The sequence below is a fragment of the Oncorhynchus nerka genome, linkage group LG4 (genome assembly GCF_034236695.1).
Source record: "Oncorhynchus nerka isolate Pitt River linkage group LG4, Oner_Uvic_2.0, whole genome shotgun sequence".
Lineage (NCBI taxonomy): Eukaryota > Metazoa > Chordata > Actinopteri > Salmoniformes > Salmonidae > Oncorhynchus > Oncorhynchus nerka.
Window position 1 is genome coordinate 31896137 of NC_088399.1, and position 62876 is coordinate 31959012.

General features: G+C 42.6%; 2 protein-coding genes and 2 pseudogenes across 6 annotated transcripts; 2 read left to right on the top strand and 2 right to left on the bottom strand.

Moving 5' to 3' along the window:
* Nucleotides 1-103: 103 nt before the first annotated feature.
* On the top strand, nt 104-8206 carry LOC115122038 (sphingomyelin phosphodiesterase 4-like). Its single transcript, XM_029651203.2, is given in 21 exon segments — nt 104-322; nt 790-880; nt 1025-1111; nt 1307-1443; nt 1569-1644; nt 1755-1863; nt 1980-2032; nt 2141-2292; nt 2503-2635; nt 2733-2804; nt 4181-4270; nt 4989-5131; nt 5240-5330; nt 5496-5593; nt 5765-5928; nt 6079-6284; nt 6674-6904; nt 6994-7125; nt 7227-7355; nt 7583-7870; nt 7872-8206. Coding segments are annotated over 20 exon segments (2466 nt in total). The 5' UTR covers nt 104-322; nt 790-841; the 3' UTR covers nt 7908-8206.
* Nucleotides 8207-25275: 17069 nt separating this feature from the next.
* Nucleotides 25276-31302, top strand: LOC115128885 (coiled-coil domain-containing protein 74A-like; annotated as a pseudogene).
* A 314-nt stretch (nt 31303-31616) lies between these two features.
* On the bottom strand, nt 31617-56302 carry LOC115122070 (mediator of RNA polymerase II transcription subunit 15-like). 5 transcript variants are annotated; one of them, XM_029651263.2, is made up of 18 exons: nt 56178-56302; nt 54315-54402; nt 54122-54173; nt 53985-54011; nt 53718-53873; nt 40814-41121; nt 40351-40623; nt 40019-40132; nt 37506-37616; nt 35770-35894; nt 35511-35638; nt 33546-33680; nt 33396-33459; nt 33230-33296; nt 32855-33015; nt 32468-32634; nt 32089-32187; nt 31617-31841 (listed from the first exon to the last, which is right to left on the bottom strand). In XM_029651263.2, the coding sequence occupies exons 1-18, from the start codon at nt 56243-56245 to the stop codon at nt 31705-31707; spliced, it is 2280 nt and encodes a 759-aa protein (XP_029507123.1). In that variant the 5' UTR covers nt 56246-56302; the 3' UTR covers nt 31617-31704. The 5 variants fall into 5 exon arrangements, with proteins under 5 accessions (XP_029507123.1, XP_029507113.1, XP_029507108.1 ...); XM_029651253.2 differs by having other exon boundaries at nt 35511-35641; nt 40814-41118; nt 56178-56299; XM_029651248.2 differs by having other exon boundaries at nt 35511-35641; nt 56178-56298.
* Nucleotides 56303-57879: 1577 nt separating this feature from the next.
* LOC115117436 (putative nuclease HARBI1) lies at nt 57880-59596 on the bottom strand (annotated as a pseudogene).
* Nucleotides 59597-62876: the final 3280 nt, after the last annotated feature.

Here is a 62876-nt window from a genome sequence, read left to right on the forward strand (position 1 = left end):
AAGACGCTATAATGGCACAGATACAAAGATGAGGTCTCTATCTATCTCTATGGCCTAGGTCTACTAAAACTTTTTGGAGGTGGCAACACTGCCATCTACCTACAATATTGTACCTAGCTCTTCCTTCAGGCACGATCCACACGGGAGCGCACGTTCGCGTGCCACATCCTTCAGCGAAATGACATAATTTCGCTTCGCTATGCTGTTTCTGATAGAAACGCGGTAGATTGGAACCCATAGATAGGACGAGGATACATATACAGGACTAGGATACATATATTTGATGAACTGGAAAGTCTGGCTATTTTTTTTGTCGAGGGAGGTAAGCAACGTAAGTTAACCCAGTGCATGTTGAGATGAGGCTATTTTGAAAACAAATTGCTTTGTCAGCCCGTAGTATTGTTAGCTGCTGCCTGCCACATTTAGCCGCTAAACTAAGCCAGCTAACGGTAGCTCACAAGCTGATGGCAGTACAGAAAACTAGCTAACCACAGTTAGCTGGCTGGCTAGCTAGCAAGCAAACGTTAGTGCTAGCTTGCTGATGTTAGGTAATGTTAGTTATCCAACGCAAAGCTATGTAATTACTGGTGGTTATAGTTTCAGCCACGTTTAAATTTGATTGGCTTATTGGCTATCTTGCTTCCGGTGTTTAAGCGTTTTGTAGTCATATGTGCCCCTCACTGGGTAGCTAGCCAGCTAACTGTAGTTAGCTATGCTCCTCATTTGTTTGATATAATAATCACAATATCAACAAAGCCCCTCTGAACCATTTATGCTTTGTCTATCCAGGTGTCAATTGGATTCTGAATCGTGACCGCGTCTCGTCTAACTAGAATTTTCTATGGCTGCCCCAGCCATGCAACAGCCCAGTTACCTTCTGGTTAGTATATTGTGTTGCTGCTCGTCATAAGCAACATGTGAACTTCTTGTTGCCTACTTGAATTTGTGACAATCACATAATGGCTAGCATAGTACCGTGGCAGCAGTAACTGTTGTCAGCAGTAATGATGTCTTTTCTTCACAGGCCAACCTGAAAATGGACTCGACCACCAAGCCTTTTCTCCAGTGTTGCCAGGAGCTGGTGAAGGTCATTGATGACTACCCTGCAAAGGTACAGTTTGTCTGTATAAGCCAGTGGTGTTTATACAGAGGGGGGGGGGGCATGTTTCTGTCAATAGTTAGATCAGATCATCAATATCCATGTCAATGTTTAGTCAGTCAGCATGTCAGCTTTGTGCCTGAACCTGGTTCAACTCAACCATGTTACCTAAAAACATTCATCCTCTGTTATTATCTCACTCTGCAGGAGCTGCACCTGATTTTCCCCTGGCTGGTAGAGAGTGTTTTTGGCAGTCTGGATGGTGTCATCGTGGGCTGGAACTTGGGATTTCTGCAGGCGTGCAGCAATCAGTACAACATCGTTATGGACTTTCTCAACCCTAGGTAGTCTGTCATCCTATGTCTGTCTTTGTGTTCCCGTGTCTTTCTGTCCACTGTCTACCTTTATGACGTTGAATTTTAGAAAAGCAGTAATTTACTGATGTTAATTATGATCGTGTGATTTTCAGTGGTCCAATGATGAAGCTTGTGTACAAGCTTCAAGCAGAGGAGTACAAATATGAAATACCAGTCAGCTTCCTGCCTGTAAGTCACATCTCTTTTTAAATGTAACTTTTTATTTGATACATAGCAAGGTCTTCCACAACTTTTTTTTTTACACTAACCACTTTATTATTTCTCCTCCCCTCTTGCAGGGTCCTGTAAAGGTGTCCATACAGGAAGGCGTTCTCCCAGATTGCCCACTTTTAAACAACAAGCTGCATTTTCCTCTGTCTGGTCTGCAGACACTCAGCCTGGCACTCAGTATCCTTGACGCTCAAACTCACTCGGCCCTCGCTTTCTCTAAAACATTGTTGACAATGTATGTTTGTGATTTGGTGTGTTTTAAAGTCTGGTGGTATGTCCTTAACCCTCTTCAGATCCCTTTGAATATTACATGTTTATGTTTGCCTCCAGTCTCATAACACCAAAGGTAACGATGCTCAACTGTCATAACAATATCTTATTTTGGTAGTTTGTGATACGTGAATCAGACTATATTATTTGACCTCACACAAGTGTTTTGATGTTGTGTTCTCAGAACTACTCTCTAGGACAGCATGTGAGCAGCTTGGATAGTGCATACTTTGTGCTAGTAGACACCTACCTCAAGTATTTCCTTCCTACAGAGGGCAGTGTTCCCCCTTCTCCATTCACCTACAAAAGAGGCTCTGTGTCTCCACCTGCTCCCAGGTACTCTACAGTGGGGATAGAACTCCAAAGTCAGATGTGACTGATAGCGCTAGCAGGGTTGTGATCAGTGGGGTGATAACATTTGAAGGATGCTACCTGAACTTATCCAATAAGAGCACATACTTTCTTAGTCCTTTGCCTCCTTTTAGTTTCTCTTTCCTTCCTAATGCTAGGAAACTCAGTGCGCACTGTCATGTCTTTGGTGTCCAGGGCTCCCAGCGTACCTTTTGCAGGGTATGGCATCCACAGCACCAGCCTCCTTAAGCGCCACATATCCCATCAGCCCTCAGTCACTGCTGACCCTGCAGCCCAGGAGATCTGGAGGTCAGAGGCATTACTACAGGTGAGCCGCCTTCATTTGTCAGCCATGAATGGATTTGGTGTGAACTGTCAGTCAGGTGTTTAGGGAATCGGGAATAAGACGTGTGTGTTATCCCCAGGTGTTTGTGGAGATGTGGCTGCATCACTACTCCCTGGAGATATATCAGAAGCTGCAGTCCCCCCAGGTGAAGGTAAGAGCATGTCACACATGGCCCTTCCCACTACCAGACTCAACCCCTTCACCTGCACTGCAATACTGCACGGCTGACTGGCTGATCTCTATCCCCCCACACACACACACACACGAACCACAGCAGGGCTCACCCCATTGAGTACCATTGGCCTTCCTCCACTCCCACACTGGCATTTGCCTCACATGGTGATCTGCATCAAATCAACCTGTCCCCTGGCTTTCACAACTGGGACACAAAACGGGTCCCACTGTACTCTTTATTTTTATTTTTTTAACTAGAGGGGAATATTTCTATCTGAATAAGATGTGCACTCTCTCATCTGGGCTATAGAAATGTGATTTGTATCCATCTCCTTTTTCACTGTATATGAGTTTGTTTTTTAATTCAATTTCTAATGCATCTTTCAGGGTAACTGGAAAATCAGACAGAGGGAGGTCTGGCTTTAGTTGGTCTTGACTGTCTTTATTTGCATAGATTATGAAACATGAATACTGTCAAAATTATCAAAGTTCAATTTCAAACCAATCAAAAAATGGCATGGGATCAGGCATTTCTAATTTTATCTGAAAGGCAGGCTTTTTGTTTGGAGGATTTTCTTTTGTTGCTGAATTATTGGCATATGGGCAACTGCAGTGCAAATTTACTGCACTTAGTTGTGTATGTGTATCTGGTAGTAGTGCTTTTGCTTCTCTCAGACCTGTGCATGCTGTCTGTGGCTCCATTCACTGTTTCAGTACCCTTGTGGTGTTTATTTGGCTGTTCAGCTGTTTGCCATCTCTACATCCATTCAATATAATCTAGCCAAGTCTTTTTCATTATCCATACACCTCTCAAATCCCCAAAGGCGTAAAAGCCATATTCTTCCTATCCCTGCTATCACCTAGTAGCCTAGTACATATACCATCTTCTGTTAGAATGTATAGTTAAAGTATGGGGTCATCCATAGTGTAAGAGATGCAGTACTCCCTCTCCCCCCTAAAAAAAACTACCGGTCATGGCCATTGGACCGAAACAATCCTTTTACCTTTGAACCGTTCTTCCCAAAAACCTCTAAGAAATCTGTTTTTAACCATGTTTTGTGTCCCTCATTGTAGAGATGAATGGTTTTATCTTTCCTGTGTTTGGTGTGAAAGGGCTACTACATCACTCTAGCTGCCATAGCATTGTGTTCATGTGGTCAATATATTTCTGTTTGTCTTTATCCTTTGTTTTGTTTCTACTCGTTTTCTCCCCTTTTTGGTCTTCACCCCTTTTTCTTTGGATGCACCCTATCCTTTGTATTCATGTTCACCTCCCTCTTCTCTCTCCTATTTCCCCCCCACTGTAATGTTGTTTCCCTCCTCTTCCTCCCCTGGTTGTGATGGGTCGTACAGCTGGCGCTGCTGCAGTATCGCCTCAGTATGTCCAGCATGCTGTGCCAACCCCTGACCCCTCCTGGCTCTGGAACCCTCGACACGTACCAAGTACTTTTCCCTTTTCATTCAATCCCACTAGGCTTGCTGGAGGTGAACCTAGGCCCTGAAGACAGAGTAGCATTAAGGTTAGGGTACTTCTCTTCAAGAAAGCATTTGAATGCTGTTACAGTGCATTCTATAAAAACCAACTGCCTGAACGCAACCAGTCGAAGACCTATCCTTGGATGGGCCCCATTTTGACAGCACACCATTTTGACATAATGTCAGACCAACATCTCACAGTAGAATATGGCCCATAGAGAAATATCCTTGAAAGGAGAATTTGAAGAGATTGACATTTTAATTTGTGCGCATGTGCACGCACCCTTTTTCTTTTAAAGCATGTCTTGCTATGTTACTATGTGGTTAATGTGTGTACCATTTCTTTCTCATTTCACATTTTTCCATTCTGCGCAAACAATACTACAGTATTCAAAACCTCAATAACCACATTGCCCTAAATCAATGAATTCATCATCAAATTGTCTACCTCATTCTCTAAGAATAATGGGCCTGAATCTCAATTTAAAGTATGTGCCTGTTTCTGAGCTAGACACATTGAATGCCTTTTCCAGATAGGCTTTTTCAACAGCAGGGTCATTTGAGAAACAGTACCAGGAATAGGGGTTATGTTCCAAGCCCGCTGTGTGATTGGTTATTGTTATCCGAGGAGCTTCTTATGATTGGCTGCTGTCCCTGTGGATTTGTGTATGACTGGCTGTTTCAGGAGCCATTCACCCCAACAGAGGAGCACGTTCTGGTGGTTCGTCTCCTAGTGAAGCACCTCCATGCCTTCTCCTGCAGCCTGAAACCTGAGCAGGTCTCCTCCTCGGCTCACTCCCACACCAGCCCCCTGGAGGAGTTGAAGAGGTGAGCACCACCAGGGTCAGACATTAGGGTCGACATTCTCAACTTTATTGTAACTTTAAATGGTCTGGATTTAGTTTGGCCTCTAATTCACTGTTGGTCTGTCTCTAGGGTGGTGGTACATCGTTTTGTCCAGCAGAAGCTATATGTGTTCCTCCAGCACTGCTTTGGCCACTGGCCTTTAGATGCCTCTTTCAGAGTGGTAGGTATCACAACTCAATCCTCAACCTTCTCAGCTTGGGTGAGGTGTTGGTGTCAATCACAACTTCTCATTGGGTCCAACCAATACAACTCACCACCTCTATAATGGAGATAAAAATGTTTGTGTGCTCTTATCTCTAAAGCACCACTGTATCTCTACGTTTAGGTGTTGGAGACGTGGCTTAGCTACATCCAGCCATGGAGGTACACAGGAGAGAAGACCAATTCTCAGACAGACCAGAACAAAGGTGTACCTGAGAAATGGTGAGTTATTTGTTGGATCACCAGATGGGTCAGGCTGAATAAATGTGTTTGTAGTGCTTCCTTCAAGTCTTTGACTCTGCAGTACTGACAAGGAATTAGATATTTGTCTTATTGCTTCCTCACATTTTTACATTAATCTTCCTAACCAGTTTTTCTCAACAAAAAATTCAGGAGCTTGTTTGTTCAGGAGAACCTGCTCATGTACACCAAGCTCTTTCAGGGCTTCCTTAACAGGGTGGTACGCACAGACCTGGTCAACGTCAAAAATGCACTAATGGTCTTCAGGGTGGCCAAAGTCTTTGCTCAGCCAAACCTATCGGAGATGATTCAGAAAGGTATGGACAAAAACAGTCACCCAGCCTTATGATACTTGTGTGATGTATATGCACTAATAGTCATGTAATGGTCCAGCTACAGCAGTCTGAGCTGTCACTGCCCTGTCCTAATGTAATTCTCCTGTCCTTCCACTTCCTGTCCCTCTCCAGGAGAGCAGCTGTTTCTGGAGCCGGAGCATGTCCTCCACCACCGGCAGCACCGGTGCTTCCTCTCGCCGGGCCACGGTGGCAGCTTTTTATCGGCCCGGCAGCCTGTGGTGACAGACAGGGTGTTCAGGGTGAAGAGCCACGTGTATGGTCTGGAGGGACAGGACTGTCAGTATAAACAGATGTTCGGCACGGAGCTGAGGGGCACGGTGAGTGGAGCGGAGGGGACCATACTAGCGATCGAGTTAATTTCAATTCCAGACAGTTTGCAAATTCTGAAATTGAGCCCAACTTTGGGAGAAAATATCTGAGATTTCTAAGCGAATCACAAACTTGCAGTATCAAATCGCAATACATATCGTATCTGCACCTAAGTATCGTGAGGTCCCTGGAAATTCCCAGTGCTAGTAAAATGAGCTTGCTATATTCTGCAAGATTAGATCTCTCTGAACTGCACTCTGTGTTGCTGTTGCTTGCTGACTGTCTTGGTAAGACTACGTTCTTCTTGTTTATCACAAGACCCAACCGCCTAGGCCTGCCCTTTTGCTTAGATGGACCAACTATAAACGTGGTCAGTTGTCATCCTCCTTTGGTGTAGGTCTTGAAGCTCATTCAGATAATCGACCAGGCGAGGCAGACCGCCAAGAAGATATCAGATCAGTCAGCTGAGGTGGCGGCCAACAACTCCTTCATGTCCTGGTTTGGAATGGGCTCCCCTGACCTCAACTACACCTTCAATGGAGGAGAGGTGGATGACACCGGGGCGTGTGTTAAGAAGACCCATGAGTTTCTGGAGAGGTCACTGGACTACCTCTGTCAGATATTTCGGGTAGGTTTACATATCACTTTTCCTGAACATTTAGCATGAGCTAATGCAAACTTAATTCCTCAACTCATGCTATGTTTTGTCGTCTACAGCTGAATGCAGGACAACTGTCTCAGCTGATGGCTACCCTAGGCTCTGGTCAGGACGATGGGAACTCCAAGCAGCTACCAGACTGTGTTCAAGGGGAGAACGGACTCATCCTCACAGACCTGGGCCGGATGCAGGTCAGACTACTTATTCAACTTTAATAACCAAACCCCAACAACACACATACATCCCTTATGATATATCTCCACACACTGTTAAATATGTGATGTTTTTGCAGGTCATCAATGGACTGCGTAGATTTGAGATAGAGTACCAAGGGGACCCAGAGCTTCAGCCCATCAGGAGCTATGAGAACGCCATCCTGGTCAGACTGTTCTTCAAGATCTCATCTCTGGTGAATGAGAGGGTATGTGACATGGCAATTCTTTGCAATTTACAAAACTGATACCCTGAACCTGTCATCTCTATTTGACTGTGAGACCTCAGCAGTGCTGTTAACTATCATGATCTATTCTGAAATATGTACATCTGTTGTATACACCCAAAAGCTGAACTAAGAGAAAATGGGTTTCCATAGAAGTCAGAATTCTGTATGTTTTGGCCTGTCATAATTGTTGCCTCTCCCATCCAAAGTTCGGAGGTCACATGGATGCTCTGTGCTCGCGGCCGGACTTCCTGGGCCAGTTGGGACGGCACTACCTGGCCAGCCCCGTGGCCGCGGCGGATGGCAGGTGCAGGAGCCCAGAGACGCGACTAACAGCAGAGAGGTACCGACGGCCGCGGCTAAGCCTGCGCATGCTGGCGAGCTACAGAACCCTGCTGATGCTTCTACTGCTCTACCTGTTTGGGGCACTGTTCTCATTCGGCCCCATGTCCAGCACACTACTCATCCTTACAGGAGGATTTCTCTACGGATTCTTAAGTTGCCCTGTTTGGAGATAAACTCAAGTTCCAGTAGCAGGAAAATGAAATGGCTTTTTTTGCCACTTGCCTTCATGCTTGGGCCACCTATTGTGATACATTTTGTTTCTTTTTAATATTGTAAATAAATTCAAGCACGTTGCTGTTTGGGTGACGTTACGCTAAATATTAATATTTTTAAGCAGTTTTACTTACTGGTTGATATGTGAAGGATAGTTGTTTGATTTAAAATTCTAACAAGATATTGAATGTTTGTCACTTGAACAATGAAAGGATGGTGGTGATTATCCTCAAACTACAAGATTTACAGGTGTAATAAAGACTCTTGCACTAGTATTTTTTACCTCAATGGTAGAGGAAAATCTAGGTTTCTGCCGAAATAGACACACTCAAAAGTATTTATTTTTCCATGAGCTGGCCATAAACAATTACTGTTTAGAAAAAATAAAATGCTGAGTTGTCCTCACTTTTGAGGACACAAGCTCAAGTACAAATAATATGAACATTATTTGTACTTGAAATACCGAATACAATATCAGCATGTAATGTGGCTAGTTAGTTGTAAAATCTCCTAAAATAAATGCACTATCAATTCAGGAGTCTACAATCTCACCATGTTCAACCTGCTGATCAATGTGCCTCAGCGTAGTCCTCATTCGCAACGGTATATACCTTTGAGGAAGTGCATTCTGGGGGATTCTAAGAATTAGCACGAATTTGTCAACAAAAGTACAACATAAATATTTTCTGAGATGTGAGCTAATTAACTTGCTATACATAGTATCGTATAGCTTTGGAATTGAGACATTACGTACTTTCTATGAAAATAGGCCAGTTTCTCGACATATGCCGCGTTCATAACAACTGGTAAATCGGAATTATCGGACTTCCGTGTTCAGTAAATTGAAAACAACTGGGAATCGGGGGGGAAAAGAGCTCCGATTTAGAAAAATCGATTTGAACGGTGATCCAACTTTGGAATTGCAACTTGAGAACTCAAGCCTCCTTTTAGAGTACTGATATGATTTTACCTCGTATTTCTCCGAGCTCCCAGTTGATTTGAAGGCGGCATACATTTAGCAATCGCGTGACGCAGCAGTCTGCCGGGTGGGGCGTTATACGTTCCTTCATTGGATTTCTAGCAACTTTCTATATCTCTGGCAACGGTACCATGCAATGCACCCTGATCTAAAGAGTCAGACAAATAGGAAAAATGTGCTAGACCCTTCGTTAAATCAAATTCTCGAGGTAGAAATATAGCAAAAATATGATCAATGGCTCATTCGAGAGAATACAGCCTCCGGAATGGCGCAGCAGTCGCAGTGCTAGATGCATCACTACAGACCCGGGTTCGATCCCGGGCTGTATCACAACCGCTCATCTTAATCTTTTATTTTTATGGGCCAGTCTGAGATATGTTTTTTTTTTTTGCAACACTGCCAAGAAGGCCAGCATCCCGGAGTCGCGCCTTTACTGTTGACATTGAGACTGGTGTTTTGCGGGTACTATTTAATGAAGCTGCCAGTTGAGGACTTGTGAGGTGTCTGTTTTTCAAACTAGATACTCTAATGTACTTGTCCTCTTGCTCAGTTGTGCACCGGGGCATCCCACTCTTTCTATTCTGGTTAGACAGTTTGCACTGTTCTATGAAGGGAGTAGTACACAGCGTTGTACGAGATCTTCAGTTTCTTGGCAATTTCTCGCATGGAATAGCCTTCATTTCTCAGAACAAGTATAGACGAGTTTCAGAAGAAAGTTCTTTGTTTCTGGCCATTTTGAGCCTGTAATCAAAACCCCAAATGCTGATGCTCAAAATACTCAACTAGTCTAAAGAAGGCCAGTTTTATTGCTTCTTTAATCAGAACTACAGTTTTCAGCTGTGCTAACATAATTGCAAAAGGGTTTCTAATAATCATTCAGCCTTTTAAAATGATAAACTTGGATTAGCTAACACAATGTGCCATTGGAACACAGGAGTGATGGTTGCTGATAATGGGCCTCTGTATGCCTATGTAGATATTCCATACAAAATCCTTTGAATTCCATGCTGTCACAGTTACCAGCCCTTTCAAGCTTAACATCCTTATCATTTATCGCCCTCCAGGTTCCCTCGGAGAGTTCATCAATGAGCTTGATGCCTTGATAAGCTCCTTTCCTGAGGATGGCTCACCTCTCACAGTTCTGGGCGACTTTAACCTCCCCACGTCTACCTTTGACTCATTCCTCTCTGCTTCCTTCTTTCCACTCCTCTCCTCTTTTGACCTCACCCTCTCACCTTCCCCCCCTACTCACAAGGCAGGCAATACGCTCGACCTCATCTTTACTAGATGCTGTTCTTCCACTAACCTCACTGCAACTCCCCTCCAAGTCTCCGACCACTACCTTGTATCCTTTTCCCTCTTGCTCTCATCCAACACTTCCCACACTGCCCCTACTCGGATGGTATCGCGCCGTCCCAATCTTCGCTCTCTCTCCCCGCTACTCTCTCCTCTTCCATCCTATCATCTCTTCCCTCTGCTCAAACCTTCTCCAACCTATCTCCTGATTCTGCCTCCTCAACCCTCCTCTCCTCCCTTTCTGCATCCTTTGATTCTCTATGTCCCCTATCCTCCAGGCCGGCTCGGTCCTCCCCTCCCGCTCCGTGGCTCGACGACTCATTGCGAGCTCACAGAACAGGGCTCCGGGCAGCCGAGCGGAAATGGAGGAAAACTCGCCTCCCTGCGGACCTGGCATCCTTTCACTCCCTCCTCTCTACATTTTCCTCTTCTGTCTCTGCTGCTAAAGCCACTTTCTACCACTCTAAAGTCCAAGCATCTGCCTCTAACCCTAGGAAGCTCTTTGCCACCTTCTCCTCCCTCCTGAATCCTCCTCCCCCCTCCTCCCTCTCTGCAGATGACTTCGTCAACCATTTTGAAAAGAAGGTCGACGACATCCGATCCTCATTTGCTAAGTCAAACGACACCGCTGGTTCTGCTCACACTGCCCTACCCTGTGCTCTGACCTCTTTCTCCCCTCTCTCCAGATGAAATCTCGCGTCTTGTGACGGCTGGCCGCCCAACAACCTGCCCGCTTGACCCTATTCCCTCCTCTCTTCTCCAGACCATTTCCGGAGACCTTCTCCCTTACCTCACCTCGCTCATCAACTCATCCCTGACCGCTGGCTACGTCCCTTCTGTCTTCAAGAGAGCGAGAGTTGCACCCCTTCTGAAAAAACCTACACTCGATCCCTCCGATGTCAACAACTACAGACCAGTATCCCTTCTTTCTTTTCTCTCCAAAACTCTTGAACGTGCCGTCCTTGGCCAGCTCTCCCGCTATCTCTCTCAGAATGACCTTCTTGATCCAAATCAGTCAGGTTTCAAGACTAGTCATTCAACTGAGACTGCTCTTCTCTGTATCACGGAGGCCCTCCGCACTGCTAAAGCTAACTCTCTCTCCTCTGCTCTCATCCTTCTAGACCTATCGGCTGCCTTCGATACTGTGAATCATCAGATCCTCCTCTCCACCCTCTCCGAGTTGGGCATCTCCGGCGCGGCCCACGCTTGGATTGCGTCCTACCTGACAGGTCGCTCCTACCAGGTGGCGTGGCGAGAATCTGTCTCCTCACCACGCGCTCTCACCACTGGCGTCCCCCAGGGCTCTGTTCTAGGCCCTCTCCTATTCTCGCTATACACCAAGTCACTTGGCTCTGTCATAACCTCACATGGTCTCTCCTATCATTGCTATGCAGACGACACACAATTAATCTTCTCCTTTCCCCCTTCTGATGACCAGGTGGCGAATCACATCTCTGCATGTCTGGCAGACATATCAGTGTGGATGACTGATCACCACCTCAAGCTGAACCTCGGCAAGACGGAGCTGCTCTTCCTCCCGGGAAGGACTGCCCGTTCCATGATCTCGCCATCACGGTTGACAACTCCATTGTGTCCTCCTCCCAGAGCGCTAAGAACCTTGGCGTGATCCTGGACAACACCCTGTCGTTCTCAACTAACATCAAGGCGGTGGCCCGTTCTTGTAGGTTCATGCTCTACAACATCCGCAGAGTACGACCCTGCCTCACACAGGAAGCAGCGCAGGTCCTAATCCAGGCACTTGTCATCTCCCGTCTGGATTACTGCAACTCGCTGTTGGCTGGGCTCCCTGCCTGTGCCATTAAACCCCTACAACTCATCCAGAACGCCGCAGCCCGTCTGGTGTTCAACCTTCCCAAGTTCTCTCACGTCACCCCGCTCCTCCGCTCTCTCCACTGGCTTCCAGTTGAAGCTCGCATCCGCTACAAGACCATGGTGCTTGTCTACGGAGCTGTGAGGGGAACGGCACCTCAGTACCTCCAGGCTCTGATCAGGCCCTACACCCAAACAAGGGCACTGCGTTCATCCACCTCTGGCCTGCTCGCCTCCCTACCACTGAGGAAGTACAGTTCCCGCGCAGCCCAGTCAAAACTGTTCGCTGCTCTGGCCCCCCAATGGTGGAACAAACTCCCTCACGACGCCAGGACAGCGGAGTCAATCACCACCTTCCGGAAACACCTGAAACCCCACCTCTTTCAGGAATACCTAGGATAGGATAAAGTAATCCTTCTCACCCCCCCTTAAAAGATTTAGATGCACAATTGTAAAGTGGCTGTTCCACTGGATGTCTTAAGGTGAACGCACCAATTTGTAAGTCGCTCTGGATAAGAGCGTCTGCTAAATGACTTAAATGTAAATGTAAAAATCAGCTGTTTCCAGCTACAATAGTCATTTACAACATTAACAATGTCTACACTTTATTTCGGATCAATTTGATGTTATTTTAATGGGCAAAAAATGTGCTTTTCTTTCAAAAACAAGGACATTTCTAAGTGACCCCAAACTTTTGAACGGTATATATACAAGTACCAGTCAAAAGTTTGGAAACACCTACTCATTCAAGGTTTTTCTTTATATTTACTATTTTCTACATTGTAGAATAATAGTGAAGACATCAAAACTATGAAATAAAACATGGAATCATGAAGTAACCAAAAAAGTGTTAAACAAATCAAAATATATTTTGAAAGGAGCCACACTTTGCCTTTATGACAGCTTTGCACACTCTTGGCATTCTCTCGACTAACTTCATGAAGAATGCTTTTCCAACCGTCTTGAAGGAGTTCCCACAGATGCTGAGCACTTTTTGGCTGCTTTTCCTTCACTCTGCGTTCCAACTCATCCCAAACCATCACAATTGGGTTGAGGTCAGGTGATTGTGGAGGCCAGGACATCTGATGCAGCACTCCATCACCCTCCTTCTTGGTCAAATAACCCTTACACAGCCTGGAGGCGTGTTGGGTCATTGTCCTGTTGAAAAGCAAATGATAGTCCCACTAAGCGCAAACCAGATGGGATGGCGTATCGCTGCAGAATGCTGTGGTAGCCATGCTGGTTAAGTGTGCCTTGAATTCTAAATAAATCACTGACAGTGTCAGCAGCAAAGCACCCCTCACCATCACACCTTCTCCATGCTTCACGGTGGGAACCACACATGCAGAGATATCTGTTTACCTACTGTAAGTCTCACAAGGACACAACAGTTGGATTCAAAAATCTCAAATTTGGACTTTTCAGATCAAAGGACAGATTTACACCAGTCTAATGTCCATTGCTCCTTTAGTAGTGGTTTCTTTTCAGCAATTGGACCATGAAGGCTTGATTCACACTGTCTCCTCTGAACAGTTAATGTTGAGATGTGTCTGTTACTTGAACTCCGTGAAGCATTTATTTGTGCTGCAATTTCTGAGGCTGGTAACTCGAATGAACTTATCCTCTGCAGCTGAGGTACAGTTGAAGTCGGAAATTTACATACACCTTGGCCAAATACATTTAAACTCCGTTTTTCACAATTCCTGACATTTAATCCTAGTAAGAATTCCCTGTCTTAGGCAAGTTAGGATCACCACTTTATTTTAAGAGTAGAGAGAATGATTTATTTCAAGTTTTATTTTTTCATCACATTCCCAGTGGGTCAGAAGTTGACATACACTCAATTAGTATTTGGTAGCATTGCCTTTACATTTTTTAAAACTTGGGTCAAGCATTTTGTGTCGCCTTCCACAAGCTTCCCACAATAAGTTGGGTGAGTTTTGGCCCATTCCTCCTGACAGAGCTGGTGTAATTCAGTCAGATTTGTAGGCCTCCTTGCTCGCACACGCTTTTTCAGTTCTGCCCACAAATTTCCTATGGGTTTGAGGTCAGGGCTTTGTGATGGCCACTCCAATACCTTGACTTTGTTGTCCTTAAGCCATTTTGCCACAACTTTGGAAGTATGCTTGGGGTCATTGTCCTTTTTGAAGACCCATTTGCGACCAAGCTTTAACTTCCTGACTGATGTCTTGAGATATTTCCACATAATTGTCTTCCTCATGATGCCATCTATTTTGTGAATTAAACCAATCCCTCCTGCAGCAAAGCACCCCCACAGCATGCTGCTGCCACCCCCGTGCTTCACGGTTGGAATGGTTTTCTTCGACTTGCAAGTCTCACCCTTTTTCCTCCAAACATAACGATGGTCACTATGGCCAAACAGTTCCAATTTTGTTTCATTAGACCAGAGGACATTTCTCCAAAAAGTACAATCTTTGTCCCCATGTGCAGTTGCAAACCGTAGTCTGGCTTTTCTTATGGCGGTTTGGAGCAGTGGCTTCTTCCTTGCTGAGCTGCCTTTCAGGTTATGTCGATATAGGACTTGTTTTGCTGTGGATATAGATACTTTTGTATCTGTTTCCTCCAGCATCTTCACAAGGTCATTTGCTGTTGTTGTGGGATTGATTTGTACTTTTTGCGCCAAAGTATGTTCTTCTCTAGGAGACAGAACGCGTCTCCTTCTTATGGTCCTATGGTGTTTGTACAGATGATCGTGGTACCTTCAGGCGTTTGGAAATTCCTCCCAAGGATGAACCAGACTTGTGGAGGTCTACAATTTATTTTCTGAGGTCTTGGCTGATTTCTTTTGATTTTCCAATGATGTCAAGCATAGAGGCACAGTGTTTGAAGGTAGGCCTTGAAATACATCCACAGGTACACCTCCAATTGACTCAAATGATGTCAATTAGCTTATCAGATGCTTCTAAAGTCATGACATTTTCTGGAATTTTCCAAGCTGTTTAAAGGCACAGTTCACGTACACTAAGTTCTTCTGACCCACTGGAATTGTGATACAGTGAATTATAAGTGAAATGATCAAACAATTAAACAATTATTGGAAAAATGACTTGTCATGCACGAAGTATATGTCCTAACCGACTTGCCAAAACTATAGTTTGCTAACAAGAAATTTGTGGAGTGGTTGAAGAACGAGTTTTAATGACTCCAACCTAAGTGTATGTAAACTTCCGACTTCAACTGTAACTTTGGGTCTTCCTTTCCTTTGGCGGTCCTGATGAGAGCCAGTTTCATCATAGCGCTTGATGGTTTTTCGACTGCACTTGAAGAAACTTTAAAAGGTTTTGAAATTTTCCACATCGACTGACCTTCATTTCTTAAAGTAATTATGGACTGTCATTTCTCTTTGCTTATTTGAGCTGTTCTTGACATAATATGGACTTGGTATTTTACCAAATAGGGCTATCTTCTGTACACTACCCCTACCAAGTAACAACACAACTGATTGGCTCAAACACATTAATCAATCAATCAAATGTATTTATAAAGCCCTTCTTACATCAGCTGATGTCACAAAGTGCTGGAGAGAAACCCAGCCTAAAACCACAAACAGCAAGCAATGCAGGTGTAGAAGCACGTTGGCTAGGAAAAACTCCCTAGAAAGGCCAGAACCTAGGAAGAAACCTAGAGAGGGACCAGGCTATGAGGGGTGGCTCTTCTGGCTGTGCCCGGTGGAGATTATAACAGAACATGGCCAAGATGTTAAAATGTTCATAAATGACCAGTAGGGTCAAATAATAATAATCCGTTTTTGTCGAGGGTGCAACAGGTCAGCACCTCAGGAGTAAATGTCAGTTGGCTATTCAGAGTATATCTACTGCCCCTGCTGTCTCTAGAGAGTTGAAAACAGCAAGTCTGGGACAGGTAGCATGTCCGGTGAACAGGTCAGGATCCCATAGGCAGGCAGAACAGTTGAAACTGGAGGAGCAGCACGGCCATTAAGAAGGAAAGAAATTCCATTAACTTTTAACAAGGCACACCTGTTAATTGAAATACATTCCAGGTGACTACTTCATGAAGCTGGTTGAGAGAATGCCAAGAGTGTGCAAAGCTGTCATCAAAGTAAAGGGTGGCTACTTTGAAGAATCTCAAATATAAAATATATTTTGATTTGATATGAATATGATTTGTTTAACACTTTTTTGTTTGAACCCTTGAATGAGCAGGTGTGTCAAAACATCTGACTGGTACTGTATATCATTCAGTTAATAAAGTCCCATACAAACATTCTCTTTTTTGCTTTCTTGTGTAAGGCAGCTCCAAAATGCAGGTGTTTCAGCCTAGCTCAGTGCTTTCTGTGGTTGTGGGGCAGCAAGTGAAAAATACGGAGTGTAGGGGTTAGTAATGTTCTCTAGTTGCTCCGTGACTAGCTTGGTGTTTTGTCACTCATGGGGATCCTATGTCAACGCAGAATCTATGGGTAGAGCTTGAAAATTCAAGCCCCTTGGGTGCTGCCATACAGTTATATTACGAGCGCCCATCCAAGAACGCTCGAGGTCATTGGCCACAGATAAAATGATGTCAAATCACGTTACATCTACAGTAGCTTTGATTAGACAGCGTCAACGTCATACTTTCCAGATCTTAGCTAGGAGTCATCATCATGAATCAAGTCAACAATCTACTGGCAAATCCTTTTCAATCCTTGTCATATGAAGGGAAATAATGAATCATTGGACATAAACATTACACAACATTTCCAACAACAAGTTGGAAATCGCAAAATCAACAGTGACTGGTTTGGAAGGAATCAGTGGCTAACTTCAAGCATTGCAAAGCAATCACTAGCCTGCTATTCAGTGGAGTGGGTGGGTGGTCCAAGTCTGAGGTTATGGGTCTCTTTTCCAAGCTTAAAAGGATAAACATTCGACATTGGCCTTGCTGTCAATCCAGCATGACTTCTGCCGTGCTCAAAACAACTGGAAACTCGGACATTTCAGACTTCAAGGAGATCAAGCCAACTGGGAACTGGAAAAAGAAAATAGCTCTGACTGGGAAAATACGTTTTGAACGGTCATCCAACTCGGAATTGCAAGTCGGGAACTCTGCCTCTTTCTAGAGCTCCCGACCTGAAGATCACTGACGTCATCGTGATTCGACTTTGTTTTTTCAGAGTTCCGCGCCACCTTCCTGTTCAAGTGAGCACAGAACAACAAGGTGAGTTCAAAAAAGTATTCTATGCTGCTGCATAAATTATGTAATATGCCAGGGAGATGTTGTATACTGTAGCTAAGAAAGTAATACTAAGTGTATGTTCTGTAGTAAGCAGTTAGTAGCCCATGTGCCTCAACCTAATAATTTGGTCCCTTTTCCCCACATAATTTAACCTACTGTTCTGACTTGGTGGAGCACATGTAGCCTATAGCCTTTTATTAAGAAATGTTATTATCTAATATTGTAAGAGCTTTCATTGTCTGCTTATGTGCCCCTCTTATTTATCCTACGGTTCTAACTTGGTGTACAGGGAGAATACTGTAAGAACGACTCATGTTCTGAATTCTGTCGCTGTACATTTCAAAAGTGCTGAACAAACAGTTATATTGACTACGCCCGTCCTAGCTCGCTCCTCAATTTCTTAATTGAAATTACGGATTGCCTCTTATGCGCTCGTCGTCACCTTATGCCATAGTTTGTACATCTCAATTGACAGTAGAAACCACATTTGTTAAAGCAAGTCAGTCATATCAGCTATGTTTTTTTTAAAGGCAGCAAATTAGGCTGAATGAACTGTTTTGCTACCAGTCAAGGCTCAGCTGATAGCCAGGTCTAGTAGTGTTGGGACTGCTGTTGGGACAGCTTTATATAGGCCCTAACAGTTTGTGGGCACCGTTTGTCACCGTTATAGTGCAATGAATGTATTGTTTAGTGTTGTGTAGTGGCTTTGCTGGCATGCATAGATTTTTTTTCCTGTTTTCCCCACCAAGATTTACATGCTAAAATCGTCACTGATGATAGACATTTTCGCAATCTAAAAGTCGTATTCCTATTAACTTCCAGTGTAGTGAGAGAGACTTTATCATGGTGATCCCTCAAGCATTTCTCCATGCTTGAACGCCAATAACTCAGATACACATGAAAACATGAAATGACCCAGGGAATCGATAGAACATCACTCAGATGCACAAAAACATTTTAACGTTCAAAATGGGTGAACCTTTTATTTAAGCATGAAGTGATTTCGTCCGTCTGTGACCAAGAGAAACTGGTCTTCTTTCAATTCTATGAAATTATTTAGTATTTGTTCATGTGGAAAGCTCTAAGTCCGGCTAAGAATATCACATCGAGATGAAGCCACGATGGCTGGACTCGCTAGACTGTCATCATTCATATGCAGTCTCCCTGGGCCAAAGATACTTTTGAGGAGATGGGAAACTCCATTGGAATCATATTAACGGTCATTGTGAACCTTACCCATGCGTTGTCAATGGGCCGTGCGGTTCATTCTGGGACAAGGAGTTCACTCCTTCAAGAAGTGAATGTGAGTCAATTGGACGCTAGCTCAATAACCCAACATTAGCATGAATTACGTGAACAAGTACAACATTACAAATATTTTCAGCAATGTGAGATAATTAACTTGTTCTCTGTAATATTGTATAGCATTGAAATCGTGACATTGCATACCTTTGAGGAAAATAAGCAGATTTCTCAACTAATACCCTAGCCGTATTCGAGAGGATCAAAACCATAATGTATAATGGGTAAATTGACTGACTGATCTAAAAATGATAATGTAGTTATTTATGATGCCATGCTCTAGATAATTGCCAGATAACATGTTAATTTCTCTAGTGTAAGCCGCCTCTAATGTCGTTTTAGAGAACGTGGCAGTACGTCCAACCGGCAACTGCAGACCACGTGTAACCATACCAACCCAGGACATCCACATCTGGCTTCTTCCCTGAGGGATCGTCTGAGACCAGCCACCCAGACAGCTGATGAAACTGTGGGTTTGTGCAACCGAAGAATTTCCGCACAAACTGTCAAAAACCGTCTCAGGGAAGCTCATCTGCGTTCTTGTCGTCCTCACCAGGGTCTTGACTTGACTGCAATTTGGCGTCGTACCCAACTTCAGTGGGAAAATGCTCACCTTTGATGGCCACTGGCACTCTGGAGAAGTGTGCTCTCTACGGATGAATCACGGTCTCAACTATGGCAGACAACGTGATGGCAGATGGTTTGCTGATGTCAACGTTGTGAACAGAGTGCCCCATGGTGGCGGTGGGGTTTCAATATGGGCATATATAAGCTACGGACAACGAACACAATAGTAATATTATCAATGGCAATTTGAATGCACGTGACGAGATCATGAGGCCCATTGTCGTGACATTTATCCGCCGCCATCACGTCATGTTTCAGCATGATAATGCACAGCCCAATGTCACAAGGATCTGTACACAATTCCTGGAAGCTGAAAATGTCCCAATTCTACCATGGCCTGCATACTCACCAGACATGTCACCCATTCAGCATGTTTTGGATGCTCTGGATTGAAGTGTACGACAGCGTGTTCCAGTTCCCGCCAATATCCATAATCGTTGCACAGCTATTGAAGAGGAGTGGGACAACATTTCACAGGTCACAATCAACAGCCTGATCAACTCTTTGCGAAGGAGATCAATCTGCATGAAGCAAATGGTGGTCACACCAGATACTGACTGCCCCCCCCCCCTACTTTTTTTAAGGGTATCTGTGACCAACAGATGCATATCTGTATTCCCAGTCATGTGAAATCCATAGATTAGGCCCTAATGAATTTATTTCAATTGACTGATTTTCTTATATGAACTGTAACTCAGTCAAATTTTTGAAATTGTTGCATGTTGCATTCATATTTTTGTTCAGTGTAGTAACCAACGCCAAGGCGGCCCGTAAAGTTTTTCACAGAGCCAGCTTGTCTCTGTCTGATATTATTGTGATGCCTAGACAGCATGTGGGTGCTCATTATATACACACTAACTATAGCTAAATAACATTGCGATATTTAATGACGTTTTGCCAGCAAGATTGATCTGTTAGAATATCTCATTTTAATTCCAGAAGATGGACAATCAAGACTAATAGTGAGAGGTGGAAATGCATTGAACCAGAGGCAGGTAGGCTACAGGTAGGGATGCAGGCAGAGGATGATTAACCTGTGCCCACACACATTGACTCTGTACCGGTACCCCCTTTATATAGTCTCGCTACAACACCCAAAAGTACTCGTTACATTTTGAATGCTTAGCAGGACAAGAAAATTATCACATTTTGGCACTTATCAAGAGAGCATCCCTGGTCATCCCTACTGTCTCTGATATGGCGGTCTCACTAAACCCAAATGCTTTTTTTTGTAAATTATGTGAGTGTTGGGGTGTGCCCCTAGGTATCTGTAAATTAAAATAAAAAAATAATAATGCCATCTGGTTTGCCTAACATATATATTATATTTATACTTTTACTTTTGATACTTAAGTATATTTAAAACCAAATACTTTTAGACTTTTACTCTAATAGTATTTTACTGGGTGACTGTCACTTTTACTTGAGTCACTTTCTATTCGGGTATCTTTGCCTATACTCAAGTACAACAATTTGGTACTTTCCGCCCCTGTGTAAATGCAACAAGTACTGATACTGTATCATATAATAGTACTCACAGCTTTCCGAGAAAAACGTGTCCAGAAGTTTAGCAAGCGTGCCCGGAAGTCTTTCAATGTTTTTATTTTATTAACAGTAACATGCCAAACATAACAGCCAGAGGGATTCCACAAAGAAATGAGAAAAAAATAAAAATGATCCACATTATATAAATTCAAATACAGACATGTAGCGAATACATTTTTTTAAACATTTTGTTTTGTGTACGTTTTAACGACTCTAAATAGTTTTCCAAATCAGATTTAAAAATGAAGGGGATTTTTCTTGTGTATCAAAATTTTTCCTAATAAAATAAAGAGATTTATAACATACTCACGTTCAATTGTGGAATCAGTGTAGTAAAATATGTCAAACTGTGAAATTTCAATGTTTGTATGTAATTTGAGGCCAAGATATAGTTTTACATCAGTCCAGAACACTTCACTATATAAACAATGACAGAATAAGTGTTCAATAGATTGTTTCTAGTTCACAAAAACTGCATTCACTGGTAACATCAGATATATATTTAGAAATCAAGCTATTACACGGATAAAATCTATGGATAATCTTAAAGGAGATCTCCTTTACTTTATCGGTCACCATAAATATGTGTGGAGTGAGCCAAGCATGGCGCCAGTTTACATCAAACACTGAAGCCCAACAAAATATCGCAGAGGGAATAGACTTCCTGTAGAAAATATCCCTTAATAAACGATAGTTGAATTTCGTATCTAGTAGACCAATGCCATTCACATGGATATCGCTTACAATAGGAGATGTTCCAAAATATGCATTATTCTGAAGTAAAGTTTTTATCCCACTAGGTATAGCTTTAATAACTGTGTCATATTCCTTGCTTGAAACCTCAACCTTTATCTTTCCATAAATTATCTCCGTGTAAATAGATTCCCACTAATATTAACTAATTGGCTGACAAGGACAATGTTTTTCGAGAACCAGGAAGTTTACCCACAATATATGGACATTGTAGTAAAAAATTAAGCCCTCTGAACTAGAGGTCGACCGATTAATCGGAATGGCCGATAAATTAGGGCCGATTTCAAGTTTTCATAACAACCGGAAATCGGTATTTATGGGCGCCGATTTGACGTTTTTTTTTTACACCTTTATTTAATTAGGCAAATCAGTTAAGAACACATTCTTATTTTCAATGACGGCCTAGGAACGGTGGGTTAACTGCCTCGTTCAGGGGCAGAAAGACAGATTTTCACCATGTCAACTCGGGGGATCCAATCTTGCAACCTTACAGTTAACTAGTCCAACGCAATAACGACTTGCCTCTCTCTCGTTGCACTCAACAAGGAGACTGCCTGTTACGCAAATGCAGTAAGCCAAGGTAAGTTGCTAGCTAGCATTAAACTTATCTTATAAAAAACAATCAATCATAATCACTAGTTAACTACACATGGTTGATGATATTACTAGATATTATCTAGCGTGTCCTGTGTTGAATATAATCTGACTGAGCATACAAGTATCTAAGTATCTGACTGAGCGGTGGTAGGCAGAAGCAGGCGCGTAAATATTCATTCAAACAGCACTTTCGTGCATTTTGCCAGCACCTCTTCATTGTGCATCAAGCATTGCACTGTTTATGACTTCAAACCTATCAACTCCCGAGATGAGGCTGGTGTGACCGAAGTGAAATGGCTGGCTACGCTAATAGCGTTTCAAACTTCACTCGCTCTGAGCCCTGGGGTGGTTGTTTCCCTTGCTCTGCATGGGTAACGCTGCTTCGATGTGGTGGCTGTTGTTGTTGTGTTGCTGGTTCGAGCCCAGGGAGGTGCGAGGAGAGGGACGGAAGCTATACTGTTACACTGGCAATACTAAAGTGCCTATAAGAACATCCGATAGTCAAAGGTTAATGAAATACAAATGGTATAGAGGGAAATAGTCCTATAATAACTACAACCTAAAACTTCTTACCTGGGAATATTGAAGACTCATGTTAAAAGGAACCACCAGCTTTCATATGTCCTCATGTTCTGAGCAAGGAACTGAAACGTTAGCTTTCTTACATAGCACATATTGCACTTTTACGTTCTTCTCCAACACTTTGTTTTGGCATTATTTAAACCAAATTTAACATGTTTCATTATCTACTTGAGGCTAAATTGATTTTATTGATGTATTATATTAAGTTAAAATAAGTGTTAATTCAGTATTGTTGTAATTGTCATTATTACAAATAAATAAATAAATAAAATATTTTTTGAAATCGGCCGATTAATCGGCTTTTGGTCCTCCAATAATCAGTGTCGGCGTTGAAAAATCATAATCGGCCGACCTCTACTCTGAACTTCTGAAAACAAAACGAGGTAAAACGAGGTATAACATTCCAGAAACTATGAGGATTTTTTATGTACCTTTTAATCCAGTTGACCTTTGATATCTGATTGAAGAGAGTGAAGTCTAAGACATTTAGACCGCCATCACAAACCCTGTTGGTGATCTCTCTTTTTATCTTATGTGGCTTGTTTTTCCATATGAAGTTGTACAAAAGCCTAAGGTACAGCAAGTGGATTTGGGAATGTCAATAGATGAAAAAAGATAGGATGCACGATATAGCCCCTCAGCTTTGGATAAAAGCACCCTTCCTTGAAGACTTTTTGTTTTGTGACAGATTACAGGTTACAGGGTTCAAATCAATTAAGATCACCAAAATCACCAATCTTACAGCTGTGAATGATCTTTACACCGAGGTAGGTTACAGTATCTTTTTCAGAGATGTTACAATCTGATGGATTGACAGCTCCTTTCAAAACAAACATCTCACATTTGGAAAGATTTAATGCCAAACCTGAGATTTTGGAGAACTGCTTCACGATATCCAATGCTAATCTAGTTTGTGACACATTTTATTTTATTTTAAATGGTGTCATCCACCAGTTGGGATATCTTGATCTCTCTGGCCTGGAATGTAATGCCTTCAAATGGACTTTTATGAACTAATGAGCATAAAATTTGAGATACTAACAAAAATTTAAAAAAGGTGAAGTTGGACAACCTTGTCGTATTCCTTTGTAAATGTTAAATCTTGAGGATGTTCCATGACAGAGTTTGATACAGCTATTGCCACCATTAAATAGAGTTCTAATAGCATCAACAGCAAAAAACGACCACATTTCAAATGCTTAAGACAATCAAAGATAAAATTGTGACTTACTGTATCAAATGCTTTCTGAAAATCCAAAAATAGGATAACAGGGTAGTCATCCAATAGATCACAATACTCAACCAAGTCTAACAGCAGCCTCAGATTATTAGATATATGGTGCCCTTTCATAAACCCTGATTGACATTCATCAATCAGATCATTCAAGCAAGACTTTAACCTTTTTGCAAAGATTATGGCTATAATTTTGTAGTTGTTATTTAGGAGTGTGATTGGATGCCAATTATCAATATTTAAGAGATCCTTGTGTGGTTTAGGTATAAGAGTAATAACCCCTTGCTTCAGAGAGGCAGGTAGTTCTCCCTTCTTTATAGCCTCCAAGGCTTCAAGTAAAAATGTTGCTATTTCTTCAGAGAAGGTTTTTTCTTCCCAATACGATGAGAGACATCCACAGCCATATATCCATCGGAGAAGTCCTGTGCCACACGGTTACAGATGTCTCTTACTAAGCGCTTCACATTCTCATCCTGGTCCTCGGGGACACCGTAAAGCCTAGCCCCCACCTTCTCTGGATACGCTCTGCTTCCGATAAGCGCTCTTGCATGTCTGTGATGGTCTTCTACTGTGCAGTGCATTTCTCAGAAGTAGCCGTTTTTGCAAGTTTAAACTCTTCGATACTCTTGTATGCATGACTCAGAGAGGTTGTTTTCGCGTATCATTTTCTCCAGACCATTGGCTCTTTCGTTTATCTTTGCAGAGACAGCATCGACTATGTTGACCTGTAGTTCGCGCAAAGACAATTATGTCTTTCTCTTTTTGGGTGCATGACTATTGACTGGATTTTCAGATTCAACCGAATGTCCAGAATCCTCCATTGCTTCTCCCGAGGAGTCAGATGGCGTTTTTTCTCCAATGTATGAGTGCTCAGCTAGAAACTGCCTTCTCTTTGCTCTTTCGCACATTTTTTCTTCCATTTCTCAAAGTTTCAGATCAAATTAGCGGTCAACTAAGCGTTGTTCTCTATTGTGTTTACTATAAGCCAAGTTCGTGTAACTTTTATCCCTCTCAAACGTACTTAAATGTAAAGGTTACTCGGAGCAAGCTGAAATCTCGTCTGCACTCGCCGCCATCTTCAGCACCCCCAGTCTTGCGATGTTGCTCCTCTGGGTTTGGAAACTGCTTCACATAGAACCATATGGTATTCACAGGGTGCTTTGTACACCAAAATGTCAGTCGGAACCGGTCCAGACCCGCACTTAATTTCTAAGAAATAAAGTAATGAAAATTGAATTGAAAATGAAAATTTGCCTTTATCGTTTCTGTATGCTTGTCTATATGTGTTCTTGCAAAGACGAGACAGACATTTACAGTGACACAATGCTGTGTTCGAATGGTAGAATGTTCAGATACGTTTTTATTTCCCGCCACCAGAGCAACACATTATGGTTGTCATGGCAACGTTGTATGGTAGTAGTGCATGTCCACTAAGGAGAGTGAAAAGGGAAATAAATCGTTGTCTGTAGTGGCTGTGGGTAATCGGTGTATTTTTATTTTTCCTAGCTGTCTCGTTAAATTGTTTCTAAACTTTGCATATTGTGGAGGTGAACAATCCATTTAACCGGGAACGTTTACAATAAGGGGTAATGACAAACACGATTATTTATTTATTTTACCTTTATTTAACTAGGCAAGTCAGTTAAGAACACATTCTTATTTTCAATGGGTTAACTGCCTGTTCAGGGGCAGAACGACAGATTTGTACCTTGTCAGCTCGGGGGTTTGAACTTGCAACCTTCCGGTTACTCGTTCAACGCTCTAACCACTAGGCTACCCTGCCGCCCCGGCAGCACTATGCATGCGGATAGAATGACCCGTTGTTATTTGTTAGTCTAGCTAGCTACTATGTAGCTAAGTTAGCCAGCCAGTTAAAACACTGTCGTGTTGCTAGCTAACCGTATAGTTTAGCTATGTCAGGCAACAGTCTTCCGCCTGTGCGAAATCTACCCCACTGGTCCCGCGTTGGATGTCTTGACAAGCCTTGCTTTCCACTACCACGTCCTTTCCCGTTTAACCACCTTGAACCGTTGTCCGATTCACCTCGAGGGGACAGAGGGGGAGAGGTCTCATCTCACCGGGACATGGATACTCGCGTTGCATCGCTTCAGAGGAATATTCAGTTCCTGCAACTACAGCACAAGGACACTCTTCAGAAGCTACACGGTGAAATAGATGACCTCAGACGGGAAAATAAAGGTGAGTCAAACCTGTCCTCGTGTCTTTGCTGATGTTTTCGATTTCCAAAAGCGTCATCATAGGCAGCAGATTTGTTTGTCATGGTTTTGAGCACCATCATTTTCATCTTTGCACAGTAACGTTATACATCATGTTACTAAGTTAAAATAGCATATACAATGTATGGCCTTTCCCCTTAACTATACCAATGCCACAATTTAAGCTAGACTACTGCCTTTCTTTCCATACAGCCTAATAGGCCCACATTTTATGGGTAGCCACTAGCCAGCAATAATTTGTATATGATAAAGTTCTTTAGTGGAAATCTGTATCTGTAATACATGTTTGTTTGCACGTTTTTTAGCATGATAATCACACAGGGATCTGAGGATGAGGCACTGCTGACAGAGGTGACACACTATAGCCTAGCGCTAGTGGTTGCATAGTGATACAGTTATTGAATGAGGAAAATGAAAGGATGGTGAGTATCTCACCGTGGGAGGCGGTGGAATGCAGTATCATTTTACAGAACAGACAAGCTTCTCTATATCGCCTCCGCATCCTATCCCCCCACAAAGAGATATTTCAATCCAGTTAAAAAGAATCACATGGGTCCTCTGTCTTCACTCTGTCAGAGCAGTGAGACACATAGTGCCAAGGTTGCTCAAAGGACCTTGTTAGAAGAGCTTATAAACAGCACGGCAGTTGAGGTATGCTGTTGCTGCCACCTGTCATGTCTACTTCTGTTCTGTGTCATGTCTTCTACATGACCTCTCTTTGACTTTGATGTTACAGAGCTGCAGTATAAGCTGATCATGGAGCCTTCAAAGTCTTGCAGAAAAGGTAGGCTTCAATCATCTCTTCAATCATCTTTGCTGGAACAAATGGGCTAGGTCTATTGGGACCAAGAAAGCATTGGCTCTTGGACTTTCAGATCTGTGGTCGTTAGATATTACTTTTCACAACATCTCTTTAAGTTTCCCATAATAGAAATCAATGAACAATGATTGTGTAAGCTTGTGTGGCGCATATGCCTACCTATTGGGGAAGGTATTTCTTTAGGATCAAGCCACCGGAGCACAAGGCCACCGACACAGGGCAGTGAGGCCCAGACAGAGAGAGTGATCTACCTGGAGCAACCTTTACAAGACACATGCCCATCTCAAGACCCATGGCTCAGGTAAGCATCCATACCTCTACCCCCTAGTTCATCTTCTCCAAAAGTGTCTCGTCTAAAAACACTTGTTTGACCCCCACGGAAGCAGTATAGCGGGGGACGGTTGTGTGGCTCACGCCTACACTGAGAACACTGGAGTGGCAAAGCTTGAACACGAGTCAGAGTTGAGGGGAGGCCTCATCACCTCTCTACAACCCCTCCGGATCCACAGCAGCCCATCCCATCCCCCCGACCCCCCACCCTTCAGGAATGTGAGGTTATCATACGGCAGCTCTACAACGCCAACAGCCTGCAGTCTCAGGAGGTCAGATGTCATCCTCTGACACATCAATGCTATTGCACAGTCCCTTATAGCATTGGCCAACATAACTATGGTTTAGAACAGTGGTAACCAATATTTTCTGAGTCAAGATCACTTTCGCAGTCAAAAAGCAAGTGGCGATCTACTGCTCAGATTTAGCTTTTTTACATTAACCTCATACAAAGTTTTGTAGGAATACGGTTTGGGCAGTAGGCCTAAAACATTATCACAGCATATTGGCTATATGATTGGCCTGCCAATATTGTTAATCAGACCATATTATATTTCAAAACTCAAGCTTTGATAATAAAATATATCATTGGTTTAGCACTTGTGAGGCACTGTGGAGCATGAATTGAAATAATTAGCTTTTTTATTTTACTGGGCTGATGGTACCTGCATCTGATGGTCAACAAGGTCAAATCAGGACGATGACCGTTCAAAACTATTTTTCCCAACTGCCTCTCACGGTCCCTGCTCTCTCCTTCCTTTCCTCCGGTAAGACTGACCAGAGAGAGGGGACACAGTCTTCCACCTGATGGCGAAACTCAAGTCGCACCGCATCTGCCTCATGCACAAATTCATGTTGTTCCTATATCCCTTAATATTAAATTCGACACGTCGAGCTGCTAATAATAATAAAACGCAGGGCTATCGATACTTGGCTACTCATTCATTGCAGTTGCAGCCTGAAGAATCGTGTTTTATAATAGTGTTGAATATAGACTTAAAATCACTCATAAAAACAGCAGCTCTTGACTGTATTCTTTGACAGTCTTCTCTGTGGTCATGGTTTTAAAAGTTATTAAATCTTACGTAGGCTAGTAGCCTATTAAACTTGGCTGTGGCCAGGGTCATGGAAGCTCTGTAACCACAGTGATTTGAGCTATCTGACTGGGCAGCGCAGTAGGTGCACTCGATTTAGTCACAGATTTGCCGGTCCGCCAGGTAGGCGGAGTTTGTCTCATGGGAACACTTTGCTTACCCGGTGCGCAGGACTTTTGAATCAAGTGCACCTGCCAGCAACAGCTCAACACAATTTTTTTTAAAGGAGTGCAAGCCTTTATTGTTCGTTGGCTTTTCTACAGAAATATTTGGTGATCGACTAGGAATGCCTTGAAGATCGCGATCGACCGGTTGGCAACCACTGGTTTAAAATGATTCTACTAAAACCGGTCATTTTGTGCAGCAGACAATTAAAATAGATTGTCACATTGTAAAACCATAAACTACATAAATATGTCTTACATTTACAAAGGCACGCATGATTTGTCATATGCCCAATAGCTAGTTGTTTTCTGACCATGTTCTCCATAACTGAATGTAAAGTTTACATGGAGAACTGACAGTGTTTTTTCAGTGAAGTATCGCTCTCCCTGATGGTTTGTTTCATATAGATTATACGTGTGAAGACTGTCCTCCGAGACATTGTGTTCAACAAGAAAATCACTCCTGAGAACTACATCATGACAAAGGCCTACCTTGCTGACAGCACCAGGTAAACAGCAGTTTTGTAGGCATCTTGTCCACCTGAATAAGTCATTTATATAAAGAAAATTTTTAAAAATACAGGTAAATTGTACAATACATTTGATTTCCCTCTCAGCAAGGCAGAGAAGTTTCCCCAACTAGCACTTCAACCACTTCCCAAGAGAATGTAAGTGAATCTTTCCTAATCTCTTATACAGGAACATTAACCTTGGTAGTGGAACAGCTATCCTCCATGTCCCTGTACCCTTTCCAGGTCTGGGAACCAGGCAGGGGTGACGGAGAGGGTGATCCTCCCAGCCCTCAAACAGCACCTGAGCTCCAGCATCGCAGAGAGGCAGAAAAGGACCCAGGCTGTACAGAGGAGCAGGCTGAGGAGAACAGTGCATTGAGAGGGACAAAGAGTACAGCAGGCCAGCCAGCACCGCAGAACCAAAGCCTCTTTAAATAAGATCAGGACCAGCTCCTATTATGGCCATTGAAGGACTTCAATTACCACTGAATGAATGTTAACAGTACCTGTCAAAAGTTTGGACACACCTACTAATTCCAGGGTTTCTTTATTTTTACTATTTTCTACATTGTAGAAATACATCTACATTGTAGAAAATAGTGAAGGGAAAAGGGGATACGTAGTCAGTTGTCCAACTGAATGTATTCAACCGAAATGTGTCTTCCTCATTTAACCCAACCCCTCTGAATCAGAGGAGCTACCTTAATTGACATCCACGTCTTCGGCGCCCGGGGAACAGTGGGTTTACTGCCTTACTCGGGCAGAACGACTGATTTTTACCTTGTCAGCTCAGGGATTCAATCCAGCAACTTTCCAGTTACTGGCCCAACACTAACCACTAGGCTACCTGCATATGGAATCATGTAGTATCCAAAAAAAAGTGTTAAACAAATCAAAATATATTTTATTTGAGATTCTTCAAAATAGCCACCATTTGTCTTGACAGCTTTGCACACTTTTGGCATTCTCTTAACCAGCTTCATGAGCTAGTCACCTGGAATGCATTTCAATTAACAGGTGTGCCTTGTTAAAAGTTAATTTGTGGAATTTCTTTCATTCTTAATGCGTTTCAGTCAATCAGTTGTCACAACACAAGGTAGGGGTGGGTATGCAGAATATAGCCCTATTTGGTAAAAGACCAAGTCCATATTTTGGCAAGAACAGCACAAACAAGCAAAGAGAAAACAACACTCCATCATTACTTTAAAACATGAAGGTCAGTCAATCTGGAAAATTAAGAACTTTCAAGGTTTCAGTCAAGCTGCAAAATTAAGAACTTTGAAACTTTCTTCAAGTACAGTCGCTAAAACCATCAAGCGCCATGATGAAACTGGCTCATGATGACCACCACAGGAAAGGAAGACCCATAATTACCTCTGCTGCAGAGGATAAGTTAGAATTAACTGCACCTCAGATTGCAGCCCAAATAAAATCTTCAGGGTTCAAGTAACAGAAAAATCAACATCTGTTCAGAGGAGACTGTGAAATCAGGCCTTCGTGGTTGAATTACTGCACAGAACCACTAAAGGACACCAATAAAAAGAAAACACTTGGCCAAGAAACATGAGCAATGGACATTGGAGATCTGTCCTTTGGGCTGATGAGTCCAAATGTGAGATTTTTGGTTCTAACCGCCATGTCTTAGTGAGACAGAGTAGGTGAAACAAGGAGGAGAGTGATCACCCGACCTCAACCCAATTGAGATGGTTTGGGATGAGTTGGACCGCAGAGTGAAGGGAAAGCAATCAACAAGTGCTCAGCATATGTGGGAACACCTTCAAGACTGTTGGAAAAGCATTGGTGTGGCAGGTAGCCAAGTGGTTAGAGCGTTGGACTAGTAACCGAAAGGTTGCAAGATCGAATCCCGAGCTGACAAGGTTAAAAATCTGTCGTTCTGCCCCTGGACAAGGCAGTTAACCCACTGTTCCTAGGCTGTTATTGAAAATAAGAATTTGTTCTCAACTGACTTGCCTAGTTAAATAAAGGTGTATTTTTTAAATTGTACAATTCCTAATGAATCTGGTTGACAGAATGCCAAGTGTGTGCAAAGCTGTCATCAAGGTGGCTACTTTGAAGAATCTCAAATATGTTTTGATTTGTTTAACACTTTTGGTTACATGATTCCATATGTGTTATTTCATGTCTTCACTATTATTCTACAATGTAAAAATACAAAAAATAAAGAAAAGCCCTGGAATGAGTAGAGAACGTGTAAGCTTTTGACTGGTACTGTATATAAAGTTAATATTTCTCCCTATTAAACTTATTTTGGTGTGGCCGTTGTTGTTAGGTTGGTCAAGTCAGTTGAATTTCGTCTTATGGTAAAGGATGATGGGGATGGATCTGGTTAATGAAAACAGGTGAGCAGAAAAGTATTTATTCTTGATAACAAAAAGACAAATTCCCTTACGAGCACATATACACACTTCAAAGCTTTACACAGAAAAGTGTTTAGTTATTAGTTATACATATTCTCACCTTAGAATTCTTTACAGAACACACCCCAAATGGACTTTCTCATAATACCATTTTGTGTTGAAGCCTCAACAGCACACCCTAGTGGTGGTAGGGGAGAGCTGGCATTCCAGGGTGAGGTAGCCCACCCCTTTCAGTTTGCACAGTCTGTGATAAGTTATGTTGTCTCCAGCAGAGGTTTGATGAAGAGGTGAGCCTCTTGTCTATGCTGCAGAAAGACAGGCTTGTCTGACACTCTGGGCCCAAGTATTGAGCAGTGCAGTCACAGAGTGCTTGTCTGGGAGCTGTAGGAGTTTGGAGGTCATGTTTCTGTGAACGTTCTTTAGGAAGGGGTTGGCACCTGGAGAGAAAAACAAAGTGATGCATTAATCAACTAGAAAATGCATGAAACCTGAAAAGACTAGCTACTGACATGGCAGTATGGTTAAAAATGTATAATTGTTATTTTGCTGAACATTTATTTTGTTATACATTTTAAACTGTAGGTAATATTGGGCAACATTTCATTACAACCATAGTTAAAGTCAATTTGACTAAAACAGGCTACATAGTTGAGTATGGGTACAGAGAGAGCCTGTGTGTCTTACCATACACTTGCCCATCGTCTGCCCACTGAGGGCTTTGGTCTGGGTAGTCTGCAGGGATGCTGAGCTGGAGAGGAGGCACACTTGGCAGGTTCTTGTCATCTGGAAGAGAAAAGCAGAGAATAGCATCAGACATCAATGAACTTTATCTTAATCTTAGGGAGGATAATGTGATTTCCCCCAGCCTTAATTTCTTAACGCCCTAAACCAGGGGTCGGCAACAGGCGGCCCCGTAAGGATTTTAGTCTTGTAAAAATCAGGAATTCAGCTAGAAATTAGTTTAATTTAGGAAATCTGTTCCCACAAATAAAAAAGAGAGACGTGATCGTGTCTCAATGCACCCGTGGCTGGATCTAGTTGCCAACCTCTGCCCTAAACTCACCTAGTTTACAGATTAGATGCACCGTGCCATTGTTACTGCAGAATGAGGGGTCCAGGTTAACCAGGAACTTGGCGTTGAGGCGGGCCACCTCCCCCTGCAGGATGTTGGGGATGGTCTGGCGGTCATCCTCCTCGTGTTTCCTCTTCCGGGCCACGATGGTGGGGCCTCTGTGGAGTGGAGTGGAGTGGGAGAAAATAGAGATGGGTGTCAGATGACGGCCTGATCCCACTGCTACTGTACTCTTTCACACACTTTCTAAATGCACTGTAGGGAAATGAGGATGGTCTTGTATCAATGATAGAGACGTGGACAGATCTAAAGCAGGTTCGCGCCAAATTTTTCCACCCTATAGGGTTTCTGGACATGGAGTGGTTAGGGTAAACTCACGTGATTGGAGGCCCGTGGATGGCTGTCATGGCTGGGGCAAAGGTACGGTACAGGGAATGGTTGAAAACAGGAGAGCGGATGTTTGCCATGACGGCATCCAAGAGGGGCTGGCACAGGTACTGCTGCTTGGTGCAGGGCACAGGTGGAGGGGGTGGTGTCGGCTAGAACAAGTTTAGAATAAAGTCTTATTAATAAGCTAAATAGGGAAACATTTAGTTAAATAGTTGCTAGGGTTTTAGGTTCTTTACAACTAATGATTCACTTTCAATGGGTAACCTTTATGAACTCACAACAGAAAGACATTTTGAGAGCCAAAGAGCAATATAACAGCACAAAGATTTTCACCATGACTGAAAAACGGGGTCTCACGCTTACCACAGCCATATCATTCTTCAGTTTCTCCAGTGCTATTTCACACTTCTGTAAGGTCCTGAGAGGACACCTGCAAGTCAGGGAGAGGAGATACGTTCTATAACCATTGTTAAGACCAACATGGATGCGCACTGACACACTCATAAGCAACACACTTGTATTATTTTACCTTGTGCTGGGGTCAGTGAGAATGTTCAGCAGGCTCTTCATCTTACTCAGGTCCTTTTTCCTATCTGTTGGGAACACAAACTCCCTTTAGTGAGTGGGAACAGCCGAGAGTGGACATAAAAGTAAGAAAGAGCATGGCATGAGTGTATACCTTCGTTTTTGTCTATCTTGTTGATCATCCTGCGCAGCGGCTCGATGTATTTGGAAAGCTGTTTGAGTTTCTCCATGTACTGTTGGTCCTCCAGTTGAGAGGCCCCGACTGGACTTATCACTGAACTGGGGTTCCCTACACATCACCAAACAACCACATGGGACAACAATCAGAATACTCATATACAGGTGAAGTCCGAAGTTAACATACACCGTAGCTAAATACATTTAAACTCAGTTTCACAATTCCTGACATTTAATCCTAGTAAAAATTCCCTGTCTTCAGTCAGGATAACCACTTTATTTTAAGAATGTGAAATGTCAGAATAATAGCAGAGAAAATGTGTTTTTTTCAGCTTTCATCACATTCCCAGTGGGTCAGAAGTTTACATACACTCAATTAGTATTTGGTAGCATTGCCTTTAAAATTGTTTAACTTGGGTAAAATGTTTTGAGTAGCCTTCCACAAGCTTCCCACAATAAGTTGGGTGAGTTTTGGCCCATTCCTCCTGACAGAGCTGGTGTAACTCAGTCAGGTTTGTAGGCCTCCTTGCTCGCACAAGCCTTTTCAGTTCTGCCCACAAATTTTCTCTAGGATCGAGGTCAGTGCTTTCTGATGGCCACTCCATGACTTTGTTGTCCTTAAGTCATTTTGCCACAACTTTGGAAGTATACTTGGGGTCATTGTCCGTTTGGAAGACCCATTTGCGACCAAGCTTTAACTTCCTGACTGATGTCTTCAGATGTTGCTTCAATATAGCCACATCATTTCCCCTACTCATGATGCCATCTATTTTGTGAATTAAACCAGTCCCTCCTGCAGCAAAGCACCCCCACAACATGATGCTGCTACCCCCGTGCTTCACGATTGGGATGGTGTTCTTCGGCTTGCAAGCCTCCCCCTTTTTCCTCCAAACATAACGATGGTCATTATGGCCAAACAGTTCCATTTTTGTTTCATCAGACCAGAGGACATTTCTCCAAAAAGTACGATCTTTGTCCCCATGTGCAGTTGCAAACCGTTGTCTGGCTTTTTTATGGCGGTTTTGGAGCAGTGGCTTCTTCCTTGCTGAGCGGCCTTTCAGGTTATGTCGATATAGGACTCGTTTTACTGTGCATATACTGTGGATATAGATACTTTGCCGTTGTTCTGAGATTGATTTGCACTTTTCGCACCAAAGTATGTTAATCTCTAGGAGATGGAACGCGTCTCCTTACTGAGCGGTATGACAGCTGCGTGTTCCCATGGTGTTTATACTCGCGTACTATTGTTTGTACAGATTAACGTGGTACCTTCAGGCGTTTGGAAATTGCTCCCAAGGATTAACCAGGTCTACATTTTTTTTATTTATTCTCCCATGATGTCAAGCATAGAGGCACTGAGTTTGAAGGTAGGCCTTGAAATACATCGACAGGTACACTTCCAATTGACTCAAATTATGTCAATTAGCCTATCAGAAGCTTCTAAAGCCATGACATCATTTTCTGGAATATTCCAAGCTGTTTAAAGGCACAGTCAACTTAGTGTATGTAAACTTCTGACCCACTGGATTTGTGATACAGTGAAATAATCTGTCTAAACAATTGTTGGAAAAATGACTTGTGTCATGCACAAAGTAGATGTCCTAACCGACTTGCCAAAACTATAGTTTGTTAAAAAGAAATTTGTGGAGTGGTTAAAAAACGAGTTTTAATGACTCCAACATAAGTGTATGTAAACTTCCGACTTCAACTGTACATTCAATATGTGTATACATATACAGGGACACTGAGAATGGGTTTGATTGGGCTTCCAATATTTGGCATAACAGGCAAATGGGAAACTAAAGAAGCTCCATACAAATCAACATCTTACATAAAGATAATTAAGAATGTCAACTTTAGTAAGGAAAACAATCATAGGTGAGTTATGAGGTTTACGGGCTTAGAACCGCACTTCTGCTCCAGTGAGGAGCTGGGACAGTACCTGGAGTGTTGAGAGGTCCTGGGGAGGGGACACCATAGTTCTGCGGGGTGCGTGCGGTGGCTGGGCTATGTGAGGGCTGGGGGGACGGGCTAGGCTGGAAGCCCCCCGGCGACGGTGTGGGACCAGAACTGCTGTGAAGAAACACAATACAGGGTCATAGTTGACACCAGAGAATTTCATTTCAAGACTACACCTGAAATAAAACTTTCAAATGCCATATTCCAGTCAATAAGAGAGTGAGCATGCCAACTTTGCTCACCTGACTGAGTTTGGCTGGGAGGATGGGGGCTGTGGCGATGGCTGTGGCTGGGGAGGGGGGGGCATGGACTGGGGTGTCTGCACCTGTACCGGCGAGGGCGATGACATCATCTGGTGCTGCTGCACCTTTGGAGGAGGTGAAAAGAAAAGGGAGCTCACATCAGAGGAACCCAAGCAACTGTTCAGCTGGTTGGAAGCTGCATCACATTACCATCCAACCTTAATAGCAGGGGGAAAAACCTGCTTCAAGCCATTACGCCGATCAGGGCCTGAGTGCCTACTGAGGAAGATGGGAAGAAAATATAATTGAGTGTCTTATTGGTACTTACCAAACACAACAATGAATACTGGCCAGATGCCCTAATACTTCGCAAAATAATACACTATATTTCCAACAAAAATCTATAGGCTTACTAGAGCTGGGCAATATGGACAAAAATACATATTGCGATAAATTGACCAGTTGTTTGCGATATTGATAAATCATTACAAAATTATTATTTTGTGGGGAGGTGCTAGAGTTGGCGATATGTACAAAAAGTCATTGTGATAAATGTAACTATTTTGCTGGATAATAATAAATACAACTATTAAAAAAAAGATGTCATGGACAATTACTTTACATTAGCGGTAGGACTCTAGACAAATTTCTTCCAGTACCCAGTAAGACAATAGATGGTAGCTTATGATTAAAAAAATAAGCTATTTCATCTAACATATCCAGGGAATGCATGATTGTTATTTTGATATGCAACCTGTCAAAATAGAATCCAGCCTAGGATTAGCCTATCAGATTTAATTTGGCCTCTTTGTGCACATCGGACTACAGGCCAAATATGATATTGTTGCCATGTAGACTAATTAATGAATCTATCAGTAAATGTAGGCTAATGATCTACAAAAACTTTCCAGCGCTCGACCTAGGCTACTTGATGTAGGCCTATTCACTGCAAATTGCGCGCTCCACTCTTCTGGCGCATCGAAACCATACTAGGCTTACAGCCTACTCCAGTTATAAAGTGGTGCCATGAACTCAGTATTAAGATGTGAGGAATAAATGATATACTCACAGAAAGCTGTGACACTCCTCTCTGGAACTGGAACAGTAGTTGCTTTGAAAACGGTATTTTTCCCGCAATTGCATTTTGAGAAACGGTCATATACTTGTGCTTCTCAGAATGCATCTCTCCCTCCTCCGTGCACACAGTGGGGAGAGGGAGTGGCTCGCTCACAGCAGCAAACAGCAAAACAGGGACAGGCAGATACTTTCATAGCAGATAATGCATAGGCTATTACTGTGGGAAAAAATTGTTTCAGAGCCATCTACAGAAACGTTGTGTAGCAAAATCACAAAAAATTACAGAGGTACACAAAATGCTTCAGTGAGAGGAAGGCAATGTCGGTGTCGGTAATTTTGGGCTTATTGTCCCAGCTCTAAGGCCTACCCTTCATGGGTTCCAAATCAGAACCTGCTTGTAGAAGGTACAACTCTCTTTTCATGAATCAACTACATACTGAGCATGAGAACAGACATTCACTATCAGATCTAATTCCAATGGTCTGTGTGAGGAGCAGGAGAGGTGGTTTGGGTAAAGTGGGGAGGAGATTAGAGGGCTACACTGAAGGGTAAGAGTTGGCATAAGAAAGCACACCAGAGGGACATGGTTTTAGGAGAGGTGGTCACCATAGAGGTCAGGGTCAGAGTACTGCCTGGTCACTCTACCCTGGCGTAAATACCTGTGGTAACTGCTGTCCTCCCACGGCAGCAGAGTTTGGAGGTATGGCGGGGTTCGAGGCAGCGCGGGGCAACCGGGGCGGAATTTGCATCCCAAGGCGGGGCATCATCATCTTGGAGGAGGACAGAGGGGACAACAGACATGTCACAAGCAAAACAAGAAATGCAATGCATCAGCGGAGATGAGGCGCATGCATGCACAACGCATTTGCACACGCATATGCAAGCAAGCTCCCAGGAACAACACTTGTAAGGTACACAAGAACAAACATATACACGCACACACACTCATTGACACACATCACACAGTAACAGTTAGTCATATCTTTAACCCTGGTGTGAGACACACAGCCAGGCAGTGTTACCATGACAACAGTGATGAGGCCTTCCACAGCCAGTGGGAACATGCTCCCTCTTTATTCACAAGGCCAAACTATGCAGTGTGTTTGACAATTATTTAAATTGATTAGTGAAGTACAGAAGGTAAACATCTGTCAAATGGCTACAAATAACAGATCATTATTTTTGGTAATCTAGTATAACTAGCTTTAAGTATTTTAAATGACCGCCAATGGTGGAACCCCATTGTTCCCCCCAGTAAGAGGTTTGGCAGTGATTTCCCAACCGTGTCTATTGGTCAATTGGATGAGATGGTGGGGGTCCTTCAATAATTGATGATGCCATGTCTTTGCATCTAAGAGTAGCGCTAGTAGATGTAGCAGCTGAGTTAAAGGATATATTTGGTTTGCAGGACAGAGTAGGCATGCAGTTATAGCATTCATTGCACGAACAGCACACATGCATGATGGGGGAACAAGACATTCTAAAGTAGGTCTGAGGTATAATAAAGAGACATCCTCTGGGAGAGAAAAGTTCATTTCTCTCAGCAGCCCACCCATGGGTTTCATTCTGAGAAACCTTCAATAGGGAGAATTAGCGTTGGGGTGAAGGGGTCTCCATTAATTCTAGTTTGGTAGAGAAAGAAGGGATGGGGAAGTGTCCTGTGGAAATTAATCCTAGCTCTATCACTCCTTTGCCGGGAAGCGATAAGATCAGTACCAAGCCTATCAGGAAATTCTCAAAAAGCACCATACAGTGCCTTCAGAAAGTAATCATGCCCTTTATTCAACATTTTGTTGCATTACAAGCCTGAATTCTAAATAGATTAAATATATTACTCTACACACAATAATGACAGAGTGAAAACATGTTTAGACATTTTAGCAAATGTATTGAGCATTTTAAACCTACATATCTAATTTACATAAATAAGTATTCACACCTGAGTCAATACTTTGTATAAGCAGCTTTGGCAGAGATTACAATGTAAAAATGTAACTCAGACACTCAGGAACATTGATCCACCATCTAAAGTGTAATGAATAAATGTACCATGCTCAAAGGATATTCAATGTATTTTATATTTTTACCCAATTACCAATAGGTTCCCTTCTTTGTGAGGCATTGGGAAACCTCCCTGGCCTTTGTGGTTGAATCAGTGTTTGAAATTCACTGCTCGACTACCCCACACATACAGATAATTGTATGTGTGGGGTAGAGATGAGGTAGTCATTCAAAAATCATGTTAAAGAATATTATTGCACAGAGTGAGTCCATGCAACTTATTATGTGACTTGTTAAGCAAATTATTACTCTTGAACGTATTTAGGCTGGCCATAACAAAGGGGTTCTATACTTATTGACTCAAGACATTTCAGCTTTTAATTTTCTATTAATTTGTAAAAATGTCAATAAACATAATTCCAGTTTGACATTATGGGGTATTGCGTGTAGGTCAGTGATAAAAATATAAATTTATTCCATTTTAAATTCAAGCCATTCCAAAATAAAATGTGGAAAACACAAGGGTTGTGAATCTTTTGAAGGCACTGTACATGCAAATGACAACCAACTAAATTGATTCCCTGGGTTACGTAGATTCATCATTCTGTTCAAACCAAAGAACCCCTGAGCCATTAAGCAGAAAATTTGCCATTATATGAATCAATGCAAACTTAAGTCTCTCTAGCTAATGCTATGTGATATAACAACCACTACTACCTTCTGGCTATGGCAGCAGCTTAAGTATGGCAACAGGCAACACAGAAAACTAAATATGGTCAAAACAGTACTGCCATAACCAAGCAAAAAGGCAGTAACTGCTCATTTCGTCAAAAATGTGTTAATGTCATTTTTACTACATTAAATGCTTAATAATGTGGACAAATATCCTGCCTCTATTGTATTGTGTTTTGGAGAAAAGAATGGGGGTCACGTTAGCAGTAACTGCATAAAGTTACTGTGAGACCAAGGTAAATAAAAGCCATTTTTCTCAGTTCCACACTATGAGCAGTTAATGCCTTTTTGCTTGGTAGGGAAGCGTAGAGTTTGCGACCCAAAATTCAATCAACCCTGTCGTCACTCCAAACGGGTAAATCTGAAAGCATGCACTCACTCCAGGCCAGGCTCAGTGGCAGTCAATAAGTCCCACCACACCAGCTTGCAGTGCTCTTACCTGGCCAGGTACAGCTGCCGCTAGCTGGGCCTGAGCCGCCGCCTGTTGGGCTTGCTGCGCTGCCTGCTGGGCCTGCTGTTGCTGTTGCTGCTGCTGCTGCTGCAATGCTCTAGCCTGGCCACACACATACAAAGAACACACGGCACACACACACACACACATAGGGAAGCAAGCAAGCAGAGGGGTGTGTAAACAAGTTACTGGAATATGTGTGTTATCCCAGATACTTTAGATTATGAATTTAGAGTGGACAACAAAGAGTCACCACTATTCTACAGAGATTTAACTAAACTTTAAGTTAATATTTTTCAATAACACCACCTCTGCTTTACCTGCAAGGCTTGGATCTTGAGCTGCTGCTGTTGCTGCTGCTGCTGCTGACTGAGCGAGCTGATGGGCACATGCTGTGTGGGGGCCATCTGCCCAGCCAGAGACTGGGGCACCATGCCCTGCTGCTGCTGGGAGTGGGGGGGCAGCTGGGTCGGCTGGGGCTGAGACTGAACCTGTTGCTGCTGTTGTTGCTGGACCATGTGCTGGATGGACTGTGCATGCTGCTGTTGGAGTTGTAACTGAATCTGCTGTTGCTGGTGCCTTGATGGGTGCATCTGAAGACAGATGGGGGAGGGTGTGTAAATACTTAAGATGCAGATTATTTTAAACCCAAAAAATATTTTGTTGTCATGTCATACTTGTTTACCAAAAGATAAACCAATTCAACTGCCTTCTTGCATGTCTCTGTTTGCTTTTAATTGTACATCTAGGCAGGCTATTATGGCAGGGCTTTTAAGCTTATACCTGGTTCTGTTGTTGCTGGTTTTGGGCCTGCTGCTGCTGCTGGTTTTGGTGCTGCTGTTGGAGCTGTTGGTTCTGATGGTGTTGCTGCTGTAATTGTTGCAGCTTCATCTGCTGCTGGACCTGAAACTGCTGCTGTTGTATGGCTGTCTGTTGTTGCATTGCTGTCTGCTGCTGCTGCTGCTGCATGGCTGTCTGTTGCTGTTGCTGCTGTGCCTGGAACTGCTGGAACTGGATGGACTGTTGCTGGGCCTGCTGCTGGGCCTGCTGCTGGGCAATCTGCTGCATCTGCATCTGCCCTGGACCTCCTACTACAGGGAGGATGTGGACAAAACAGACATCCTCCAGCTGAAAACTTGGGGAAAGCCCTGGAGGAAAAGCCCTACACCTGAGCACACAGAAATAAGAGTCTGGAGCAGTGCATGTAAGCCGAGTTGGGCAGTTGGACACCCTGTTCATCTCACAGAGCGCTCCACGTCTTTTCCCACGCTCCAGTCAAACTGTGCCCGCTCAGCTCCCACTCATCTCCGCTCACATGCTCTGAGCCTCACGGAGGACACAGAAATATGAGTTTGGCGGTCCCTGATACAAAATCAAAATGTCATGGTAAGCTATTGATCCAATTGTTTCTGTGTGCTAACAGACAGAATTCAAATAAGTAAGGGATAATCAACGAGGCGTTCTATGGAAAATATTGAATGATGTGGAAGGTGTGTTCCTCATTTCAAAGTTGCATCGTACTGCAGCACCACTTGCAGGATGCCTCGGTATGGTACAGCATGTTACAGTGCATGACGTCATAGTATTTTACTGTCAGCCATTGTTGCCGCTAATGCCCTTAATGCTTGTTGAAGCCACCAGAGGGCATCTTTGAGGGCGTCTTCATGAAGCTTGTTGGCGCTTGCTTTCTTTCCTAAATAATCCTACAGAGGTCCATGCAGGCCAGACATTTTGATTGCTATACCCTATCTGAAAGAGCATAACAAGTTAATTTTGTTGACATGAAGCAACCATAGCCTCAGCTACTATAGCACAGAGAAATGCATGCTATTCTGTACTTTTTAAATAAATTGTCTTATGTTTTTTTTAATGACCTTAAACAAAATATTGATGGATTACTTTGTGATTGTGTATATTAAATGTATTTATAGACTGGCAGCTATTGGTAGGCTACTTGTTGAGTCCTGGATATTCTACTGTTAATATGCATAGCGCACAGCAGACCTTCATGGCACTTTGATGAAATGCTCAGTAAGTTGTCTTTTATGATATTTATCTTAATGTAGGCCTACTACTTGAGTGTAAAATACACATATTTCAGTAAATTCAGGGACAGGTGGGTTTAAGGTTTTTAATTAAATAAAGTTATTGAAATGACATGGAGCTGTAAGCCTAAGAGTCCTGTTTACTGTAGCTGTTTTTTGCGTAACTTACTTATTGGCATAAAGGCCAACTTCAATATACAGTACATCAATCAATCATTCCTGCATGTCATCACACAGCATACAAGTCATCCATGTACTTAAATAAGGGACCCTTGAATATTTAAACAATTAATAAACCGCAACATGTGGCTAAAGCGATTGAATTCACGATCGCATTTGACTGTTTTTAATATTGGCTATACTAGAGACTAAAACATTTTTAACTATATGGGATTGATTATAATTTGGTTGTAAAGTATTATTGTATTTGATGTGCTGTTTATACTGTTAGAAATGTAGCTTAATTAAATGGATTAATATTATGGTGTTTCTATTCCAAGAAAAACAAAAATGCATTTTACATTAGCTTATGTAGGCCTCAGGGTTTCCTTTAGGACCATATGGCGCTGTACGACCAGTCGAGAGTAGGTCTAGGCTACTAAGTGACTGGAAGAGAAGAGCAAAATAATCCTAACATTTCAACAGCCCAATTGTAGGCTAACTAATATCCAAACGGAGATATGATTGATTTATCAAGACCAGTCCCCATGCATGTCTAAAAGCAGCGTGAAACGGTGCGGAAATAGTTGACCACACGTGGGTAGGCTATTGCTTCAAATCCTATTATAACAGTTGGATGACTTTGGGTGTGTCAGTATGCAACAATTTGTTGCTTTCAATTGCATTAGCCTACTTTATTCCACTATTTCTCTCATTCAGTGATTTATTCCCATAGTAATTTGTTATGGATCCATCCAGATGTGGTTAGAAAACAGTGCATGTGGTGGGCTATGCAAAGAGATGGGTGAAGTGACATGCCTCGCAAACATCCATTCATATATTTAAAGTCCCTAAACTCGGCAAGAGTATTGTCCTGCTGATAGCCCATCAAGGGTGGATGCCTTCTTATGTATTCAAATGTATTGGAAATGCTGCTAAACCATTTACACCTGGCCCACAGCGTTATTACGTACAGTACAGTGCACTTTCACACCATTCTCCACCTGACTCTCTACCAATGCCACCAGAATATTATTTCTATTGTTGTTATCTATTCGGTAACATTCCACAAGTAAATGTAATAAATATAACACCTATATTTAATAGCTCTGGTTTTCGCCATCAACTTGTTAATTTAGCAGACATCACTTGCGTATATTCAGTAAACACATAGTTTAAGAATATAAGACCATTTTCATTTCTATTAGAATAAAAACCGTACAGTGTAACAGTTTTAGTAAGTAATAAGCTACGGTCCAGTTACAGCTTTTTCTGACAAAGTAGAAACAAAAAACCTGTTTTTTTTTGTATGCGCGCGTGGGACAGAGGAAGAGCAATTCTTACACTATTGTTCTGAATTCAAACACTCTTCATCATCCTCATCAATCAGCTCATTCAAATTAAATTGTAATACATTTTGTCACTTCCGTTCAACAACTCCAAATCGCTTTTGCATGTGCTCCAAAGGGATAACATGATATAGGTTCATTAAATAATCCAAAGGAAAATGTGATAATGTATTAGCCTAATGGATATACAGTACACCTACTCATTCAAGTTGTATTTTCACTATTTTCTACATTATAGAATAATAGTGAAGGCATCAAAACTATGAAATAACACATATGTATTCATGTAGTAACCAAAAAAAAGTGTTAAATCAAAATAGATTTTAGATTCTTCAAAGTAGTCACAAAGTTGATGACAGCTTTGCACTCTTGGAATTCTCTCAACCAGCCATCCCCTCTGAAGCTATTCTTCTGGGATATAAGAGTACAGTGAGATACCCTATGGGTTGGACGATACTTTTCTCGTCAATCATCTTGAAAAAAATGTATTCTTACAAATTGAAAATCAACCAAAGTCTGCCTTTAAATGCTTTATCTAAATGTTGAAAGTGCGTGGGCAACGGAGAGAAACAAAATAGTGCAGTTTGAGGCCATGTGGCGGAGAGTGATACAGGCGCTGGAGATGTGGATGTGAGCAGGTGGGTCTGGGCAAGTGTGATATAGTTGTCGTTTTTATATGTGCCAAGGCTATATGACTGCACCATCAACTTGTTTATTTAGCAGACATTACTTGCTGCTTATATTCAGTCAGGGACCAAAAAGCATAATCAGCACTCTATCTCCCACTTGCGGTGGTCTGGAGCAATGAAGCAGTGGCGCAGGGTAACGTACTAAACCACAAATTACCTTTAAATCCGGCGGCATAATCTCGAAAGTTAATTGAGGAACCACTGTTACCTTCCACGGGGTTGAATTATTTTCCAGAGAACGCAAAGAGCCCCGAGTTGATTATCCCTTTTATACCATGGCTATAATTTAAAGTGGAACTCGCAGCATTTTAGCAACACAAAATCTTGTTAAAATCTGTTCATATACACCCCTGGGAAGAATATTACATTTTCAGACAAGCGAGAATTTAGATATATTCATTTTCATAAATCCATATAATGTTTGGGAACAAAGTATAGCATTTGTGAAAATTATATAGCAATATAGAGTGGTAAAGCGGCCGTGCGTTTGGGCAATTAATAGACACTGCAGAAAATAAAACCTAAAAAACATCTGACTAAGCAAACTGGTGCACTATAGCCAATCTGAGATACAGTAGGCCTATATGCAAATAACCCATTTGCCAAACGGGCCCAATATATTTCACTTTGAAATGGACTGTGTTTACAGGCAGTATCAACAGCTACACAACATACACCTGAATAGATTTCCCAGTCCTATTGATCAAACAACCATGAAAAAAATAGGCTCTCTCCCTCAGTTGCCTATGCACATCAACAAGATCAACAACTAATGCTAGCCAGAGCGAGATTAGCTCAAATCTAGAGGGAACATTAGATAAACCCTCTCAAACGTTTTCAGCTAGTTGGCCGTAAATTTCACAGATAAACGATTTGGAATAGTAGCGTGGAATAGTCGCCTGCTCGTCCTGCAGCTTGACTGCCAATGCATGCTTGTCCCAACCCACATTTTGACTACTGATTGGGAACTTGCCAGCCCACCCATTTGATCGATGCCAAATACATTTGGTTGACAACTAAGAGATATGCCTACTGTTGTGACGACCCTCCCACTCTGTCTGCCGAATTCTTTCTCTTTACTTTTTATTTTCCTTAATAGGATGTCGGTGGGCAGAGCCGGGAGGGTCGTCAGCGAAATGGGACACACCTGGGCTCGGGTGTGTCCCAGGATAAATGCACCTCTTTCCCATTCATTGAAGAGTCTCTCTCCATGCAGACACAGATTTTGGTTGTGGCATTTTTGTGGCTGTTTGCGTTGGCACCTTTCAACAACCCTCATTATCACGTATGCAAGAAACCACTCACTTACACTACTGACTACACACACCATTGTTAATTATATTTAGTTTACTTTAGTTATATAAATATATTTTGTTATTCCCCATCTCCACATTGTCTCCTTGTTTGTTACGTGCTTTGAGCCAGTTCGTGACAAGTGGGGGCTTGTCCGGGATTTCATAAGGTTGGTTCCTAGACATTTTGGTGTATAGCACTTTGTTGCATTATGAAGGACTAATACTATTGTAATTTGGCTTACTAGTATGTGTGTTGTGTTTGGGAGAAAAATGAGTTAATGTTAAACTCTGTAGGTGCTTAATTTGCATCTTTTGTTACATCTTGTTTTAGTTGTAATGTTTGGTGCCCAGTACTGGTTGCCTTTGTTTGGTTTGTCAACTTGCCACTGCAGTGGATAGTTCGTTGTGTGCTGCATTGGAGAAAGTACATTGGTTTGTTCGCCCCCCCCCCCACCCCTCTGTTAGGCTTAGCGACGTGTTTCACTTTGGAATACGTTGGGCATGGTTATTTTGTTTTGTGTGGTATCTGTGGACTGAACAATAGTCTCGGGGGCACATCCGTGGCTTGGGTGAATCTGCCAGTGTGCTGGGTGGTTTATTTCCTTGCCAGCGGGCTACAGTGCGTAATTACCAATCCCCACGAAGACTAGGGTTGAGTTACTGTAGATTTTGGGGAAGCTCCATATATATCTCCTCTCTCTTCTGTGGTACCCAGTGTGATTGTCATCTGGTTGTGGTCTGGTGTGCTCAGCAGAGGGGAAGAGCGAGATCTTTTAATTTTTTTATTTTGTGTTGACTATGGCGTCTTAGGTAGACGAGTTCATTCTCTTTCCATCAGAGGAACTGTTAGAATTATGTACTAAAGAACAGCTGTTGAAAGTTGCTGAACACTACAAGGTTGAAATTTGTGATAAATGTCAAATTATATTAGGTTGATATTGAAGGCCAATCTGATGGAGTGGTATTCTTGAAGTTACCACTGGGGCAGCCTCTGCTGAGGACTCGCTGTCTCCCCGTATCGTTACAATGACCGTGCCATCGGTTAGTCCGAGTACTCTTCTTTTTGAACTGCTTCGGTTACAGTTAGAACATGATCGTGAAAAGCTAGAGCATGATTGTGTAAAGTATGAAAAGGAATTGGCGTTTAAACCGGATTTGGAGCGTGCTAAATTTAAGCTGCAACAAGAGCGGTTAGAGTTGGTTAGGGAAGGAAAGCTCTCAGGGGAGAGTTTGCTCTGGGAAGGTGACCCAGATTTACCTAGGGGTCATTCCTCTTTTGGTCGTGCCCCGGACACATTTGATATTGTTGGGAACTTATGGTTGTTGCCTCAATTTAATGAAAAGGACTCTGAGACATTCTTTTCGTTGTTTGAGCGTGTTGCTGACGCTAGGAGTTGGCCTGATTCTGACCGCACTTTAATATTGCAGTGTGTGCTGACTGGTAAAGCGCAGGATGCAATATCCAGCTCTTAGTGTTGCCGACAGTGTCAGTTATGATAAGGTTAATTTACGAATTGGTTCCTGAGGCTTACAGCCAACGATTTAGAACTTTAAAAGGGGATGATACAGACTCATGTTGAGTTTGCACGAGTATTATCGCTGGTGTTCCACCTCTGCAGTTATGACTTTCCAAGGGCTGTGTGATCTGATTGTTATAGCAATTAAAGGACACAATCACTGATCGTATAGCCACGTACATTAATGAACGAAAAGTAAAGACTGTTGCTGAAGCTGCGGTTTTGGCGAACGAGTATGTTTTGACTCACAAGTGTATTTGCAGAGCCACGTATTTGGAGAGAGTGGGAGCGTTCAGAGCGATTTGGGCCTCGCTCACCGAGATACTTTGGTTCACGAGCAGAGTTTCATTCAACTAGGAGCCTGACTCCCGTGGTAAAGCTGACTTTGGTCAAGAGTATCACTACTGTCAAGGTTCAGGTCATTGGAAAAACGAATGTCCGGTTCTCAGGGCTAGGGGTAAATTCAGTACATGTGCTTACGTTAAATCTAAGCCTACGGCGTTAGCTGCGCCTGTTCCACATCAGTTCATTCCTGACACCTCGTCTCATGCCCAGGGGCATGTGAAAGTCCATATTGACCCAGACTATTTACATTTCATTACGGAGGGGTTTGTCTGTCAGGAAGTAAGAATCTAGTGCTAGTGAAGATCCTGAGACACAGGTGCCTCTGAATTGTTTGTGTTGGAATCTGTGTTACCCTTCTCTGCTGAGACTGATTCGGGGAATAGTGTTCTAATTAGGGGAATAGGTTTGAACACTGTCAGTTCCATTGCACTAACTGATGTTGGATTGTGGACTGGTTAAAGGTGAGGTTGTTGTGGGGGTTTGTTCTTCGTTGCCTATTGAGGGTATCAACGTTATCCTCAGGAATAAGTTGGCTGGTGAGCGTGTATGGCCTAGTGGTTTCCACTAAGCCGTCATTTGTAGGGATTCCTGATGAGAGTGCACAGAGTTTCCCAGAGCCCAGAGGTGTTCTTTGCGTATGCAGTGACTCGTTCTATTAGCCGTGGCGACCTGGTCACTGCGCCGGCTAACGAGAATACCACAAAGTCTGTCACTGCTTTCCCTGTTATCCAGTTCTGTATCCCGCTCCGATCTAATGAATGCGCAACGGGATTGACCCCACATTAGAAGAGTTGCGTGACCAAATTGTGCCTGTGGAACAGTTGGGAGATGTCGCCCATGGCTATTTTCTCCAATGGTATTTATTTTATTTTTGGGTGTGAGGAGAACCTACAATCGCATATTAAGACATTTCTTTTGGCCTAGTTTAAAGAGGGATGTTTAGGCGTTCATCAAAACTGGTCACACCTGTCAATTAACTGGTAAACCTAATCAAGCCGGTAACACTGTTTCCTATTCCTGTACTCAGCCAAGCTTTTGAGTATCTGATTATTGACATTTGGTCCTCTGCCTCGTTCTAAAAAGGGTAGTAGTTACCTGTTCACTGTAATGTCAGACCACTAGGTTTCCTGCTGCCCATCCTCTCAGGTGTATCACGACTAAGTCTGTGTTAAAAGCTTTGACTCAGTTTCTCTCACTGTTTGGAATCACTAAGGTCATTCATAGAGAACAATGATCTAATTTCACCTCCAATCTGTTTGGTCAGGTTCTCCAACAGCTCCATATTAACCTCTTGCGACGAGCAATCCCGTATCCGGGAGCGTAATCATAGCCTCAAACGCATTAGCATAACGCAGCGGACATAAATACCCCTAGAAACTTTTCCTATTCATGAAAATCGTAAATGAAATTAAATAAATATATTCAAACACAAGTTTAGCCTTTTGTTAACAACACTGTCATCTCAGATTTTCAAAATATGCGTTACAGCCAACGCTAGACAAGCATTTGTGTAAGTTTATCATGGCATAATGCTATGCTAGGCTCTGCTGGCAGCAGCCAACATTTTCACGAAAATAAGAAAAGCAACCAAATTAAATCATTTACCTTTGAAGAACTTCAGATGCTTTCACTCAGGAGACTCCCAGTTAGATAGCAAATGTTCCTTTTTTCCAAAAATATTATTTTTGTAGGCGAAATAGCTCCCGTTTCTTCATCATGCTTGGCTGAGAAATCGACCTAGAAAATGCTACAACTCTAACGCCAAACTTTTTTCAAAATTTGCTCCATAATATCGACAGAAACATGGCAAACGTTGTTTAGGATCCATCCTCAAGATGTTTTTAACATATATATATTCGATAATATATCCGTCAAGGCAATTGGTTTCTCATAAGAAGCGATTGGAAAAATGGCTACCTCAGTATTTTAAGCAAGATTTTCTGCGGGAGACACCATGTGACCACATGCTATACATGGTCCCTTACAGCCATTCTTCAATGGAAAAGCCTAAAAAGACGTCACAATGCTGTAGACACCTTGGGGACTATGTGGAAAACGTAAGCTCATTCACAGCCATATAAGGAGTCATTGGCATGAGGCGGTTTAAAAAAATGCGGCACTTCCTGGTTGGATTTTTATCTGGGTTTCGCCTGTAACATCAGTTCTGTGGCACTCACAGACAATATCTTTGCAGTTTTGGAAACGTCAGTGTTTTCTTTCCAAAGCTGTCAATTATATGCATAGTCAAGCATCTTTTCGTGACAAAATATCTTGTTTAAAACGGGAACGTTTTTCATCCAAAACTTTTAATAGCGCCACCTAGTCGCAAGAAGTTAAACACAATTTGTCTAACGCCTATCACACGCAAAGTCAAGGAGCACTGGAACGTTTCCATCAAACACTTAAGTCTTTGTTGAGAGCTTATTGTACGGAGATGGATAAGGATTGGGAGGGGTTGCCTTGGTTACTGTTAGCCGCTAGGTAGGTTTCAGAGGAGAGCACGGGTTTCAGTCCAAATGACCTTGTGTTTGGACATAAGGTGCGTGGATTTCTATCTGTTCTCCAGTCCCTGTTTATTGTATGTGTGCGATTTCCGGTGACACCTGTACACCGCTAGTGAAATGGCTAAAGAGAAGCTGTCATCTTCACAGGAGAGGATGATGGGCATATTTGATCGGCGAAATGAGCCTCGTCACTTTAGTCCAGGTGACCAGGTTCTTGCTCTGCTGCCAATTGTTGGTTCTCCTTTTCAAGCCAAGTTTCAAGGTCCATATACGGTGGTGCGCCAGTACACTGAGCAAAACTATCTAGTTGCCACTCCAGAATGGAGAAAAGCACACCAACTGTGCCATGTAAAATTGTTAAAACTATTATGCACGTTCCTCTGAGACTGAACAGTGGGAGTCAACAGGACGGTAAAACCTGTTATTTTGGCCGATACCGTTATTTCCCTGGGTTCTTGTCATGCTAGGTTGGTGCACGAGGAGGAAGATGTTCCTGGTCCTGACGTTTGTAGATTGAAAAATTCAGAGACACTGGATATTTTAGACAGCCTTCTCGCTCATCTACCTGTTGATGGGCAGAAAGAGATGGTTGGTCTGATTCTGAGATTTCCATGTTTGTTTTCTGATACACCTACCCATACAAACTTAATAGAACATGATATTGACATTGGAGATGCTGACCCCATTAGTCAGCGGTTCTATAGAGTTTATTTAGAGAAACTGTGTTGTCTGGATGCTGAGGTCAGGTACATGCTGGAGAGTACGAAGGCAGAGCCTTTCTCCAGTTGGGCTTCTCCCTGTATCTTGGTCAGTAAACCGGATGGGACAAACAGATTTTGTACGGACTACCGGAAGGTAAAGTGTCACTAAACCAGATTAATTTCCTCTTCCTCAGATCGAGGACTGTGTTAATCAAGTCGGCGCAGCTAAGTTTGTGAGCAAATTTGACCTGTTAAAGGGATATTGGCAGGTGCCACTGACAAGTAGGGCACGTGAAATCTCTGTCTTTATTACAACCTCTGGTCTGTACTCGTATTCAGTTATGAGTTTCGGCCTGCGTAATGCACCTGCCACTTTCCAGCGACTTATGAACAGGGTTGTCTCCGGTCTGGCCGGGTGTGCTCTTTATCTGGATGATATACAGTGATATATACAGATACTTGGGAGGAACATCTGTCCCGTATTCAAGCCTTGTTCAAACTCCAGGTCGCCTCACGATCAATCTGGCTAAATGTGAGTTTGCTCAGGCGACCGTTACATACCTTGGAAAGGTGGTTGGGCAGGGTGAAGTGCGTCCTGTTTGGGCTAAAGTGGTAGCTATTGATGCTTTTCCACCACCAACTACTAAAAAGGAATTGATGCGTTTCTTGGGAATGATTGGTTATTACTGTAGTTTTTATTGGAACTTCTCTACTGTGGTCGCTCCCTTGACAGTGTTTTATTTTGTGTCTGGTATTGTCCTGTTCTGTCGCTCCGGTCTGTTCCCTTTTGGTCTCATTTTATTTCCTCTTAAAGGTTACTTCCTGTCCAAAGGTTGCTGAGGTCTGGGGAGGACGAGGTTGGCTGGGGCAAAAAGACGCAAAGGCTGGATTAATTTGGTGTGTGACTGGTATGGTGTTCCGGGGTCTTTGTTGGACCCCGGTTTTATTGGGGGGGAACAACCCTCCCACTGTCTGCCGAATTCTCTTTGCTTTCGTTTTCCTTAATAGGATGTCGGTGGGCGGAGCCAGGAGGGTCGTCAGCGAAATGGGACACCTGGGCTCAGGTGTGTCCCAGGAAAAATGCACCTCTTCCCAATCCATTGAGACTCTCGCCATGCAGACACAGATTTTGGCTGTGGCATTTTTGTGTCTGTTTTTGGTGTTTACACCTTTCAACACCCCTCATTATCACATTTATGCACACAACCACTCACACTACTGATTACTGATTACACACACCATTGTTAATTATATTTAGGTTACTTTACTTAAATACATATATTTTGTTGTTCCCTATCTCCACGTTGTCTCCTTGTTTGTTACGTGCTTTGAGCCGGTTCGTGACACTGTGGATAAGTCGTTCTAAGTTCAGCTTAAATAGCTAGCAAAGCGATTCACATTTCTTGCTAGCTAACCAAATGTCACCTGCATCTCTAGCTGTACCTACCCAAAAACAATGAGTCAGTCACTCACCCACTCCTCCAATTACATGACATCCTCCTAGAAACTAGCTAATGTTAGGCTTTGTGATTTTTAGCTAGCTACAAAAATAAATATGCTAGCCCAGGGGTGTCAAACTCCATCAGCGAACAGGCCATATTGAAAAAACAATGAATTTGCGGGCTAGACATAGCTTCTTTGTATTTTTTTACGTGCACCTTCGACCCAAACTGGCCAAAATATGGCCCTTTATAATGTCCACTTATGTACATAGGATGCCGTATATAGCATTTTGACTTATTTAAACAAAAGAAATAGTATTTGTCCAGCTTTGCTGCTATGTCTGCAGGTGTTCATAATGTTGTGACCCTAATCAAAAAGTATTTAATTACTCCAAATAACAACCTATCTATAGGTTGTTGCAACATTTAAACTTAACATGGATTTCAATTTTTTTGTACTGCATGAATCCCCGGTGCGGTTGAAGGCAGCATTGCTGTATGGTGCACTTAAAATGTATTGTAGTTGTGTAGCCAGCCTAGGCGACTGCTTAATATGTTGCTGTAATAGGCCTGCATATTTCTCCTTTGCATGGTGTTTTGTTGCAGGTTTAGTTGTCATTCATTGTCCAGCTTTAAAAACCAAAACCAGACTGCAACATTTTAGCAGCCTAGCTAGGACTGTGTCATGTGTCTGTCTGTAGTTTCCCTGCGCTGTGGGCTCTAAATGGGACACACGAAAGCAGCGCAGTTGAAGTGATGCAAGCACATTAGCCTGTAGTTTCATAAAGTAGATGACTTAACTGTTGACTCCTTTATACTAGCTTGTGTGCCCTAGTCGGCCCACGGGCTTTGTTTGTTACACATGTGAGCTAACCTATTATCCACCATATGACTGACTTGTGATCATTGCCCTTGCTAGTGTGATTGTAGTTACATTTGTCCATTTCTGTTCAAAATATTGAGTCATTGAAACAAACGGTGAGCCCCGATTGTATGGAGGCAGCAAACAATGTACCAGGCCATCTGATTTACAACCTGATAGCAATATTTTTTGGACTACCAAGTATTGGTGAATTATATTAATCATGTATTGAACTGCATCCATCTATTCGGTCAACAATGCCTTACCTTATGTCATGGAATTTTTTGTCAAATATAACCTATTTTTAAAACCTCTTAAAGTTGGTTTTGAAGCATAAACTGGGAATTTTATTGACTATGATTGTTTGTCTCATATCTGCAAAGTATATAGTTAAAATGCTGTCAGTTCCACTTTAACACATTTGCCGAAAGAAATGTTAATTTGCAGGTAGAAATGTGTTCAACATCCACTGAAGTAGCTAGCAAGTTTACTAAATAGCTACAGTAGTTGCCTTGCCAACCAAACATACTTGCTAGTTTAGCTAATCAAACCATCAGTCCTAGCCTGCTATTATGAACATCTAATTCAATATTACCAATGTTTTAAATTAAAAACTTTTGCTTTCAAAAGCAGCTTGAACATGTGAATTCTACCGTACGTTATAGTGATAATGCAGGCTCTAGAATGCCCTTCAAGCCAATCAGAAACGAGTATTCAACAACACCATGGTATAAACATGAAATAAAGTGAGAAAATTAAATAGCTTCAGAGATACTCACTCGATTGAGGATTTCCAGCCACTCCTGCCATGGCATGCTGACTCATTTGCATCTGCCCCATTCCACCCATGGGCGCACCAGGTGGCCGAGGCCCCATACCGATGCCCCCTGGAACCCCTGGAACACCTGGGAGATTTGTCAGGGCATTCATGGGATCTGGAAGAGGGGAGGCAATGTGTACATTTACACATGTGCAGTGGCATATGTAGATATTCTTCTGAAAGTATTTTAGTAACGGAGAACATGTTTTGCAAAATAATAACACACCAGGACCACCTCCTTGCGCCTTTTTATCTGCAAAACAAAAAAAGTCCATTACGTGACTTGACAGATTAGCCGTCTCGAAAAATATGAATGTGAGCTAGACATACATAGTAGATAGAAAAAGTATGTGGGGTACGTACGAATGTCTCTGAAATGAATGATCAACCTTGCTACCAGGGACAAGTATTCTTCCTGTTCAGAAGTAAACAATAACACACTTAGATGAGAGATGGCCATTATTTACCAATAATTCCAGTTACTCATATACAATGTTAGAGTTTGATGATCCATGATGAGGTTACTAGGTGTGTGTAAATTAAACCGTTCACTCACTCTAGATTTGGCTTTGACATAGACATGGTTCTCCATATCATTGCTGGACTTCGTGTGTGCAGTCCCAGCCTTTCTCATCGCCTCTTCACTGAAAGAGAAGAAGCGATTCAGATAGATTGCCTGCTGTATTTTGCTAGCACACATGTCAATGATATTCGTTACATTCCTGGCAGATAAAGTGCATTTTATTCCAAGTAAGGCCAAGCAGGAATGTCACTGGGGTCTGTGTTGTAGCTAACATCTTACTAACTAACATTAACTAACGTTAGCTGGCTACATAGTAGGGGAGGATCCAGGAGCATGGATTTTGTGGGGACAGTCGAGTGTTAAAAGGCTACAGAGACAAGTGGGAACAACAGGAACTTATGTTATGAGTGTGGGGATTTACTGCCGCTACCTAAGCTGCAGGAGACAGTCTTCTGTTTTTAGCTGTGAGGAATGGAAGAGGAAAAAGAGGAAGGTGTTCAAGAGAATGAGGAAAGCAGAGGTTGAATTTGATGAAGATGGCAATAGAAAAGGAGATAGGGGGTGAAGAAGACTGGTGCCAAGTCGAGTGCTGGAGGTGAAATGGAAGTGAGTGATGGCGAGTTAAGTGAAGTAGAAGGTGTGGTGTAGTAGTCGGAGCCCGAGGTCTGCATCGATGGACATGAAAACGAATGATTTGGTCCAGTAGGAGTGAGATTTGTCCTTTTGGTGGATCCATTTGTGGTTTCAGGTTGGGTGGGAAATGATTTGAATCAGTGATGGTAACACATAGTGGGCGTTTCTTCCAACCAGAGAGAGCAGGCACTACGCTTCACGCAACTATACTATTACAGGTGTCAAACGTATGGGCACGTGGCAGCAGTGTGTAGAAGGTTAGTTCCTAGGTGTGAGAAGTGTGCAGAAAATCATGATACAAAGGAATGTGTAGTATTGGGAAAATAATTTGTATGTGCTAATTGTAGGAGTGGACATGGTGCCGGAGATCAGAAGTGTCTGGTGCAAGAGAGGCGGGTTGAGGTTACCAGGGTTAGAGTAGTGCAGAGGGTGTCGTATGCTGAGGCAGTGAAAGATGTAGAGGAAGATGGATCCAGGGTGAGGGATACTGAGACAATCCCTGCTAATTAATAGTAGATCTGTGCCAGCACAGAGGGATAGGTCAATGAGTGAAATGCTTCAGTAAGCTTGGATTCTTAGCGTTCATAGCTATGGTTACCAACTGTACAGCAGAGAAGTATGTGTGAATACGAGATTTGACTTCAGGAGAGTTACAGGGTGTGTTGAGGTCCTGTCCTCGCAGGCCATTGTCCTGGGGTAGGGCCAGATAGGGTTAAATCGTGTAATAGGGTGGTGGGTTTTAATGAGTGTAGGTTCTCACCCCCCCCATTTTGTGCATCAAATTATAATGGATTTATATCGCAATCTATTTGGTGGGGGTAATGCAACATAAATTGGATGCCAACCGCCGATAAACCTCTCCGAAGAAGTTACATAGCAAGCGAAGCAAAGACAGCGAAGACTATAGTAACTAGCTAGTTTAACTAACCATTAGCTGAAAGCCCAAATAGCTAAACGTCTAAACACTCTAATTAGCTAGGTCTTTATGGCAAATACGGACAAATGTAGCTAACTACATCAACCCCGATTAAGCTTGGTTTACGGCCTCATAACAAGCATGTTTCATAGCTAGCTGGCTAGTAACCAGAGGAGCCGCCAATGGGCTGATCCATAAAGCCAACTAGCGGCTGCCCCGGCTAGCTGCTAACTCGTTAGCGCTGACTGAAGTTGTGTTGAGCTAGCTAGCCACTGTAGTGATAATAGCGGAGTAACTAAAATATCACAACGTTTACAAACAATATTAATAAAACATAATTGTCTCACATTTGTGCAACAACTTTCTGTCGGAATGCAGGGCTTCTCCAGTCGCTATCTGGTCCTGGGACCTCCATTGCAGAGTTTTCTTCTTTGTGTAAATTTCCGGGAGACTAGACGCTGTGTTGCGTATTGCTGCCTTTCGCAGGTCGGAGTGCGGATTGCACATTTTGGTCACTGGGGAATCGGGAAATCTTACATTTCTCTACCATCTAACCCTGCACCTATACACTATCCCCAAAACCCACCACCCCATCCCAATACTTGGACCTAAATGGTCGTGCCAGGCTGTCGACCTGGGATGATGGAACCCTTTCTCTCAACTTCCTGTAGATCTTATGCACTAAAACCTCTCACACCCAAAATATTTATCTGCTGCTGCAACCTTGGAGAGGAAATGGTGCAACCTTGCTCACCATAAAAATACATCGTTTTATTAGACACGTTTAATAAAAGATTAACGTTTCAGCCTTCAATGGCCTTCTTCAGAATAATAACAAAGGGAAAGAACAAGTTCATATAGGGCATAGGAAAGGCCATTAGGGGGAAACTATGCTGCTGCAACTACCACAGCTATCTCCTGTGATTCCCACTCCATCAGTACAGTGCAGTTGATCACCATGGCTTTAAACACAAGAAATCCAACCTTACTAAACCTTACTCTTCAGGCCTACTCACTGGGGGGGCTCCCAGTCTAATCACTCACGCTTGGGCTATCCTCTACTCTCTTCGATGCCTCAGCATAGGAAACTTACTGCCACACTCAAACTCTGGCGGTCTCAACCTGTCTCTCTTTCTCACAGGGCACTTCGGATCCCCAGCTGCATGGGTGCACCCACAGTTGACACACAGTGCTTTCTCTATCCCAACTGTACACTACCTCTATGTCCTCCTGCACATCTCTCACATCTTGGGGTCTCCCTTCTACACATTGCTGCAACATGTCCGAATCCTTGACACCCAAAGCACCGTAGAGGTTTCATAGCAGAATAGCAACTACAACCTAACCTGACCTCATCAGTTAAAGGTGGGTGTGGTGCCCACAGGTAGAACATCAGTTAAAGGTGGGTGTGGTGCCCACAGGTAGAACATCAGTTAAAGGTGGGTGTGGTGCCCACAGGTAGAACATCAGTTAACGGTGGGTGTGGTGCCCACAGGTAGAACATCAGTTAAAGGTGGGTGTGGTGCCCACAGGTAGAACATCAGTTAAAGGTGGGTGTGGTGCCCACAGGTAGAACATCAGTTAAAGGTGGGTGTGGTGCCCACAGGTAGAACATCAGTTAAAGGTGGGTGTGGTGCCCACAGGTAGAACATCAGTTAAAGGTGGGTGTGGTGCCCACAGGTGGATGATTTTACTTGTTTGAACAACATAAAAATATGAACTACTGTATTGCATTTGTACTTGCAGGAAATAAAGACTTCAAAAAAAGAAAGACATATTGTCTTTATTTGACACTGGGGAGGTTATGGATCAATCAGAAATGATGGTAGCATATTGTGTCTCTGACTGCTCTTCCATCTCATGCGTCAGCGGGGTGGTTAGGATCATTATCAGGATCGTTCACTGGTTGAGTAGGACATTGATCTCCTCTAATTGTGGCAATGTTGTGGAGAATCACACATGCCACAATTATGACACATGCCCTTTCTGGGGTGACCTTGAGCCTACGAAGGCACTGGAACCGGGCCTTGAGCATCCCAATGGTCATCTCTACCCTGGCTCGTGTCCTGCAGCCAAGTTATAACGTTGCTGCGAGCCGGGCTAAGGATCAGGGTAAGGGTAAGGGGTCAGCAAATAGGGCTGGCAGGGGTACCCTCTGTCACCAAGCAGGTAACCATCAAACTCTCCTATGATAATACGAGGATACAGTCAACATTTTCAGTTGCATTAGGAGGAAATAATTGGATATAGCTATACATATATATAACTCACCACGGGCAAATCTAGCGCTCAGTGTATACACAAATGTGCAAGTCATGCACAGATCCAGGCCACTTTGCTTCCACGTGGCTGATGTGGGCTGCATCACATATGATCTTCACAGTGCAGAACAGTAATTAGCTGCAGTAGCTGTATTCTGATGTAACTTTCATTTGGAATGCCAAAGGCTACCATTTAAGTCTACCTGCATATTAATGCTGTGGAAAGACTTCCTATTCACATATTCTTCTTCATTTACTGAAGGAGCTGTGATAGGAATATGAATGCTATCTATGCAGCCAATCACACCTGGAAATCCTAAAATATATCAAATTAACTGATTAGTGCATCAAGTCTCAAAGCTTCATACTAAATTAAGTAATCATTGCTTAGACTGATACCTGCAATTCTGTGGAATTCTTGGAGTCTTGTGTGTCTGTGACTTGGGAACACCACAAAAGTGTACAGTAAACGTTTCAGTGTAAGAGTCACATTTCTGACAGCCCAACAGCCTTGGAAATATTCTCAGCGTCACCATGGTTATATAGAAACCCCCCATGGCAAAAAAAACGAAGTGCAACACAAAGAATTTGTTTTCCGAACTGAGAGCATTTCACAATGTGTCACATGAACAATATGAGGCCTGAGAAAATTGTTCAGATGAATGATCAATTGGGCAGAAAAACGGAAACGCTCAAACAGATCATCATCAGGGAATGATAAAACATCCAAGCGGGGTCTAATCACCCTCTTCCCGACTGAGATTTCTGCTGAGTATTTGTACTTCAATATCAACTGGCTCTTCAAGAAAAGGACACACAATGTCTGAGTAGATGAAACCTTCTTCAGTAGATGACACCTCCTGTCTGACACCTCCTTCAGTCTGCAGGCTTCAGCTAAAGAGGAGGATAAACTCAGGGTTAGTTGAAGAAAACCTGCCAGTGAGCAGGTTAGCTCTTGCCATAGTAACTGACTCAGAGTTAAGCTGAACTGGCTTTGTGGAACCGAAAACCCAAAGTTTCCTTAAACTCTGAGTCAACTAACTCTAAACCCGCTTTCTGAAACAGGGCCCAGGACCTCCTCCTTGCGCCTTTTTATCTGCAAAACAAAACACAGCCCATTACCTAACTCGACTTAACAGAATAGCTGTCTCGAAAAATCTGAACGTGAACCAGAACTACATAGCAGATAGAAAAGGTATGTAGGGTTCGTACGAATATCCCTTAAGTGAATGATCAACCTTGCTACCAGGAACAAGAATTCTTCTTTTTCAGAAGTAAACAATAACATACTTATTAGATGAGAGATGGTCATCATTATTTACCAATAATTCCAGTTACTCATATACAATTTTACAGAGTAGTCTGATGATCCATGATGAGATGTGTGAGATTACTAGGTGTGTGTGTAATTTAAAATGTTCACTTACACAAGATTTGGCTTTGACATAGACATGGTTCTCCATATCATTGCTGGACTTCATGTGGGCAGTCCCAGCCTTTCTCATCTCCTACTCACTAAAAAAGAAGAAGCGATTCAGATAGATTGCCTGCTGTATTTTCCTAGCAACACATGCCAATGATATTCGTTACATTCCTGGCAGATAAAGTGCATTTTATTCCAAGTGAGGCCAAGCAGGAATGTCACTGGGGTCTGTGTTGTAGCTAGCATCTTGCTAACTACCATTAACTAACGTTAGCTAGGGGCACAGTAGAGTGGAAAGCGGGAACAACAGGAACATCTGTTATGAGTGTGGGGATTTACTGCCGCTACCAAAGCTGCAGGAGACAGTCTTCTGTTTTTAGCTGTGAGGAATGGAAGAGGAAAAAGAGGAAGAAGGCGTCGAAGAGAATGAGGAAAGCAGAGGTTGAATTTGATGAAGATTGCGGAAGAAAGGGAGATGGGGTGAAGAAGATTGGTATCAAGTACAGAGTGAGCAGTATGCCAAGTTGAGTGTTGGAGGTGAAATGGAAGTGAGTGATGGCAAGATAAGTGAAGTGGAAGGTGTGGTGAATAGGTCGGAGCCCAAACCTGGCATCAATGATAAAGTAGAATCTGGTCTAGTAGGAGTGAGATTTTTGGAGAAAGTGGATCCTTACCTTTTGGCGGATCCATTTGTGGTTTCAGGCTTGATGGAAAAGGAGTTGAGTCGTGATATTTGTGTGTTTCTTCCACCCAGAGGGAGCAGGTGGTCCATGTCATGCAACTCAGGGCAAGATCGGTTTAATGCTTTGCTCTTAGGAACAGGGCACCATTGAAAGGAGTGATTATTGGGGTAGCAGTAAATGTGAAGGTGGACCAGCTGAATGGGAAGATTCCCAGTGTTTGTGATGCTCAGTTGGTGCAACGTAGGCACGGTGGCGCGTGTGGTGAGACAGAGGAGTTGTTGTCTGTTGTTTTGAGTTTTAATGTTGATTCTTTGACTGACAAAGTGATGTTTAAATATTTCAGTTATCCAATAGGAGTTTTTGTGCCAAACCCATTACGTTGTTACAGGTATCAAGCTTATGGGCATGTGGCAGCAGTGTGTAGGAGGTTAGTTCCTAGGTGTGAGAAGTGTGCAGAAAATCATGATACAAAGGAATGTGTAGTATTGGGGAAATAATTGGTATGTGCTAATTGTAGTAGTGGACATGGTGCTGGAGATCAGAAGTGTCCGGTGTGAGAGAAGCAGTTTGAGGTGGCCAGAGTCAGAGTATTGCAGAAGGTGTTGTATGCTGAGGCATTAGTAGATCTATGCCAGCACAGAGGGATACGCCAACAAGTGGTATATGCATCAGTAATGTTGGCTTCTTAGCGTTCATAGCAATTTAACATAAATCACAGACAATAGATGTTGTGGTGTCAGACTTCAGAAGAGTTACAGGGTGTGTTGACTGGTGGTGTCCTGTCCTCCCAGGCCATTGGCATGGTGCAGGAGCAGATAGGGTCAAAGTAGTGGAATGGGGTAGTGGGTTTTTATTGAGTGTAGGGTTCTTTGGAAGTTTTTTTGTATTTCCTATAGTCCAGTTAGGGGCTACTGCAACATATTGGATGCCAACCACCATTAAACCCCACCGCAGAATAACATACTTATTTACAGTTAAAGTTTTCCATCCATTCATAAATGCAACAATGTAACTGTAATTTTCAAAGACATTTCTGATTAAGTTGATTGTAGTAGTGATCAGCAAATCCTTGACGGGAAGTGGTGCACTTTTGTACTCAAAATAGAAATGGTTCAAATCAAGGCAATCTAAATCAGTAGGCAGGCAAATCCCTTCAATGATTAAATTTTGGCCTTGGCCTATGAATTTCATGGGTCTACAAAGCCTTCTATTCTAAGGATGTAACTGTGAGACAAGGAATTAGATGTGCATTGTTTTACAAACATACACCCTATGCCATGTGTTTTTTACGGGTTATCAGTACCAGCTTCAAAGCATCACCATGTAATTGGAATGAGACTATATGCTGAAATATTTCTAATAGTAGCTATAGTTTATGTTCAAGATTTATTGTCAGTGAAATGCTTAACTCGCAAGCTCTATCGAACAGTCCAGAAATCAACATCAACATAGTATCACTATATATATATATATATATATATATATATATATAGAGTACCAGTCAAAACTAATTCAAGGGTTTTTCTTAATTTTTACAATTTTCTACATTATAAAATAAAGGTGAAGACATCAAAGCTATGAAATAGAACATATGGAATCATGTAGTAACCAAAAAAGTGTTTAACAAATTTAAATATATTTTATATTTGAGATTCTTCAAAGTAGCCACCCTTTTCCTTGACGACAGCTTTGCACACTCTTGGCATTCTCTCAACCAGCTTCATGTAGTAGTCACCTGGAATGCATTTCAATTACCAGGTGCGCCTTGTTAAAAGTGAATTTGTGGAATTTCTTTCCTTCTTCATGCGTTTGAGCCAATCTGTTGTGTTGTGACATGGTAGGGGTGGCATACAGAAGATAGCTTTATTTGGTAAAAGACCAAGTCCATATTATGACAAGAATAGCTCAAATAAGCAAAGAGAAATTACAGTCAATCCGAAAAATGTCAAGAACTTTTAAAGTTTCTTCAAGTGCAATCACAAAAACCATCAAGCACTATGATGAAACTGGCTCTCATGAGGACCGCCACAGGAATGGAAGACCTAGAGTTACCTCTGCTGTAGAGGATAAGTTCATTAGAGTTAACTGCTCAGATTGCAGCCCAAATAAATGCTTCACAGAGTTCAAGTAACAAGACACATCTCAAAATCAACTATTCAGAGAATACTTAGTGAATCAGGCCTTCATTGTCGAATTGCTGCAAAGAACCACTGCTAAAGGACACCAATAAAAAGAAGAAACTTGGTTGGGGTAAGAAACACGAGCAATGGACTTTAGACAGGTGGAGATCTGTGCTTTGGTCTGATGAGTGTTGTGTCTTTGTGAGATGCAGAGTAGGTGAACGGATGATCTCCGCATGCGTGGTTCACACCATGAAGTATGGAGGAGGAAGTGTGATGATGTGGGGATGCTTTACTGGTGACACTGTCTGTGATTTATTAAGAATTCAAGGCACACTTAACCAGCATGGCTACCACAGCATTCTGCAGTGATACACCATCCCATCTGGTTTGCGCTTAGTGGGACTATCATTTGTTTTTCAACAGGACAATGACCCAACAAACACACTCAACGTCTGTGTAAGGGCTATTTGAACAAGATGGATAGTGATGGAGTGCAGCATCAGCTGACCTGGCCTCCACATTCACCTGACCTCAAATGATATTCCTAATTGAGATG

Excerpts from the sequence above, each read along its gene's own strand:
- LOC115122070 (XM_029651248.2), bottom strand. The coding sequence starts at position 56,245 with ATGGAGGTCCCAGGACCAGATAGCGACTGGAGAAGCCCTGCATTCCGA. Across the intron at positions 41,122-53,717 it reads GGCTGGAAATCCTCAATCGA|TAGGAGGTCCAGGGCAGATG; the intron begins GTGAGTATCTCT and ends TCCTCCCTGTAG. Across the intron at positions 35,895-37,505 it reads GAGGACAGCAGTTACCACAG|GTGCAGCAGCACCAGATGAT; the intron begins GTATTTACGCCA and ends CCTCCTCCAAAG.